The 72,089-nt window shown below is 41.8% G+C and overlaps 1 protein-coding gene across 1 annotated transcript; it reads right to left on the bottom strand.

Moving 5' to 3' along the window:
• Window positions 1–29,500: 29,500 nt before the first annotated feature.
• On the bottom strand, window positions 29,501–63,231 carry LOC126419558 (odorant receptor Or2-like). The gene is made up of 5 exons (XM_050086746.1): window positions 62,314–63,231; window positions 49,777–49,876; window positions 43,827–43,928; window positions 41,021–41,176; window positions 29,501–30,062 (listed from the first exon to the last, which is right to left on the bottom strand). The coding sequence occupies exons 1-5, from the start codon at window positions 63,120–63,122 to the stop codon at window positions 29,997–29,999; spliced, it is 1,233 nt and encodes a 410-aa protein (XP_049942703.1). The 5' UTR covers window positions 63,123–63,231; the 3' UTR covers window positions 29,501–29,996.
• Between the last annotated feature and the right edge of the window lie 8,858 nt (window positions 63,232–72,089).

Raw genomic sequence — 72,089 nt, 5'->3', positions numbered from 1 at the left:
CGCGGGCCGGTGTGGCCGAGCGGTTATAGATGCTTCAGTCCGGAACCGCGCGACCTCTACGGTTGCAGGTTCGAATCCTGCCTCGGGCACGGATGTGTGTGATGTCCTTAGGTTAGTTAGGTTTAAGTAGTTCTAAGTTCTAGGGGACTGATGACCTCAGACGTTATGTCCCATAGTGCTCAGAGCCATTTGAACCATTTGAACCATTTTATCAAGATATGCGTAATCCGTCGGGAAGGCAACTTATTACTTCATATGGATCACAACCCTTCACCCAGTAGATGAAGCTCTCCATACTGTTATCTACGGAAAGAGCTTTCATCAACTAGTACTAGTGGAGTTTGGATACACTCACTATACAGGGTGTTACAAAAAGGTACGTCCAATCTTTCAGGAAACATTCCTCACACACAAATAAAGAAAAGACGTTATGTGGACATGTGTCCGGAAACACGTAATTTCCATGTTAGAGCTCATTTTAGTTTCGTCAGTATGTACTGTACTTCCTCGATTCACCGCCAGTTGGCCCAATTGAAGGAAGGTAATGTTGACTTCAGTGCTTGTGTTGAAATGCGACTCATTGCTCTGCAGTACTAGCATCAAGCACATAAGTACGTAGCATCAACAGGTTAGTGTTCATCACGAACGTGGTTTTGCAGTCAGTGCAATGTTTACAAATCCGGAGTTGGCAGATGCCCATTTGATGTATGGATTAGCACTGGGCAATATCCGTGGCGCGGTACGTTTGTATCGAGACAGATTTCCAGAACGGACGTGTCCCTACAGGAAGACGTTCGAAGCAATTGATCGGCGTCTTAGGGAGCACGGAACATTCCAGCCTATGACTCGCGACTGGGGAAGACCTAGAATGACGAGGACACCTGCAATGGACGAAGCAATTCTTCGTGCAGTTGACGATAACCCTAATGTCAGTGTCAGAGAAGTTGCTGCCGTACAAGGTAACGTTGACCACGTCACTGTATGGAGAGTGCTACGGGAGAACCAATTGTTTCCGTACCATGTACAGCGTGTGCAGGCACTATCAGCAGCTGATTGGCCTCCACGGGTACACTTCTGCGAATGGTTCATCCAACAATATGTCAATCCTCATTTCAGTGCAAATGTTCTCTTTACGGATGAGGCTTCATTCCAACGTGATGAAATTGTAAATTTTCGCAATAAACATGTGTGGGCTGACGAGAATCCGCACGGAATTGTGCAATCACGTCATCAACACAGATTTTCTGTGAACGTTTGGGCAGGCATTGTTGGTGATGTCTTGATCGGGCCCCATGTTCTTCCACCTACGCTTAATGGAGCACGTTATCATGATTTCATACGGGATACTCTACCTGTGCTGCTAGAACATGTGCCTTTACAAGTACGACACAACATGTGGTTCATGGACGATGGAGCTCCTGCACATTTCAGTCAAAGTGTTCGTACGCTTCTCAACAACAGATTCGGTGACCGATGGATTGGTAGAGGCGGACCAATTCCATGGCCTCCACGCTCTCCTGACCTCAACCCTCTTGACTTTCATTTATGGGGGCATTTAAAAACTCTTGCCTACGCAACCCCGGTACCAAATGTAGAGACTCTTCGTGCTCGCATTGTGGACGGCTGTAATACAATACGCCATTCTCCAGGGCTGCATCAGCGCATCAGGGATTCCATGCGACGGAGGGTGGATGCATGTATCCTCGCTAACGGAGGACATTTTGAACATTTCCTGTAACAAAGTGTTTGAAGTCACGCTGGCACGTACTGTTGCTGTGTGGTTCCATTCCATGATTAATGTGATTTGAAGAGAAGTAATAAAATGAGCTCTAACATGGAAAGTAAGCGTTTCCAGACACATGTCCACATAACATATTTTCTTTCTTTGTGTGTGAGGAATGTTTCCTGAAAGTTTGGCCGTACCTTTTTGTAACACCCTGTACACATACCAACATAGACAGGTTGTGTTGTTGTATATAATATGCTAGAAACAGTCGGCATCATCTCTCTCTCTCTCTCTACCTGACACCCTGCGTGAGTCTCCAGGTTATGTTCACATGTATTTGTCTCATTTGCTTAATTACAGGTAATCATACGCTTGTTTTGAAACAATTATTCCGCTTTTCCAGCTGTCATGAACATGAGTGCAGAGAAGATGCAGAAAGATCTGCGGCTTAAGACGGAATGTAATTTGATTCGCACCATGATTCCACGGGGTTTTGCGTATCCCATTGCACGTTCTGTCCGCGGGGAGGAGGTAACACGTGACTCCTGCCGATTCCAAAGACGCTCAGAGAAGTGAGTTAAATTCTGTAACCTATACTTCACGAATCTCAAAGGCAGCATATGTGGTCGAATTAGTACACATACCAAGAGTAAAAAAAATTCTCACCATAAAACCTTACCTGCACATGCAGAGCAGCTTGTTCAGCCATGTGGAGGTGGAGGAGGAAGAGGAAGAGGAGGAGGATGAACTGAATAAAAACGATACATCATATTTTTATGAGAAAATAATTTCTTTTCCATCCAGCCTGAAAGTAATTTTACATTTTCTGAAGCACACTCAAAACGATTTTCTTCTTCTCCACAGTTCTTCTTCAGCTGCTGGAGGGTATTACATCCATATGATCTGTGTAGATACTGTGAATCCATGCGGTCTTCTTGCCACATTTGAGGTAGGCAATCAAGCTTATCTGATCAAATATTCGAAGCATTGTCGCCATATCTTTATAAGGTGTGCCAGGATTGTTCCATCGTATTGAATGGGGACCATGTGTTAATAATATTGCAGTTCCTTATGTTTTGGCGCAATTCACATTCCTGAAGGCCTTTGGTAAAGCGATACTTGTGAAGAATGTTGTTATTTGCATGTCAACTGTCTGTGAACGTGGTAAACGCAGTGTCTTTGAATACAATCTGTTCACATTGACTGTAGAAGTTTTGAGCATGTATAACGATGTTTGCATGTTGAGATTTCATTATTAAATGCTTTAGGTGTACACAACACATGTTCATTTATATAGTTTGTTGTATAGTTCCTCTGAGTGGTGAATAGTTAATTACATGGTCGTGTAGCAATAAAGAATAAGCTACGGTACCAGATATGAAATTTGTTCAAGATTCAAGCTTTGTTTGGACGTTTATCTGTCTTGCTTCAACTATTTCCTTTTGTTTTGAGCAATCTATCAGGATGTTTCCATGGGGTGAATGGTGAAACCTGGTACAACCTATTATACGGCAGTATTGTTGTTGAATATGGCAAAATCCTCTCCTACATTTTCCTTCCTCTCACTTTGGAATCCTAGTGTAATGACGCAGGGTATTTATATTTCAATGAAATGGAATGAAGAGCTCAGGTTTGCTTGGAGGGTGTTGGTAGCATGGGATATACAGATACCTCTCATGAACTTAAAGTCTCAATAATCCTTGCCTGTTTCAGTGACGTGAGTCATTTTACATGTTATTTTATTAGTGATAATCTCATAATCTTCAGGCCCTCCTTATCAAGAGCATATTAAAAAAGTGGTACAAAGTTTTTGAAGAAAATATTTGTGGTACCTATAAGCTGTTGATTTAAAGTATTTCGATTTTTCGCTCTATGTATTGTAGTCTACAATTATTGTAGTAGATTCAGTTTCCTACTCTTAACTTGTATATGTAAAATTGTGAGATCCTCATCAGTACACAAATTAGGGCTACCATTTTCATGAATATGAATTATTACTTTTCAAAATTATCAATCCAAAACGCATCCCTGTGAGTGCTTTTACTTCAGCTTTAAAGAGCTGCCTTTCTGGCTGATGTAGTTCATAGTACAAGTGTTTCATTGAATTATGTAGATACCAGCTTTACCGTATTTGTTTACATCATGTTTTAATTTACTTCTTAATTTAGATTGTAGGATGTTGTTGGTTGTAAATGCGGCTTATGTGTCCCCTTTGTTCTGTGACGCCTCGTTAGTTTCATGTTTGAAACGTAAACTCTGCCCGCAGACCCTGGTGGACCCAGCGCAACCGACCGATCGCTGTGTCATCTTCAGCCCACAGGCATCACCGGATGCGGATATGGAGGGGCATGCGGTCAGCACACCGCTCTCCCAGCCGTAGGTCAGTTTCCAAGACCGCAGCCACTACTTCTCAATCTAGTAACTCCTCTTTTTGCCTCACAATGGCTGAGTGCACCCCGCGTGCAAACAGCGGCAGACCGGATGATCACCCATCCAAATGCCAACCCAGCCCAACAGTGCTTAACTTTGGTGATCTGACAGGAACCGGTGTTACCACTGCTGCAAGAGCATTGGCCTTAATTTCATGTTTACAATCCTTAAACCCTCAATCATATTACTTCTGCTTTTCTCTTTTGGGTGTGCATGTGAATAGCTGTTACTGTGGTGCTTCCAATACTCAGGACATCATATGACATTTCATTTTAGTCTATTTCACCAGTTGATGGTGATGTGGATGTACATCTTAAGAAGACACAGTTTCATAGGAAGTAATCACGTAAGTTTACTGTTGTTATTTATATTCCATCTTCCCCACTTTTAGAGATTCTGTATAACAGTTTTGACAATAAAGACTTGACCTTTGACACAAGTGAATGTTAGTGTTTTTCGCATTGTAAATAGGTAGTTGCACTGACGTTCTAATATTGACTGTAACAACCACGGCCTCCTATCCATTACTGATAAAATCAAATATCTGTATATGGTATCGGTATATGTAGTAGATTTGAGAGATTGTAGGGCACTCTCACTTCTGATTCGGTGTAGGGAATACGATCTATGGCGATTTGACATCATACATTGTGATGAAATGGTGGGCAGCAGTTTATGGTCTTGTTTGCATGCTCTAGGGAAAGAAATATGGTAAGCTTTACCTATGTTCAAAGGATCAGGGTGCGGACTTTAATGACTGCAGTAAAAGCACGGCGTTGGTGGGGTGATAAAGTGCATTTTTTCTGGGGAACGATCAAGAGACACTTCCAGACGGCCACGTGAAGTGGTCGCATTGTGCAAAACACATTAGCTTTGGTGCCAGACGTCCAGGTATACGGCCTAGGGCAGAAAAGTCGCCGACAGCGCATTGTAGGCCTTGTTAGCGAGCAAGCCACCAAAAGAAATGTAAACGTTCTGAAAATGTCCGTGGGACATGGAAACTAGGGCTCAAATGGCCAGACTCTGTTACAAAACATGTTTTGTCAATGCGAGTTTATGGCCGCCCTTTACAAACTTTGAAATGGACGCAACAGGGGAGATAACAAGCTGTTTATGGAGAGCTGTGCTTCCATCCTGTATTGTGTTAGCAAACGACACGGCAAACGTGTGAGAAAGAGGCCCCAAAGTTGAATTTTTTCCGTTATCTGCCAATTAACTTTAAGTCTCTGATTCATCAAATCGGTTTGCAGTTCAAAGACCATTCACCAAGCTTAGAATGCCGGGCTCCAGCTTGTGATTGGCTTGTGTGAAAATGGGGGAAATCAAAAAAGAGAAATGTACTTTTGGAACCGAGCTGACGAGGAAATGGGGAGAAAGGGAGATCGGCACTCTTGTACAAGTCGCTTGTACTGGCGCTTCGCTAGTAAAGAACTGCAGGTCTCTACCTAAATGGTGAGACTTGTGTTCTTTGCTAGGGCGCGACTAAGAGCCTGTGCCAGTCACCTTCTGAACCATGAGAGGTGCTGCTTATATCATCATAGTCACTACGAGTGACGCGTGGGGGTACTTATTTGTCTTGAGTCGGCTGTCTAAACATCTGACATATTTCGTCATGCACAGTCGGGGCACGGAGTCAAATTGGTTTGGCAGACCATCAAACGTGTCCACCTGCACACTGGAATCCATCGGGGTTTCAGAGGCTCTTAGGAAAGTACCGCGTACTTGCATTTTTCGGAAACGCGCGTTTAATAACAGATTGCCGCCATCCATGACTTCAGTAGCCGAGCGCATCGTTGTGTGCCCCCTTGACCAGTAGGATGGTAAAGTATTCGCTGATGCGACGTAGGGCTATAATATCTATTTCTCAGCTCCCTGTTCTTTAGAACTATATTTTTTCCTTTTTTTATATGGTAGAATATAGAAGCTTGGTGGTGGCGTAGTTTGATGCCATAACCTGGATTCACGTGTAAGAAGTGAGATAGAGCGAGTAGTGTTCTGGTTAGTGTCATGTGTCGATCCCCAGCAGATCACATTGTCCACCATAGATCCCATTTTAGTAAGGCTTTTGTTACGTAAATATTTTTTGTATGATGTTTCCTTAATGACTTTGTTGTCTTGTCTTGTTTAAGATCAATAAATCAATTGTGAATTAGACTACAACTTCTCCCTGAGTTCTGATTAACAGTTCCTTCGCATTGTTATGGCAGTCTAGATCAGAGATCTCCCCATGAACCAAAGACCTTGCCGTTGGTGGGGAAGCTTGCTTGCCTCAGCGACACAGATAGCCATACTGTAGGTGCAACCACAACGGAGGGGTATCTGTTGAGATGCCAGACAAACGTATGGTTCCTGAATAGGGGCAGCAGCCTTTTCAGTAGTTGCAGGGGCAACAGTCTGGATGATTGACTGATCTGGCCTTGTAACATTAACCAAAACGGCCTTGCTGTGCTGGTACTGCGAACGACTGAAAGCAAGGGGAAACCACGCCCGTAATTTTTCCCGAGGGCATGTAGCTCTACTGTATGGATAAATGTTGATGGCGTCCTCTTGGGTAAAATATTCCGGAGGTAAAAAAGTCCCCCGTTCGGATCTCTGGGCGGGGACTTCTCAGGAGGACGTCGTTAACAGGAGAAAGAAAACTGGCGTTCTACGGATCGGAGTGTGGAATGTCAGATCCCTTAATCTGGCAGGTAGATTAGAAAATTCAAAAAGGGAAATGGATAGGTTAAAGTTAGATATAGTGGGAATTAGCGAAGTTCGGTGGAGGAACAAGATTTTTCGTCAGGTGAATACAGGGTTATAAATACAAAATCAAATAGGGGTAATGCAGGAGTAGGTTTAATAATGAATAAAAAAATAGGAGTTCGGGCAAGCTCCTATAAACAACATAGTGAACGCATTATTGTGGCCAAGATAGACACGAAGCCCACACCTACAACAGTAGTACAAGTCTATATGCCAACTAGCTCTGCAGATGACAAAGAATTGATTAAATGTATGATGAGATAGAAGAAATTATTCAGGTAGTGAAGGGAGACGAAAATTTAATAGTCATGGGTGATTGGAATTCGAGAGTAGGAAACATAGTAAGTGAATATGGATTGGGGCTAAAAAATGAAAGAGGAAGCCACCTGGTAGAATTTTGCGAAGAGCATAACTTAATCATAGTTAACACTTGGTTCAAGAATCATGAAAGAAGGTTGTATACATGGAAGAACCCTGGAGATACTAGAAGATATCAGATAGATTATATAATGGTAAGACAGAGATTTAGGAACCAGGTTTTAAATTGCAAGACATTTCCAAGGGCAGATGTGGACTCTGACCACAATATATTGGTTATGAACTGTAGATTAAAACTGAAGAAACTACAAAAAGGTGGGAATTTGACGATATGGGACCTGGATAAACTGAAAGAACCAGAGGTTGTACAGAGTTTCAGGAAGAACATAAAGGAACAGTTGACTAGAATGGGGGAAAGAAATACAGTAGAAGAAGAATTGACAGCTTTGTGGGATGAAGTGGTGAAGGCAGCAGAGGATCAAGTAGGTAAAAAGACGAGGGCTAGTAGAAATCCTTGGGTGACAGAAGAAATTCTGAATTTAATTGATGAAAGGAGAAAATATAAAAATGCAGTAAATGAAGCAGGCAAAAAGGAATACAAACGTCTCAAAAATAAGATCGACAGGAAGTGCAAAATGGCTAAGCAGGCATGGCTAGAGGACAAATGTAAGGATGTAGAGGCTTACATCAGTAGGGGTAAGATAGATACTGCCTATAGGAAAATTAAAGAGACCTTTGGAGAAAAGAGGACACTTCTATGAATATCAATAGTTCAGATGGAAACCCAGTTATAAGCAAAGAAGGGAAAGCAGAAAGGTGGAAGGAGTATATAGAGGGACTATACAAGGGCGATATTCTTGAGGACAATATTATGGAAATGGAAGAGGATGTAGATGTAGATGAAATGGGAGATAAGATACTGGGTGAAGAATTTGATAGAGCACTGAAAGACCTAAGTCGAAACAAGGCCCCGGGAGTAGACAACATTCCATTAGAACTACTGACGGCCTTGGGAGAGCCAATCCTGACAAAACTCTACCATCTGGTGAGCAAAATGTATGAGACAGGCGAAATACCCTCAGACTTCAAGAAGAACATAATAATTCCAATCCCAAAGAAAGCAGGCGTTGACAGATGTGAAAATTACCGAATAGTCAGTTTAATAAGTCACAGCTGCAAAATACTAACGCGAATTCTGTACAGACGAATGGAAAAACTGGTAGAAGCCGACCTCGAGGAAGATCAGTTTGGATTCCGTAGAAATATGGGAACATGTGAGGCAATACTGACCCTACGACTTAGCTTAGAAGCTAGATTAAGAAAAGGCAAACCTACATTTCTAGCATTTGTAGGCTTGGAGAAAGCTTTTGACAATGTTGACTGGAATAATCTCTTTCAAATTCTGAAGGTGGCAGGGGTAAAATACAGGGAGCGAAAGGCTGTTTACAATTTGTACAGAAACCAGATGGCAGTTATAAGAGTCGAGGGACATGAAAGGATGCAGTGGTTGGGAAGGGAGTGAGACAGGGTTGTAGCCTCTCCCCGATGTTATTCAATCTGTATATTGAGCAAGCAGGAAAGGAAACAAAAGAAAAATTCGGAGTAGGTATTAAAATACATGGAGAAGAAATAAAAACTTTGAGGTTCACCGATGACGTTGTAGTTCTGTCAGAGACAGCAAAGGACTTGGAAGAGCAGTTGAACGGAATGGACAGTGTCTTGAAGGGAGGATATAAGATGAACATCAACAAAAGCAAAACGAGAATAATGGAATGTAGTCGAATTAAGTCAGGCGATGCTGAGGGAATTAGATTAGGAAATGAGACACTTAAAGTAGTAAAGGAGTTTTGATATTTGGGGAGAAAACTAACTGATGATGGTCGAAGTAGAGAGGATATAAAATGTAGACTGTGCGATAGCAAGGAAAGCGTTTCTGAAGAAGAGAAATTTGTTAACATCGAGTATAGATTTAAGTGTCAGGAAGTCGTTTCGGAAAGTATTTCTATGGAGTGTAGCCATGTATGGAAGTGAAACATGGACAACAAAAAGTTTGTACAAGAAGAGACTAGAAGCCTTTGAAATGTGGTGCTACATAAGAATGCTGAAGATTAGATGGGTAGATGACGTAACTAATGAAGAAGTATTGAATAGGATTGGGGAGAAGAGGAGTTTGTGGCACAACTTGACAAGAAGAAGGGATCGGTTGGTAGGACATGTTCTGAGGCATCAAGGGATCACCAATTTAGCATTGGAGGGCAGCGTGGAGGGTAAAAATCGTAGAGGGAGACCAAGAGATGAATATACTAAACAGATTCAGAAGGATGTAGGCTGCAGTAGGTACTGGGAGATGAAGAAGCTTGCACAGGATAGAGTAGCACGGAGAGCTCCATCAAACCAGTCTCAGGACTGAAGGCCACAACAACAACAACACAGATCAGAGACATACGGAGTAGCTTTTTCATTTGGTGTGCACTACGTGGATCTTTTACGTCATTAACATTAATGTTCCTATAGATTAACCAAACTTAGTAATCTCTGAACATGACTGATAAAGTTGGATGTCATTTCTTACGATTCCATAATAAAAAATTCACATGTATTTTTTAGAAATCGTCTGAAAGCTACATGCTTTTCTTTCCATTGCTGTTGAAGTGGTAAACTATATAATACATAGTGATGTAAAAAGGGTGTATTCACTGAAGAAAATGTTAACAGTTTACTCAAAAAGAAGTTTTAAACTTTGTTTGTCTCGCTTTCATGCGTGCGATTGTTCAATCTTTGGAACTTCTCAGGTATTTCATTAATTGTAGCGCTATATACGTAACACAAAGGGAACAAAACGATCAGCTGGTAAAATCAATACCAGATTTCAGCTGTGAAAGAGAAATCTGTAACTGGTAACTCTACATCAATAAGTGGATAATGGGAGACATAATTTGTTTCCACTCGCTACGTAGGTTTCAGACCTCAACACGGAAGACATATGGAAGTGCTCAGACTGAATGTATCAGTAAAGGATTAGTGGCCGAAGTCAAGTGCTACTTACTCCTTTTTTATCTGAAAAAATTCCCTTACACATCAATGTCTAAACGTTATTATTCACAATATAACATTTAACAGTTTATACGTATTATTTAACTGTCATGTTTACATTACCATTTCTGAAACTATAATGAAGTTTAGTCACAAACGTTTTAGATAACAAAGATAAACACTTTGTCTAAGTAGATAAACTGACAGATTCGATTAAAATAGTTAACCCTAAACATCTATGCACAGAAATACAATGAGTTGTATGGGCTCTGGGCTGTCCTGATAACTGATGTAACAACAGTGATAGCCAATAACGCTATGTTAATAATTTCTTACAAGCTCCTGATACATATGCAACAAAAAACCCACTGTTTCAAACACTATTTGTACGATTTGTTATAGTAAAAGGGTTCGAACATTATATACTGTGATTGTTGTCAATAGTAGTTGTGACGTCTGGGAAGCAGATGAACGTGAATCCAAATATCGATTTATAGTCAATAATGTCTCTGATCTGACCCTTTAATCGTTCATTTATGCCAAACACATCGCGTTTGGTCATCATTGTGTTGTTTTATGGTTATTTTTTCAAAGAGGTACAATCAGTTTTTTCTATCATTTTCATTGAGACAAAAGCGGTCTTTTGGAAACCTTTTCCTGGTGTCAACTATTTGGTGTCTAGCTGCAGTCTCAGAGAAGGGTGAGTTTTATATGCTGCTAGTGATACTGTTTGACAAGAGAATCAGGCTACTATTTTTCCGTTGCATATCCGTTTATCTTTCGCTGCTGTTGTTAATGGCTGGTTAAAGCTCAAAAGGAGTTCTGTAAAGATGACAGTCGACTGTTCGTAATATGGTACAAAGGGAACGGTAAATTTATTTTTGGGAAAGCTACAGTCTTTAAGAGGAAGACAATTCCCTTTGAATTGTAGGACTGCAAGTAAAATGGATTTGTGTGACGAGGCAATGTTTGTTCTGTTGTCATCTGTGATTGGGCGCCACACAAGGAGGTGAAAGAGGGAAAAACATGTCACAATCTCTGTTAGTACAGGCGCGTAATTTTCTACACCTGTGCAAGTACATTCTTGGGCAACCACAGAGGCTCTGTCCTTCAGTCTAATACACAGGCAGCACTCACCGAATAGTGAGATCACGTGCTTTACCGAAGCTCCCCAGAGCTTCTGAAGGTTTCGCTGAGCTATAATTTAAAAAAAAAAATGGTTTATTTGATTTATCAGCATTGATGACTTTCAAAGAAGAAGAACTACAGTTGATTCATAATGTAAATAAAAGAACCAAAGTACTTATACAGGGACCTCAAGCTTTGATTTTTATGTACGTTCTCCAAATTGATCAGCTTGTAGCACAAAACTTTAACGCTGAATTTCAGCATTTGCAGGGAGAGAATACTCAAAATTACAGTATCATTTACGTCATAGTCTAGGCTATCTGCTCAGTTTAACAGCCTACCTTCTTCTGGGACTTCCCACATTGTGTTATGAAAAGAAACTGTAACTTAATTTTGATGCTTGATTTTGATCCATTCATAACATTCAAAGATCGCAGTGTATTTTAAGTTGAGCAATTTATTTCTTTATCTGTTCATTTTGTTTAGTGGCTAGTATAAAGGACAATGAAATGAAAATGAGACAGGTGAAAATAAAGTAACAGGACTTTTCGTTATTTCAAAAATAATCAGCGTAACTGTTAATACTTTTATTCCACTGTGAGACAAGACGGTCAATAGTCTCATGGAAGAAAGGTTTACTGTCGCCTACGGAAACTAGATTGTACCCATGTGTTCACCTTTGCGTCCGAAACATATCGAGGGCCATGTCTTCCTTCTTGGCTCCAAGAATTTGGGAACCGCATGGGGGGGGGGGGGGGGGGGAAGGGTGGTCCAGATTGTATGGAGGATGTGTAAGTGCCTCCTAGCGAAACTTCTGCAGCATAGGCGAAATAACAGGCACGCCAGCTTTGGGAAAGTCATGATGATCTTTTGCTTTGACTGCAAGAGCCCACTGCTAATTGAACACGGCGCCACAGCCAACAGTGACTGGTACGTGGGCATTTTGCATAGACTGTAGCGCGCCAACAAGTCCAAACGCACAGGAACATTGACAGACGTCATCATTCTGTTGCAGAATAATGCCCACCCGCATGTTGTCAAAGTTGTTTCGATCAGGCCTAAGAAGTTTCGCTGAGATGTCCTTCCACATCGTCCATTCAGTCCCGGTCTCTCTCCATGGGATTGTCGTATTTTTTGAGCCAAGAGGAAAGACAATTTTGGCCGTCGAATTGCTTTAGGAAAGAAGTTGCACGCCTGTGTATAAACTTGGTTTCGTAGGTAACCGCAAGCACATTTACATGAAGGCATTCACCGTTTCGTCTCGCAGTTGGACAAATGTATGAACAGTTATAGCGATTACTTTCGAAACAATAAGCAGTTTAATTACTTTTTTTCATCTGCCTCGACTTTATTAGACTTCCCGTTATAGATGTCTACCTTTTTTTAAAAATCCTTATTTGCTAGTGTCATTCCGAAACAAATTCTCCACATTTATTTCCGTAAAAACTATAATAGACACAGAATCGCAATAACACAATTACATGGAAAAGTTTTCACACACATACTCTCATTTTTCTGATAAGTCACAACTGTTCGTTGTGGACTTGTTCCAACGTCGGACAAGAGCTTGCATAGAGCACTCTCAAAAACCTGAACTAGCTTTGGTTTTCCACTGTCTTGTTGCTTTGCCGACAGCAACTGATATGACATGTAGTCCAAATTTCATAGACTACTAAACAGATGGGAGTCTGAGGATGCTTAATCATGACTGTATACTGCTTCTGGTGGGACAGACCAGCCAAATAGGGAAATGCGCTCTACGGCCGCAAAACTGTTGTGAGGCCTGTTGTTGGCAGATTCGCTTATCAAGGCCCCATGGAATATATTTTGGATTCCAGCCCGCAGCAGGGACACTACTTTTCATCTCTGATGTTGATGGTGTTCAGGAAACTGCCACCTTAACCCTCGTACTGGCCTTTCAACTGCCTAAAACGTCGGTTAAATTAAAAAGAAAATTTTTAATATCTGTGGGTCCTAACTTTCACACTTTGTATAGCGAAGATTGCGTAACTAATTGTTTAATGCATTTGTGCCGATATTTAGCTGTGTACACATTTCTTTGGTTGTAATCCACCAAGCAGCATGGGCGATCTGACATTACGCTGTTCATTGTGAGCACTGGTAGCTGAACAGGGTTGATTGGGCATGAACTGTGAACATCGTCTTCACCACCAACGAAGTTCAGTACCCACCACCCCTCATTACCCACGTCAGCTGTGTCGCTTTCGTACACCTACAGCAATCGTCAATGGATTTAAAACGGTGAAATTTGCTCGGCATGAGGACTTCAATGACACATCTGTTTTTCGAGAGCCTCGATTTCAAATGCCATTTCGGAATGATAACCTAATACAGCTATCTGTCAATGGGCGTGAGTGGTTCAAATGGCTCTGAGCACTGCGGGACATAACATCTGAGGTCATCAGTCTCCTAGAACTTAGAACTACTTAAAGCTAACTAATCTAAGAACATCACACACATCCATGCCCGAGGCGGGATTCGAACCTGCGACCGTAGTGGTCGCGCGGTTCCAGATTGAAAGGCCTAGAACCGCTCGGCCACACGGCCGGCGACGTGAGTGGGAAAGTGAATTAATTTGTACTAAGCCAGCATTATCGGGCTCTGAATTCAAAGCCATTAAAAGAAAAATAAGAGGTCCTAGTTTTGGAATGAGCCTTCCCATCATGTAGTCATGTAGTCTCTCTTGGAGCAGCCCCATACTACACATAAGAGACTCATTTTTGCCGCTTGTATCTGGAATGCATTCTAGCAGTTTACTACACATACCGGATGGTTACAACTTCACTGACGGTGTCCTGAGTGCTGCAATAAGGGCTGTGTACATCGCAGTACGCTGAAACATAGCAGGTATTCTCTTTAACCTGTGTGTTAGGAGAGTGTGCTGAAAAAAAAACAATAGTTCCACGTTTTACCAACAAGTCGAAAAATGACGCTGTAAGCAATCAGAATGTGAAATGTTTCCTGTTTCGGTATCAGTATCATGTCTGTCACCTGACAATGCATTTTGATTTCTTTTGTGAAGTGACTCTTGGTGTAAAGCTTTAAGAAGATCAAGTACGAAGTACAATGGCTATTGTGAAGAAAGATCGTGCACCGTTGGTAAAGTTGTTTTATCAGCACGAGAACAATAGAAGCGCTGTTGGTCGGTGATATAGCCGACAGAAACAGCTTGAAAGAGGCCCCGTGTCAATAAATGGGCCCAAGAATATGGTCAAGAAACTGGAAGAAAGAGCGAGAAACAGGGAGAGGGAAGCGGCCCGTTCAAATGGCAGTTGTTGATCCATTGGCTGTAGCTGTAGCCGACGGTGCAACACATGCGTCATATTCTGCAGTCAGTACTCGAACTGTTTCACGGGGAATTGTCTCTCTCCTGATCACCAGTTCAAGAAATTTCGCGTCGTATTTTGCTGTGGTATCCTTATCTGAAGGTGGCAAGGGTAAAATACAGGGAGCGAAAGGCTATTTACAATTTGTACAGAAACCAGAAGGCAGTTATAAGAGTCGAGGGACACGAAAGGGAAGCAGTGGTTGGGAAGGGAGTGAGTCAGGGTTGTAGCCTCTCCCCACTGTTATTCAATCTGTATATTGAGCAAGCAATGAAGGAAACAAAAGAAAATTTCGGAGTAGGTATTAAAATCCATGGAGAAGAAATAAAAACTTTGAGGTTCGCCAATGACATTGTAATTCTGTCAGAGTCAGCAAAGGACTTGGATGAGCAGTTGAACGGAATGGACAGTGTCTTGAAAGGAAAGTATAAGATGAACATCAACAAAAGCAAAACAAGGATAATGGAATGTAGTCGAATGAAGTGGGGTGATGCTGAGGGAATTAGATTAGGAAATGAGACACTTAAAGTAGTAAAGGAGTTTTGCTATTTGGGGTGCAAAATACCTGATGATGGTTGAAGTAGAGAGGATATAAAGTGTAGACTGGCAATGGCAAGGAAAGGGTTTCTGAAGAAGAGAAATTTGTTAACATCGAGTATAGATTTAAGTGTCAGGAAGTCGTTTCGGAAAGTATTTGTATGGAGTGTAGCCATGAATGGAAGTGAAACATGGACAATAAATAGTTTGGACAAGAAGAGAATAGAAGCTTTCGAAATGTGGTGCTACAGAAGAATGCTGAAGATTAGATGGGTAGATCACATAATTAATGAGGAGGCACTGAACAGAATTGGGGAGAAGAGGAGTTTGTGGCACAACTTGACTAGAAGAAGGGATCGGGTTGGTAGGACATGTTCTGAGGCATCAAGGGATCACCAATTTAGTACTGGAGGGCAGCGTGGAGGGTAAAAATCGTAGAGGGAGACCAAGAGATGAATACACTAAGCAGATTCAGAAGGATGTAGGCTGCAGTAGGTACTGGGAGATGAAGCAGCTTGCACAGGATAGAGTAGCCTGGAGAGCTGCATTCAACCAGTCTCAGGACTGAAGACTACAACAACAACATCCCTACAATACTCAGAATGTGCACTAAATGAAGCCCCAAGATATAGTACGACGTATTGCTTCGTACTTGGTTTTAGGCACTCATGGAAATGGATGACATGTGTCCGGGCAATAGTTTTTGGATGGACGAAGCACGTTTTGCACTGCGCGGTGCTTTGACTTCACAGAACTATCGCATATGTGGGGCTGTACTCCGCCAGATGTTGTGCAAGAACATTCATTGCACTCAGTTTACGTGACTCAGTGATCTGGTTTCACGAGCTCCTTCACTCTCCATCCGTTTTTCTTCGAGATGACACCTCAGGGGTTTGTCAGTTGTGCAGTGACATCTGCACGTTATAAGGACCTTCTCGTGCAACACGTGGTTCCAGCTTTGCAAGAACGCAGCTGTGTCCACACCACTGTTTTCATGCAAGATGGGGCGACACCGCATGTCGCCTGCCGGGTGAAAGATCTGCTTCGAGAAACCTTTGGTAACGAATGCATCATCTCTAAACAATTTCAAGACGTGTGGCCTTCCAGATCCCTCAGCCTAAATCTGTATGACTTCTGGTGTCTGAAAGACGGTGTGTATCAGCGATGTATCCGGGCTCTTCGTGATCTGAAGGATAGCATACGACGACATATCGCTGTGATTACATCGGATGTGGTACGAGCAACCGTTGACCGCGTCATGTTGTGGATGCAGCATGTTGCTGGGTTGGCAGATTGAGTTAAACATATGTTGTGACTTGACCATATCCTTACAGTCGTGCCAGAAGCAGAGTTCCTCCCTTTTCCTGCACCCACACCACATTCCGACTTCTTCCATCACCATATTTTCACCTTGGGGGCAGAAAGTGCAATTTTTTTTCAGCATACTGCGCGAGCACACCTATTAATGAACCTACTACCTACGAAGTTGCAGCGTCCTGCGATGTATACAGCCAAAGCTGCAGCACTCGGAACTCCGTCAGTTGAAGCATAACCACCTGGTATCTCTTTCCCGTGGAATGGAGATGGAGCAGCAATTGTTTCACAGAATATCGCTTCTAGCGACCTGCGTTTTATGTCATACAATTTAAAGAACTTGCCTTGAAGCGTAGTTCGAGGTTGTAAATGGCGTTACACGCTAGAATTCTGAAATGTGCAAGCTGATCTAATATCTCGTTATTGACACTGTTTTTAATCAATCGTTTCCCTCGAAGTGTAATGTTCTTCATTTTACCAATTTGTAACTTCTTTATTTAAATGAGTGTGTCAGTACTTATATTGCAGACTGACTGAGAAGATGAAACTTCTGCGTTATTTGACTCTGAAACAACCGAGTAAAACTGAACATATTGAACCTAATTTCTCTTTACTTTTTCTTATCATCTCAACACTGACCCACAATATTCTGGCGCAACGCAATCTGACTGCTCAAAAAAATTTCAACCTGACTCCAAATAATTAATTCAAAAGAATGGCCCTGACTAAAAAGCCTATACATTTCATGAAGCACTTATCTAACAAAAAAATTTATTACGCGAACTACTGCAACACAGCGAGCGTCAGTGTTGCCAGCTAACTAAAAGATTATAACTAATAAAGCCACTAACTACCAATAGGCACGTGGTTAGCAAAGGAAAGATTTTGTTGCAAACCAAATAATGTATTTTTTACCTTAATAATGTGAAATCCAGTTCAAACATGAATATAAATCGACATTCACATCCAGTACAAAGATATATAATCATGAATAATTTCCAATTCCAAGTCGGATACTTTCAGATCGTTGGCCTTCGCTAACACTTCAGACCTCTACCCTTCATCAATGCTAACTTCTCACATTTAACATCCATCACTGCTGGCTGTTCACCTCCAACTGCCCAACAGTACTTCCCTCACTGTTGCCGACTAACTTCGAACCGCGCAACACTACTGGCGATTAACTTCCAACATCGAGTTTGGCCAACCACAGAATCTCTTATACAGAAAGCACAGTCAGAGATCCAATGCAAAGCGCTACACAGCGCTGCCAACACAAAAGCAGCCCACTTACAAACTGAGATCAATTACATGTTTTGGTGGCTTTTTTTTAGCAAATAAACGAATTTTTGAGGGTGCTCCTGTGAGTTTTCTACACCTACTTTTCATGCTGGAACTATACAAACAGTTTATAGTGGGTTAAGTCTTCGTGACAGAGTGCGTCTTATCTAGCCCCTTGGTATATGTTATGAGTTCACTGTCCCTGTCAATGATCTTGTCTATTAATAGAGAGAAGTGTTTGGATTTACCTTTATAAATTCTATGATACGGCTTGAAAAGCCCCAGTCATAAATTATTTCATTCAACTTTCGTCTAAAAATTCTGTCGAGAAATGTTGTTTATCAATGTACGAAATGTGTGTTTCCAAATAAACTACTCGCAACTTCTCATTTATCTGTTATATGTTCAATAAAGTTTTTTTTAAAAATTAGATTTTCAACTTGAGCGACTTAAAAAAAAAAAATACAGAAAAAACAACAATTAGTACTTTGGATACCACACTTTTCTCAACATAAATTCTTTTAACGTATGTGAACTCTGCCCCACGATTAGGCAAGTATTCGTGCATTCTTGAAGAAGTACTTTGTTTAGTTCCACAGTTTTGGCAGAGCGCAACTCTAGGTAAGAGAATACGCTTTTCTTCGTTTCGACCTACTTACGGCCAGGCTTCTGTTAACGCATGGCACTACACTTGCGCTAACCGATCTACTGGCCTAATGCAATTTCTGGTTACAATATGTGGAGCGTATGTGGCCTTCGGAAACACCTGTGTTAGGAAACGAACTGCTGTGTAAGATTTGCAGCTCCTGAAACTATCATACAATGGGAACAGTACTGCAGTAAAGACACAGATGGGGCAATAAGTTGATTCGAATTCAGTCCACCTCAGGCGACAATTAACGGAAATTTAATGCTGTCTGTGAGTGACGATGCTGGCTCATCCGTGAGAGGGACCTTCAAAATACTCGCAGTTTAAAGTAAACTGCCATTTTTCGATACGTTAAATTGTTACTGGTCAAATTCTATGGGGGTGAAATTAAGGGAATTAAAAGAAAATTAACTACTGAAGAATTAAGAAATTAGCAAATTTTAACAAAGGGCACAGCTAATGTCGTAAAGTTGATTAAAGAGGCATCAACAAGAAAGGTAGTAAATTATGGTTTGGTCATAGATGGGCTAGCTTTAAGGCGGACAAAAAGCAGCTCATGCAGTTTTGTACTTTCAAAAATAGCTCTTAAACAATTAACGTGTGTTACTAATAAGAAGTTGTACGTTCTTGTATGAGTGTTTTGATGATAACCTCAGTAGGAGTAAACTTACTACTTACCTGCTAAAATGTTTAGAAGCAATTTTTTTTACACAAAAGTGATTGTCAAGTTTAGAATACAGGAATCAGTTAAATCTAAAACTATTTTACACATTTTCAGTCGTTGATGTCAAATAGGATAACATTTTGCGACAATTTCGCAGTGCCAAGAGTGTTGTTTGCATAAAATAAAGCTTATAAAAGACGTGAAAGAGCTCGAAACCTCCCAGAACGCCAGTGACGCTTATGAAGAAGACACTGTGAATAATGAAATGGTTTAGAGAGTTTAAAAGTGTGAGTGATGAAGTGCGAAGTGGTCATCTGCCAAACTTGAAAATTTGGAACAGAGAGTTAATGCGAAAATGCTGGAAACACGTTCTTTACGAAATCGCTTTTATCCAACGAGTTTCCTCAAGTTTCAGTAAGTGTTCTTTACCCATGTGGCACAGAATGCTTAACCTATCGTTAAGTCTTGCTTATGCTGAAAACCAAAAACATTGATTGAGGCGCAGAAAACGAATAGCTCGTGCTTCGAATTTACTTGATTGGTACAATAAGGAAAATGATGAATTTTTATGCTGAGATGTCGGAGGGACGAAATGTGGGTGACACATGTTGCGCCAGAATAGAAACAATAATCCGTGGGGTGGAGGTATTCCATATCACCAAAGTAAATGAAGTTCAAGCAAACAATTTATGCCCAAAAAATCTCGGATAGATTTGTGAAGTTTTTGCCTGCGACTAACAAATTCAATTCTGAGACGTATTAGGACATCTTAATGGAACTGTATTGAGCAGTCCGAACCCAAAGAAGTGGAAAGTTTAGGAGATGCTTTTCCTTCTTTTCTTCCTTTGCTTCATCACAGTACATACCATATAAGCTCAACGAAGGCAACATCTCATCACAGTTCTGTAGTGTAAATTTTCATATTTGTGCAAGACCTTTATGTACTATTTGGAATACAGAAGGAAGTGTTCTGAACTCTGATTACAAGATCGCTAGTATGCCGTGACCTAGAAGTGCCAAACCCTTTTCCAGTTTTGAACATAAACATTAACTATGTAAATTTCATCAAATATGTGATATTTAATTTCTCTAATTTCACGCCGACAATGTTTAAATTATTCATACTTGAATGTAATGAATAAATTTCTACGATATGCTGAATAACTTCCTCTGGACAATCTAATACTACAATGGTCAACTGTCGTATATTAAATATGCATGTGTTAGAAAATGCACTTCTAGGTTATATGAAAAATACACAAATGATCACTGTTCACTAATTCTTCCCTAGAAGTTTCGTCTTGCTCTGCCTCATCTTTAATTACAGAACTATATCGCTGATCTGTATGTCCCTCTAAGAAATCACTGCCCGGCAGATAGCATTAAAATTTACGTTTGCTGCTTGCCAGTGAAGATCGATGTGTTTCCAAGAATGCAGATAGGTAATCCGCATTAGTGCAAGGTGTGTCACGTAAGTGGTGTTAAGTTTTACGTTCAGACATTTGGAGGGAAGCTTAATTAACTGATGTCAAATAAATGAAAAGTTTTTTTTTCTTAATGGAAATTATATTACGACTTCCAAACAAACAGAATCTGAATTACATTAATATGAGAGATAAAATCTTCCTTGGGCATTCTCACAAGCAGAAAAACAAATTCGCTAGGAACTAAAGGACAGGGAGTACAATAAATTTTCTGTCCACACTTCTCCAATATTATCTCGCAATCACTGTCAGCACTCACATGTTGTGCTTTTTCGTTTGTTACATAACTGATAGAATAACCACAGCACTTTTCACTTCTGATATATCCTATGACTTTTCTGCTGATTATACACAAAGCTCACTGGCTCACATCAGACTCGTTTCCCAGCACGCCTGTGACATAGTCGGCCACTAAACAGCAATAGATGCTACAATAAATCTTCACTCTGCATTGGAGTGTCTGCTGAGTTGAAATTTTACTGGCAGATATAAACTGTGCACTATATCTGCAGCCGAAGGTTTTACCATTGGCGATGTTCCAGTTTCCACTCCAACACACAGTTTTAATCGCCAGGAAGTTTCGACAATATGTGCTATACGAAAGACGAACAGAAACGAAAGAAATAACAGTAAGAAACTCAAATACTCTATTTTATGTATGAGAAGAAGGGACAGCATAATACAACATCTGTTAAGACGTCAGGGAATAACTTCCATGGTACTAGAGGGACGGTAGAGGGTATAAACCGTAGAGGAAGACAGAGAGTGGAATACATCCAGCAAATAAGTCAGGTCGTAGGGTGCAATTGCTACACTGAAATGAAAAGGTGGCCGCAGGAGAGAACTTCGTGGCGGGTCGCATCAAACCAGTCAGGAGATTGATGACTCAACAGCCGCTGGAAATTTCTTGAAGCAACTGAATTTCCTGTGTAGCACGATGTCCTGGTTATGAAGCTGTGTTGCTGAAAAATGTACTTAGGAAAATGACTTCCTTTAAAGAAGAAAATGTCTTGAGAGAAAGAGTAGCATACTTAGAGATATGATTATCTTACACTTGAAAACTGCCGATATGACTTAATATTATTAGAACAGTTTACTTCTCACTTAGGTTCCTAAGTGAAGTGCAGCTTTCAGTTACAATTTCCGTATTATCTTATGATATGAAAACGGTACAGGGTGAAAACACTGGACTGTTTCACAGGAGGGAGATTATAGCTGTCGGCTATTGCCCAAGTATAAATAGTTCACATTTCTTCTAACCACCCTCAGGCAAATGGACAATACATAAGCAATTGCTAAATCGAACTTGCATCCAGGATTACACACTTCGATGAATTATTATAGAATAACATGGTTCACAGACAGTTGTCGTTTACGTTAGATTGGTAGACTGGAGTCAATAGAGAGAAGAAGACACTATCTGCTCCTCTGAATTGTTAGCTGTATCTGCGCCAGCGTAATACAAACGCTGGAGAAATAGAGAAATCGCAGAACAGTCATTGTTTTGCTACACTGTTCAGTATGTATATGAATAACCAGCTATTAGGACCTTGTCCAGTAAGGCGGTGAAGGTCTCCCGCATCGTTCCCCTATGTTCTGTCAAGAAGTATGGGACTTCATTTCCATATAGAATCGAATTTTTATCCTGTCAGGTCCAGTGGTTCCTCCTCTGTTAAGTGATTTCAGTTGATTTACCATCTCTTACTCAGTTATTTTCGATATCTGCCATTTTGTCGTTCCTGAAATGATTTACAGGAGAAACTATGGTACCATCTTCCTGTGCGAAACTGTTTTGTAGGGAAATTATTCAATAATGCAAAAGGGTAGTCCTAAACTGTTAATTCATTTCTCACTACCACCAACTGCACATCCTACACATACTATACACATGATGTAGCCGGCCGAAGTGGCCGTGCGGTTAAAGGCGCTGCAGTCTGGAACCGCAAGACTGCTACGGTCGCAGGTTCGAATCCTGCCTCGGGCATGGATGTTTGTGATGTCCTTAGGTTAGTTAGGTTTAACTAGTTCTAAGTTCTAGGGGACTAATGACCTCAGCAGTTGAGTCCCATAGTGCTCAGAGCCATTTGAACCACATGATGTAATAATACGATGGTTATTCGGTAAGTAAGGAATGATCGGTCGCGAAATGGAAACCACAGTGAAAATTCGATGAAGTTTTGCACATGTGTGCTGGGCAGTGTCTCTAGTATGCCCTTCGATCGCATTACATAATTCTTTTTGGTTCTGAGTACACAGGGAGCCCATAAAGATACCTTCGAGTAAAACATTAGTGTCTCCCGCCAAGTACGAGGGCCTGGTGAGAAATTTCGCCTGAAGCTATGCAGCCAACATTATATAACTGTCGTGCGGTTTCTTCTTCAAGACAATTCTCAGCCGCATTCTGAAAGGACAATGAAGGTGCTCCTGCATCGTTTTCAATTGGAAATGTTTGATTACCCACAATACAGCCCGTAATTGTCTCCGTCTCATGAACCACTGGCAATGAAGACAACATTTTGGCGCAGACAACGAGCTGTAGGCCAGCATAGAGAATTGTTGGAAAACAATGGGGCTGCCTTCTATGATGAGGGTATTGGAAAGTTGGTACAACGATGCAACAAACGTCTAAGTCGGATCGGCGACTACGAAGATAAGTAGCTGGAAGTTGTAACTAACTGTTGCAAATAAAACAGGTTTGATTTTCACCGCAGGCCTCTGTGGCCCAGCGGTTCTAGCCGCTTCAGTCCGGAACCATGCAGCTGCTACGGTCGTAGGTTCGAATCCTGCCTCGGGCATGGATGTGTGTGATGTTCTTAGGTTAGTTAGGTTTATGTAGCTCTAAGTCTTAATCTTTTACCAATATACTCCGGAAAAAACCATTATCTTTACGTACCAAAATTACCAGTTGTGTGGATGCCCACATCTATAATTTCTGTTCATGGCAAATCATCGATATTTTTATCACATGTTATGAAGGGAACCAAGAACCTTTATTTGATATAATTATCCGTTACCGATATACAAAGGTCGAAAATTACCGTACTTGTGCGCGTAAAATACGCACGTAATATCCTCCCAGACACATAAACGTTGTTTAAATTGACTTAGTGAATACATGGAAAAGGTTCTGCACTCATCGAAAGCGTTCTGAGGTCACCAACACTTTTTCACCAATAAAACTTTAGGAAGCTCTGTCTCCGTAGAATGGTCACTTAACGCCTATACAATTATGCCCAAAGTGGTACTGCAGTGGCAAAAAAGGGGCTAAAAACGGTGTTAGGCTGCCCGAAAAGAACTTAAAATGACTGCCAAAACTCACGTAAAACTGAAAGACTACGAATTCAGTAAAGTAATGCTAATGTACTGTTTCAAGGTGCCAATCATAAGACGGACATTTTGGGTGACCTGCTAGCGATGAGCAAGGAATCCAGAAAAAATGTTAAGCAAATGATTTACTGTTATCCTTACATTAGGCGTACTTATTAGTTGTTTGTATGCGCCATAGCATATAAATGTGTTGAAGTACATAAAGAAACTGTAAAAACTTTATTTACTTACAGAATTCGTTCTATATAAACAGCACACCCTGCTGTAACAGGAAAAAGAATGGAACCAGCCAAAGAACGTTACTGTCGGAGCATAAAAAAGGCGAATAATTCCTCTTTCAAAGACTTACAGAAAAATGGGAAACCAGATGCGTCAATCCTCATACCTCCTTTCTCACTAAAAATTTTGGCATGCGAACATTTTTTGGCCGTTTGTGCTGAAAGAGAGTGGCAGAGGCAGCGACGATGGAAGAATGAGGAGACAGTGCGAGTGGGAGAAACGAGGGAGCAGACAATGAGGGTGGGAAAGAGAAAGTGGTAGTGAAAGAGAAAGAGAGATGGCTGGAGACAGAACTAGTGGGAGCCTAAGAGAAAGGAGACAGCAGAAATGGGCATTATAGGTGAGTGGAGGCGATACATAGGCTTGGGGTGTGTGGACTTTAACAAGTAGGTATAAGAGAGGACTCATTTTGGACTGAAGTTTTAAACACGAGAGTACAGGTGGAAAAAAATATGTCGGAATTCCCAGAATTTTTGAGCTACTGAGGTATGATGGAGGCAGTGGAAGTGGGAAAGAAGGGCAGAAGGAGGCAGAGTGAGAGAGGAGGCAATAGCAATGAGATATATTGTACGTCAGTGGGAGAAAACGGAGATAGTGGGAGAGAGGCAAACATGGACTGTGACTCTTAGAAGGAGACGTTGGGAACGAAGGCTTAACTACAGAGACTGAGATAAAAGGGTTTAGAATGTTCTGTGTTAAAAGAGCTCGAATATGTTCACATGCCTAAATTTTATGGGGAGGGAGGTGGCATGAGGATGGATGCAGTTGGTTCCCCATATTCCTGTTATAGTCTTTTGAAGAGCAACATAAGGGCCTTTTTGGTGCTCTGACAGAAGCATTTGTCCACTGCTTGCTTATGTTACGTTTTTTTTTACCAAACTCTTCTCTGTATTATCTATATCATCCTTCACAGTATGAAGTGTATTGCTTAACATTCTTTTATAACAAATATTTTTTCGTGATCTCTTTAATCTCATTGGGAAATTTGTTGCAGAGTTTCATTCCTTTGTAGAATATGGTGTCTTGAGTTTTATGTTGATTCTTTCTTGGTAGATGTAAGTTCAGTCGAAATTTTGTTCCATGCTCGTGAACAGTAACAATTAACGTTATTTTTGGTGTGCGCACCTGACTGATAAATGTAGACACATGGTATAGTTAAAATACTCAGTGTTTTGAAAAGATTTTTACAATGAGCTCAGCTACTATTTTTGGTTATTATTCCTATCACGCTTATTTGTAGTTTGAAAAATATGTTCCTATTTTATGCATTTGTTCCTCAGAAAAGAATTCCCTAGCTGAGAACTGAGTGTATATACTACCAGCATGTTAGTAAAAGATACACTGACGATAGAACTCTAAGAGGATAGCATACTGATGACATTCTGTTCATACCACTTCAACTGAGAATCAATATTAATTCCTAGAAATATTGTGTTTGTTATACAGACTAAAGAGGTTCCTAGATACAATTGATTTATATGATCATATTCTCTTTTGTAATTGAAATTCATGTCATTTCTTTCTTTTTGTTCAGTGCCACTTTATTGCATAATGACCAACTTTAAACTTTATTGAGGGCTTCATTTGCTTTCTATTCAAGAAGATATCATGTTTCCTCAGGAACCATAGTAATGCTGTCATCAGCAGAGACAATATCCTTTCATATGACTTATACTGTTGCAAAAGTCAATGATTACTGTTAGGAGTAGAACTGTTCCTAATATACAAATGGAAAAACTGGTAGAAGCCGACCTCGGGGAAGATCAGTTTGGATTCAGTAGAAATATTAGAACACGTGAGGCAATACTGACCTTACGACTTATCTTAGAAGAAAGATTAAGGAAAGGCAAACCTACGTTTCTAGCATTTGTAGACTTAGAGAAAGCTTTTGACAATGTTGACTGGAATACTCTCTTTCAAATTCTAAAGATGGCAGGGGTACAATATAGGGAGCGAAAGGCTATTTACAATTTGTACAGAAACCAGATGGCAGTTATAAGAGTCGAGAGCAGTTGAACGGAATGGACAGTGTCTTGAAAGGAGGATATAAGATGTACATCAACAAAAGCAAAACGAGGATAATGGAATGTAGTCGAATTAAGTCGGGTGATGCTGTGGGAATTAGCTTAGGAAATGAGACACTTTAAGTAGTAAAGGAGTTTCGCTATTTGGGGAGCAAAATAACTGATGATGGTCGAAGTAGGGAGGATATAAAATGTAGACTGGGGATGGCAAGGAAATCGTTTCTGAAGAAGAGGAATTAGTTAACATCGAGTATAGATTTAAGTGTCAGGAAGTCGTTTCTGAAAGTATTTGTATGGAGTGTAGTCATGAATGGAAGTGAAACATAGACGATAAATAGTTTGGACAAGAAGAGAGTAGAAGCTACAGAAGAATGCTGAAGATTAAATGGGTAGATCACATAACTAATGATGAAGTATTGAATAGAATTGGGGAGAAGAGGAGTTCATGGCACAACTTGACAAAAAGAAGGGACCGGTTAGTAGGACATGTTCTGAGGCATCAAGGGATCACAAATTTAGCATTGGAGGGAGGCGTGGAGGGTAAAAATCGTAGAGGGAGACCAAGAGATGAATACACTAAGCAGATTCAGAAGGATATAGGTTGCAGTAAGTACTGGGAGATGAAGCAGCTTGCACAGGATAGGGTAGCATGGAGAGCAGCATCAAACCAGTCTCAGGACTGAAGACCACAACAACAACAACAACAACAACAAATATACTACGTTGAGGAACTGCTATAGTAATGTATTTTGCTTCTGGTAAGTGTTTAGCTTAATGTTTACCCTTATCTGAGATTTGGGTTATCTCTGCCCTTTGGATCCTATCTGCAAAATGTGAGTGAAACTAGTCATTAGTTACACCTTCCATTCCAAATGCTTCTAACTTATTTATTAGTATCTTACACATAATATTATCAAAAGCTTTTGAAACATCTAAATAATATGCCTATGAGAAAAACACATTTTTATCAAGACCATCAATGTGATTTCTATTACCTTCATTCTGATCTTTTATATTTTGTTTGACATGTAGTTGGGACTGAATGGACATTTCAGATCAGTCTGCATTAGCAAAATTGTATAAAGCCTTATCAAAATTAATGATAAGACATGACATGTTAGAAAGTAAAGAATGAGAAATCTGTACTCTCCAAATTTGTCTTGTGTAATGTTTTCCCATCAGTACTATAATATACACTCCTGGAAATGGAAAAAAGAACACATTGACACCGGTGTGTCAGACCCACCATACTTGCTCCGGACACTGCGAGAGGGCTGTACAAGCAATGATCACACGCACGGCACAGTGGACACACCAGGAACCGCGGTGTTGGCCGTCGAATGGCGCTAGCTGCGCAACATTTGTGCACCACCGCCGTCAGTGTCAGCCAGTTTGCCGTGGCATACGGAGCTCCATCGCAGTCTTTAACACTGGTAGCATGCCGCGACAGCGTGGACGTGAACCGTATGTGCAGTTGACGGACTTTGAGCGAGGGCGTATAGTGGGCATGCGGGAGGCCGGGTGGACGTACCGCCGAATTGCTCAACACGTGGGGCGTGAGGTCTCCACAGTACATCGATGTTGTCGCCAGTGGTCGGCGGAAGGTGCACGTGCCCGTCGACCTGGGACCGGACCGCAGCGACGCACGGATGCACGCCAAGACCGTAGGATCCTACGCAGTGCCGTAGGGGACCGCACCGCCACTTCCCAGCAAATTAGGGACACTGTTGCTCCTGGGGTATCGGCGAGGACCATTCGCAACCGTCTCCATGAAGCTGGGCTACGGTTCCGCACACCGTTAGGCCGTCTTCCGCTCACGCCCCAACATCGTGCAGCCCGCCTCCAGTGGTGTCGCGACAGGCGTGAATGGAGGGACGAATGGAGACGTGTCGTCTTCAGCGATGAGAGTCGCTTCTGCCTTGGTGCCAATGATGGTCGTATGCGTGTTTGGCGCCGTGCAGGTGAGCGCCACAATCAGGACTGCATACGACCGACGCACACAGGGCCAACACCCGGCATCATGGTGTGGGGAGCGATCTCCTACACTGGCCGTACACCACTGGTGATCGTCGAGGGGACACTGAATAGTGCACGGTACATCCAAACCGTCATCGAACCCATCGTTCTACTATTCCTAGACCGGCAAGGGAACTTGCTGTTCCAACAGGACAATGCACGTCCGCATGTATCCCGTGCCACCCAACGTGCTCTAGAAGGTGTAAGTCAACTACCCTGGCCAGCAAGATCTCCGGATCTGTCCCCCATTGAGCATGTTTGGGACTGGATGAAGCGTCGTCTCACGCGGTCTGCACGTCCAGCACGAACGCTGGTCCAACTGAGGCGCCAGGTGGAAATGGCATGGCAAGCCGTTCCACAGGACTACATCCAGCATCTCTACGATCGTCTCCATGGGAGAATAGCAGCCTGCATTGCTGCGAAAGGTGGATATACACTGTACTAGTGCCGACATTGTGCATGCTCTGTTGCCTGTGTCTATGTGCCTGTGGTTCTGTCAGTGTGATCATGTGATGTATCTGACCCCAGGAATGTGACAATAAAGTTTCCCCTTCCTGGGACAATGAATTCACGGTGTTCTTATTTCAATTTCCAGGAGTGTATTTTAATTTCTTCAAAACATAAACTTGGTGATCAAACGTGGTTATAAAATGATATTTGAATACTTCTTGCGATCAAAGACTGGTAGATTTATAGCAATTTTTAAACTTCTTGACTGTCAGCTGTTAAGGAAGATTGACGGTGGTGGTCGGTAACAAAAATGATTTAGCACTGTCTAAAAAGATACGATAAGCTCAAGATAACAGTTTATTTTATATAATAAGATTCAAGCACTATCAACTTAAACAAACATAGATAAAAATATAAAATGTAAATGTGGAACTACTGCTTCCGAAAAAATTCTGTATCTACTACAGAGAGACAGCATTTTACAATTTGAGAGTCTACAAAAGTCTTCAATCAGCACCCTAGTTAATTTAGAATTCAAGTAACTTGTGATGTAACAAGCCAATGGCAAATTGTAAACATTAAATTAATGTCTTATTGCAAAATATTCTGTTACAGTTCACAAAATAAATGTCTCAGATTTTCAACTCTTTACCTGGTTTTCAATAATAATATAACTGTAACATTGGGAAAGTTATATCTACTACACAAATAAAATAAAGCTAATGGAGTGATTAATAATCTACTCAGTTTGAAATATGTGACTTCATAGGACAAAATCTGAACTTGAGGTAAGTTAAAGAAAATTGAGCCGGTGCTAAATAAAGCAACAAATACGAAAGATAGTTCAGAAGAAAGAACTTTCACTTTATCTTCCCCCCTGCAAAATATGTTACTGAATTCAGATGTTCATGATTCTCATAAAATTTTTGTGTATTTTTCTAAACATATTTGTTTCTCCAGCTTAACCTTAAGGAAATGTGGCTGGTAAGTACTGAATTATTTGGAAATGAAAGGAATAAACAACCGTCAATGAATCATCATTGACGTTTATCATTGATCTAAGGCTATATGTGTACATCTGCAGTGCTACAGCAGTTTTGATATTTGAGATCTTTTGGTAATTGGAGTAAAATCGGAAAACTGTTTTACTAATGTACTTTCTTCTAAACAATCTATATCTGAAAGGTGGGCTCAGAAAACAATACTACAAGTAGCAAACTATGGACATCAATACCCATTGCTCTTCAGTCCACAGAGCGCTTGTTCATTTGACCCAGTAGTGCGTAGTATGAGTATGAGGCATTCACCATCTGCAAGGAATGGAGGCAAAAAATGAGAGGATTAACACAGGAAATCAGTACCAATGATAAACCGCATTTTTTATAATTCAAATGACAGATGGACAAACCAGTGACTTCTCGAAGTTAGAGAACTCAAAAAAATTACTAGTAATACACTACTACATAGACAACTTAGGAGGCAGGTTCTTTATACCGAAACAAGAAAAGAGTCTAGTGATCATGGGTTCTACAACGCTTACCTTAAGAGCAATGAGCATTTGTTCAGTAGAGGTATGTTTCACAGTAGCAAATATGAAAAAGTACTAATATATATTAAGGTATGCACTTTCTATTCCATTTCTTCTTGTTTTGGCCCATACGCAGTAATATGATCACGGAAATCAGCAAAAGAACCCAAATAAGTATCAAGAAAAGTTTACAAAATATTAAAAAGGACGTTCGTTAGAGCTTGCAATGTTTGGATGATATACTATTCATCATGATTATCAGGTCAGAAGCAAGTTTTGAGATACGTTACAGAAATGCAGCTTTCACGTTCTAAGACTGCTAGATAATAAGCAGTATTATATACTCTCAAACACCTTGCATCAAGTAGTGGAACTAGCAAGATACATTGCGAACTAATGGGTCTGATGAACACCGCAAGTCCATTAACTTTGATCTCACTGTATATTTCGCTCTTTTCAAAAGTAAAATGAACCTACTTGGCGTCTCCCACTGAAACCAAAACTGAGCCGATGAGACAGACTTCACCTTTTGGGAAATATGCTGTGTCCCGTCTCAGAACGAGTCACACACAATATGTCGGAGTCTACTAATCATCGGTAGTTCAAACGTATGGCGAATAATGATGTCCCTTACGGAAATCGCAAGAAGGGGTACAGAGGAAAGCCATGCGCACTCACTGTGTATACCTTGGGGCCTCATTCAGCATGTTCAATTAGCTGTTATCGCACCCATTGAGGCTAAAGGTCATAATGAACTACATATCATGGCACTGCATATTTGACACAAACGATGGCTGTCGTCTGGGCTACGTGGTCTTACATCGATCATTCCAGCGACTGGCAGAGAAGGTCGAGAATACCAAACTAACTATGAAGTTTGAAATAAACTCACAATCTGCAGCATTGTACACGTAAAAGGTCGTCGCCCCCTCGTTCTGAGGTGAGTGGAAGACTTGAACCACAAGCTGCAAAGTATCTGTGACAAAGTAGGCTTGACCTCTACACTTCCGCTGTATGGCTGAGAATTGTAGAGTACCCTAAATGGGCCAGTTTTTAACTGTGTATCAGAGGCTGCTGCCCAGATGACCGGCTGTCTGTGAGGTGTACGCAAAGTTTTTCATTTTTTTTATTATTAGATTAGGTGACTCCATCCAGCCCAGATAGCCAGAGCTGTAGGAGACCCAGACGTATCAGTGTAAGAGCCAAAGAAGTTTCCACTAAAGGCGATAGTATTAAAATCCTGGTGGTTAACTGCAGAATCCTCCGCAAGAAAGTGCCAGAGTTTGCAGCAGTACTAAAAACCAGTGAAGCTCAAATAATAGCAGGTAAAGAAAGTTGATTAAAACCTGAGGTTGACAGCAAAGAGATTTTTGAGGGAAACTGTCCAACTCTATTTATGGCCTGTCATTGCACAGGCCGGGCAAAGCTGTAGCCCCAAGTACGCGATGGTTCGGCCCACGGAGCGAACATCAGTCATAAAGACACAATGAGCAACCGCAACGGTTCTCTGGCACAAGCAGCAACTCTACACGGGGTTGGGTGGGGGGAATGGTCGAAGTGCCACTAGCGTTACCGTAGCATGTCATGATAGAAGGAAATGGTGTGCATATACATATAACCGGCTATTGCTAACAGCCATCATGGGGCCTGTATCGTAGTTACAATTCGGTGGCAGGTTGGTGTAGAAATTTAAGAAAAAGAGAGAGTAGTTTCAAAAGTCTTTGGTATGGTCTGGTAAAACCAAGTCAGACTAGACATAATATTTAGCTTGACTGCAGCGCTGGGAGTCGACTACCAATCTATTCCATGGGTTAAGATCAATCTCATTTACGGTTATGTGTTAGTTGCACATTTGTAATTAGATTACTTGTTTCGATCATTGGATCAGCTTCGGATCTAAGTACTTGCGTCAGCAACCCGTCTTGTCTAAGCAGAACCACATATCAGAGTACTCTGATCAGGGCAAACACAGGACGAGGGTAGAGTTAGCAAAAATCGGTATTTTAGTTGTAAATTGCAATAGGTGTGTAGGGAAGAACCAAAGTTCTAAGCGCTAACAGAAATCACCGAAGCTCAATTGTAGGTACCGAAAGCTGAGTGAAGACGAAGGTAAGTTCAGCCGAAATTCTTACAAAGGACTTATGTGTGGTCAGAAAGAGTAAATTAAATAGATTTGATGGTTGCATGTCTGTTGTTGTTAGAAGTAGTTTAACTTATAGGGAAACAGAAGTAGATAGTTCTTGTGAGTTAGTAAGGGTAGAGGTTACACTATAATTGGTTCGTTTTATCGATCTCCTGCTCAGACAATTGAGTTGGTGAACTGGTTAAAAACAACTTGAGTGTCGTCTGACATAGGTACCTCACTCATACAGTTATAGTTCGTGGTGACTCCATTCTGCCGGCCGGAGTGGCCGAGCGCTTCTAGGCGCTACAGTCTGGAACCGCGCGACCGCTACGGTCGCAAGTTCGAATCCTGTCTCGGGCATGGATGTGTGTGATGTCCTTAGGTTAGTTATGTTTAAGTAGTTCTAAGTTCTAGGGGACTGATGACCTCAGCAGTTAAGTCCCATAGTGCTCAGAGCCATTTGACTCCAATCTACCCTCGATATGTTAGTGGAAATACATGTTCAATGCCAGTGGTAGGTACAAAACATTGTAAGAAATTGTACTAAACGCTTTCTCCGAAAATTATTTTGAGCAGTTAGTTCAGGAGCCCACTCGAAGTGCAAATGGTTGCGAAAACGTTCTTGACTTCTTAGCAGCAAATAATACTGAGTAAATAGACAGCGACGTGATGGATATAGGGAACAGCGACCACAAGATGGTTGTAGCCAGGCCGACTATCGCAATGTCAAATCCACCAAAAGTAAGCGCAAAGTATATCTATTTACAAAAACAGATAAAAATTCGAATTATGCCTTCGTAAGAGATAGTGTCCAGCCCTTTCTAACTAAGTTTGTAAGTGAGCACAAGAGGTGGCTTACATTCGGAGGATTAGTATCTAAGGCAGTTGAGAGATTTATACCGAATAAATTAATAAAATATGGTACTGACCCCCTGTTACACAAAACAGAACGCTGTTGAAGAAACAACGAAAAACGCATAGCAAATTTAAAAAAAATATAAAATCTCCAAGATTGGAGATTACTGAAGCACGGACTTCAAAGTGAGATGCTTTTAACAGCTTACACAATGAAACTCTACCTCAAAATTATCCAGAAAATCCACTGGTCGTATGTAAAGGAGACCAGTGGCAAGACACAGTCAATGCCAACACTGCATGATGCCAATGGTAATATTAGTGATGACAGCGCCACTGAAGTGGACTTATTAAACAGGGTTTTACCGAAAGTCCTCCACCACAGAGGAGGAAGTCAATATTCTCGAATTCTAATCAAGAACAACTGCCAACATGAGGAACATAGAAGTATGATGTTAGGTAGAACTCCACTAACAGCTGGTACATGGTTGTTTATTAAAACACAACCGGTTTCATTGTTTAAAGCCGTATCATCAGTTGCAACCTACATGGTTAAAAGGAAATTATATTGTCACCGCGTTTTGTGGATACTAAAAGTAATAAAGGAGTGTGTAAAATATAATCACAACGTTAAAACATCATAGGCATTCCTATCCCTCCTAGTCAGAATTTACTATTCAGAGAATTTCTTCAATACTATGGTAAATGTAAATGTCGTGTGACAAGGGCCTCACGTCGGGTAGACCGTTCGCCTGGTGCAAGTCTTTCGATTTGACGCCACTTCGGCGACTTGCGCTTCGATCGGCATGAAATGATGATGATTAAGACAACACAACACCCAGTCCCTGAGCGGAAAAATTCTCCGACTCAGCCGGGAATCGAACCCGGGCTCTTAGGAATGACATTCTGTCACGCTGACCACTCAGCTACCGGGGGGATGACAATGTTATGGGAGTGAAATATAATGAAGACGTCTTCCATTCTTTAAAATTTACCTGCGTGAAAAGAAAAAGGATGTTTTGTTATACACAGGTAGTCATGTCACCCAATGAAATTTAAATCCTCAGCATTCCGAGCCATGTTAAATCGTATGTATGAAGTACCCCTTACTAGCGAAGTTCAAGTGGCTGAATATGAAATACAGTATACAGCGTATCAAAACGGTTACGATCCAAAATTTGATAACGCAATTAAGTAGAAGTATGTTGAAGAAGAAGAACCTTCCTGCCCATAGCGGATCAGAGGCAGGTTTTATAACGCTTAGCCGACCGGAGTGACCGTGCGGTTCTAGGCGCTACAGTTTGGAACCGAGCGACCGCTACGGTCGCAGGTTCGAATCCTGCTTCGGGTATGGATGTGTGTGATGTCCTTAGGTTAGTTAGGTTTAATTAGTTCTAAGTTCTAGGCGACTGATGACCTCAGACGTTAAGTCGCATAGTGCTCAGAGCCATTTTATAAAGCTTAGCCCATCCTAGCAGACAAAGGAACCCTCGATTTTTTTGTAGAATATCATATCTGGTTGCAATATCGAAAAAAATTGGCAGACGTATGAGATCTAATACATTATTCCAGCGTATTTTACATTTTTGGACCCAGGAAAAAACTCAGTCACAAGGAAAAAGCTGTGTTAAATACATAAAATGAAGTGTGTTTGTATCGCATTACAGGAAATGATTTCCTTAAGAAATACATAGGACAAATCAGTAGATAATTTCGAATCAGATTTCAGCAATACCTTAACTTAAATAACCCACGATCTGCAATAACATTGCGCTTACGCGAGAAGGGTCACAGCATCACAAGCCCTTAAGAATTTTTTGTAAAAAAACGTATTTTGAATATATTACAGGAACCAGAAAGTTTTAGACATAAAAACGAAAACGTACAGTTCACGCTGGATGACCAGTCGGAATTTCGCCATTGCATTCTGGCTAGTTTTGATTGTTTGTATGATTGGGTGTTAGTAAGTAACAAAATTCTGTATTATTCTCGCTTATAAAGGTAGCGAACCAGCGGTCCTAGTCACATTTTCCACATGGTTAGCTTCTGTCCCACCAGCCAGCTAGCCTGTCGTCGTTCGTGCGGGTCGCTTTTGCTTTGCCCTGCACCGAGCTGCCCTGGCGTCACACCGGTAAGACACTGCCCTCTGATAATTTCCATATAGTAATTCGTATACCGCCGCGACTGATCATGTTCGCAGTGATAATTTTTTATCGCCGATCCGGCACCTTTTTAAAAACTTTTAGCGTCCTCTCAACATAAAATATTTTCTTTTCTTTATTAGTGGCGGGCAAATTTTCAAGAATAGTGTACGTCTTCTTTACCTTTCGCCTGCTATAGCATTGACAAAATTCTCTGGATACTAAATTTTGACTAGGAGTAGTGGGTATACCTTATCTTTTATTTTAGACATTCCTTTATTAACTTTAACATTCACAAAATGTGGTGACACTGTATTTGATTTTTACCCTGTAGGTTGCACCTGATGTTGCGGCTTTAATCCGCGAAACCGGTTATGTTTTAACAGAAAATAATTTTACCATCTGTTTGCGGAGTTCTTTCTAACATCACGACTTTCAACAGCTGCGGTTGTCCGGACTGTAAAATAGTTTGTGAACTTAGTAGTTATCGTCGGCATAGCGAAGCAGCTTAAAGCACTTAATAAGGGCAAATCTTCCGGTCCATATCGGATATCAATTACGTTTCTTTCGGGGTATGCCGAAAAGAAAGCCCCATGCTCACCAATAATATAAAACCGCTGACTCAGCGAAAGATCCGTACCAAAAGACCGGAATGTTGCGCAGGTTACGCGAATACTCACGAAAGGAAATACGAGTAATCCGTTGAATTAATGACTTTGATTTGCAGTAGAATTTTGGAATGTACCTTGTGTTCGAAGATAATGGATTAGCTCAAAGTTAATGGTGTACAAATACACAGTCAGTACGGTTCAGAAAACATCGATTTCGTGAAACACAACCAGTTCTTTATTGACATGAAGCAATGCGTACTATCGACAGGGTATCTCAAATTGATTCCATATTTATAGATTTCCAAAAGTCTTTTGATACCGTTTCTCACAACCTGCTTCTAATCATATTGAGTGCCTATGAAGTATCGCTTCAGCTGTGCGACTGGATTCGCTATATCCTATCATAAAGGTCATAGTACCTAGAAATCGATAGAAAATCACTGAATAAAAAGGGGTTATATCCGGCGATCCCCAAGGAAGCGTTAGAGCCATTCAGCTGTTCCAGATTCATATAAACGGTTTAGGAGACAATATGAACAGCAGCTGATACTGTGATTTACCGTCCAGTAAAGTCATCAAAAGATGAAAAACATTTGCAAAATGACTCAGACACCTTATCTGTATGGTGCGAGTACTGGCACCTGTCTCTGTATAAGGGAGGGTGTGAGGTCATCCAGAAGAGCACGAAAATAAATCCGTTAAATTTCGATTACACGATAAATCACTCTAATCTAAAGACTGCGAATTCAACTAAATACTTAGGGATTGCAATTACTTGTAACTTAAACTGTATAGTTCACATAGACAATGTTGTGGGGAAGGCAAACCAAAGACTGATTGTTATTGGCGGAACAAAAGATGCAACACGTCTAGTGAAGAGACTGCATAAGCTATACTTGTCCATCGTCTGACAGAGTTTTACTGCACGGTGTGGGATCCCTAGGCGGTGGTATTGGTGGAGGACATCGAAACAGTCCAAAGAAGAGCAGCTCGTTTTGTATTACCGCGAATTAGGGGAGAGTGTGTGTGTGTCACGGACACGATGCGTGAATTGGGTTGGGAATCATTAAAGCAAAGGCATTTTTCAAGAAATTTCGATCATCAATTTCCACCTTTGAAAGCAAAAATATTTTACTGTTGGGTACCTACGTAGTGAGAAATAATCATCATAATAAAACAAGAAAACTCAGAGGTCAGACAGAACGACCTAACTGTTCATTTTATCCAGAAGCTGTTGGAGTCTAGAGCGATAGAGAGGTGGTCTGAGGGTGGTTTATGGGATCCGCTGCTGAGTATTTACAAGTGAATAGTGGTGTAATAATGGATATGTCAATGAAAGTTTGTTCTGGCTTTCCTAGCAAACAACGGCAACAATGAGGGAATGAGTAAGAAATAGCACACAGACATTTCATCCTTGCAGAATAATTTGCACTGTAGTAAGTAATGGGCTTGAGGCATACACTAGGTTATAGACAGATACCAACTTCTACACCTCAGTACTTATTATTTGTTTGACTTTGTTATTATTATTATTTACATTTCTATAGCTGACACATACATTATGAACGGGAGACTACAAAGTGGCAACGCACGCGGTCTAAGAATGAAATGACATTCCTACGTATATTGGCAGACGGAACACTGTACTCAAGCCTCATTGTCCCGTTCAGGATAGCAAACATCCCTGTCTACTCAACAGATCTGGGAACGTAAGTTTTTTTCCTTTTAGACAGGCACTTCACTGTTTGCTGCGTTCAAAAGTATGTTACGAAAAAAGGAAGATGAGTTATGAGAGCGACGCAAAATATTTTTGTGGCAGTGTAGTTTCAATATTACCGTGGCCAGTTTACAAGTAACACTCACGAAAATAAGTGTAATAACTATGAATTGAAAAACGAACAATAGGTTTAACGTACTGCGAGTAAAGAAAATATTTGATGCTGCTGGGTTACGCTCACGTCGGACTGAACTTATAGTGGCGTGCGAATTTGAAGGGGCTGCGAGACGCGGCCTACGCAGCGAGAGATGATGAATACTTCGTTGCCGTGCCAGGGTGCTACGTGGTTGTCTCACGTCAAAAGCTGCAGCCATTGTCTACCATGGTAACTGCCAACACTAGGGTGAACGCCACCTCATGCTACTGTTTCTGTTTCTGACACTGAATTTTACGCTCGGAAAACTGACACTAGCGCTCTTAGCGCAGTACTTGTCTATGCTTTTATGCCATCCATAATGATCACGACAGCAGTTAATTACCTCACCATACCAATACTAACAGGACGATCAGCGCTAAATGTTCTGCCGAACAGCATGACACAGTCATACGCGGCGGGATGACGCTATTGGCAGCCACGTCACACCATTAAACACCTTCTTAGGTGCACACTACTATAACACATCTCATTCCGAGAGCGAGATGAAAATTTAAAGACCTACCGCTTGTTATACTACTAAACTTTTCCCAATGATAAAATCGAAGTGGAATTTTACGTGCCTTTTTAAAAGTTTATTGCATTGTATGTCTTTATTTGCAGTGGATGAACTAGAATATGCTGCCATAAAAGGCTTATCCCTTTGACTAATTTCACCGCAAGAAATTTGTCCTAAGCTGCTGGTAGTTAATGAGTGTCTCTTCACGTCCACAGTTAAGAAATGGATACTTCAATTCACACGTGATCATCCTCTTGAAGATGATCGAGAAATTGTACATCGAAAAACAGTACATTGTACGGGACGCTAAACGATTAGATGTATTTGAAGCAGTTGACGCCGTAGCAGTTTCAAAATTAACTGAAGAAACACTTTATTTGTGAAACCTGACACTATCAGGAAAAGAGACAGCTGTCTTAGAGCAATTTATTAAAACTAAAAAAGTGTACAAAAAACTTTTACGCCCTAGCCCACAATTTACATTGACAGTTAAAACATGATGACTAGTTTTGGTTGAGTGTAACAGCCATCCTCAGATAGGTCAAATCGCAAATGCAGGTGAATATATATTGAACAGTATCAGCAGTCAACGTCATGCAAAAGCATGCACTCGTATTAAAAAAAAATAGCCACACCAAGACAATATCGATGTTAAAAGTACTATCAAGAGAGAAACAACTCGTAGCTCACAATCTTGCGAGACTTGAGTAAAAGAGGCGGAAAGTTTTATGAGTAAAATTTCATCACTCATCCATTACACACACCTGAAAACCAGATGATACAGTGAGGAGCTTTACGTAACGGCATAGAACTTAGAACTAGTTAAACCTAACTAACCTAAGGACATCACACAACATCTCATTCCATCACCTGTTTTACAAACCATATGGCTACCTTTGTGCAATATGGATGCCACGTTGCTGCAAGCAGAAGTAAATTTATAAAATGACGTTAAGTTGCGTATGGATCGTTGTAAAATTAATTCGGTTAGTTTTATTTGTTGATTTCACGCTGTGCATGAGACATTAGTCCACCAATTCATGTAAGAAAGCTCGGTGCCAAATAAAAGTCTCGTCGATCTTCTGTAGGGGAGTGACAACGACCATTTTATACGTCTTTGTAAAAGAGATTTCCAGACTTAATTGCTTGCGATTGATAAACATTCATTTTTTGGACCAGCTGGATGAAAAAAGCTAGAGAAACGCTCTTGACAAAGAAAGGAGAAATACATCTTTCAGCAAGAAGAGACACCTTTTTAAATGTAGTGGGGGAACTGAGGAAGTTTAATTACAATGTAGGGACTCATCATCCATATTTATCAGATCTGGGATCCTCTTACGGCCACTGACTTCCACATCTAGCCAAATTTGTATCTGGTTAACTTTTGCGTCTATTGGATATGTTATGAGGGATGTAGTGTTTTGTAAATATGTCACAAAAGCACATCAAGGATTCTTTTTCTTCTTCTTTCGCTTACGCCTTTGACCTGAAGTTTTCGCAGAGTCGGCGTGGTTACAATCGGATTTGGCAAGGTTAATTTGAAGGGGTGGCTGGATGCCCCTCCTGCCGCCACCCTGCACGCCCTGGGATGGAATCAGTGTACCCCAGCTGTCACATCTAGCGTAAGTCATAAAAGAGTGCGAACGTGTTGCAAATGTCTGCGAGTCGTGTAACTGAGGTGGAACGTGGGACCAGCAAACTATTCACCTTATGGGATGTGGAAAACCGCCTAAAAACCACATCCAGGTTGGTCAGCACACCGGCCCTCGTCGTTAATTCGCTGGGCAGATTCGATCCGGGGCCGGCGCGCCTACCCGAGTCCAGGAAGCGCTCTCGGCTAACTTGGCGGGCAAAAAAAAAAAAAAAAAAACAAAAAAACACACACATCAAAGATGAGACATACATAGTGGAAAAACTATTGACAAAATCCTTCATTGTAGAAAGGGATTGTGTTGAAAAACAAATGTATTTCTACAATAAAAATGCAGTCATTCACTGGAAGATCGAAACATCTTCACTTTCCTCTCTTACGTGGACCACTTACAGTGGTATTCTAAGAGAGAAACAATGTTAAAGCCTCTGGTAAAATTGCCAATAAGTAAGTTAGATTTTTAACTAATAATTTAACAGCGCATCCACTTCCTGTACAAAGTTATGAAGTGACGTCGCCTTTCATTTATTTTGCTGGATTAGTGGCCAAAAGTCTACGTGTTTCACACAAACTAAATAGGCACAAAACGTAGCAGCTGAATTGGGAAACTTAAAAGAGTGCATTCCTTACTCAATCACTCAATACAGGTGTCGAAACTAGTGTTATCGAGTATCGAAACGAACTATTGAGAAGGGAATTTCGGAATATGTGTGTGGGCAGTTGATACATTTGTGTACAGATGCAGATTTAATTCTCAGGATTATTCATAACTTGAAATTTGTATTACGGAAGAAGTCTGCTACTTATATGAGACTTACAGACATTTGGCCAATAATCACAACCAAATAAAGTGAAACTGACGCCAATAAATTGCCTTGTTGGAAAAGGCAAGTATGCAATGCAACAACAGTGCGTATACGTACTGACCGAAAGAAAGGCTTCCCTGTTGATCGGGCAGACATGTCCGGCAGTGAGAATGAGCGGTTTCTGGGCGCGGCAGATGAGAATCCTCAGGGCGCGCTTGAAGCTCGTTCCCGCATCCACCCACGAGCAGCTGTACGCTGCAGTCGAAACCGCCTCCGCCTGTTGACATCGGAACCACAGCACTGATACCTGTACATACCTCTCTACTCGTGGTTCTTCTACTGCTACAGGGCTGCTTTTCCGCTTTATAGATGGTTACCAAGAAACCCAATACACCTCGCTGACAAAATATATGGCAACAACTGCAAACTCTTCTATTACAGAAACAAGGGATTGTGAGTAGTGAGTACTTGATGGCTAGTTACATTGTTAGTAATTAATAAGTCACGTTCATCGGAGAACAGACGGCGCCGAGTAATTTTGTTTAAATACGTCACAATAGTCATACTTTTATCTTTATGTAAGTTTAGTTTAGGAAAGCTTACTACGTACGTCTGTGTTTTCTTGAACAATAAATTTTCTTTTGAAGATATTGCTTCGAGAAATACAGAGTTTCTTCTTTGCTCCTCTTCACCCATGTAATGTTTTGATTATGTCACACCATCATCAGCGTGTTTCCTTTTATTTTACTGACAAACAGAAAGTAAGTGCTGATGACCGTTTGTGTGCAGCCTGATTTATTTATTTATGAATTTCATCCTATTACTGAATGTTTACCGAAAGAAAAAGAGAAACAACTCTTTTGCTTCTTGACGTGGAGGGAAACTCCACCTGCAAACAATGGCAGTCTAATAAAACTGTAGGGGGAGACTATCAATATGATTTGATTGAACTAAGTATATCTAAAAGAGGAAGTGATAGTACGTATTCAGGTCTCACAGTTCATAAATGTAAAGATTTTCTAAATAGCTGTTGCAGAAGGTGGTGAGCAGAGTTTCAGTTGACAAAACTACACTCCTGGAAATTGAAATAAGAACACCGTGAATTCATTGTCCCAGGAAGGGGAAACTTTATTGACACATTCCTGGGGTCAGATACATCACATGATCACACTGACAGAACCACAGGCACATAGACACAGGCAACAGAGCATGCACAATGTCGGCACTAGTACAGTGTATATCCACCTTTCGCAGCAATGCAGGCTGCTATTCTCCCATGGAGACGATCGTAGAGATGCTGGATGTAGTCCTGTGGAACGGCTTGCCATGCCATTTCCACCTGGCGCCTCAGTTGGACCAGCGTTCGTGCTGGACGTGCAGACCGCGTGAGACGACGCTTCATCCAGTCCCAAACATGCTCAATGGGGGACAGATCCGGAGATCTTGCTGGCCAGGGTAGTTGACTTACACCTTCTAGAGCACGTTGGGTGGCACGGGATACATGCGGACGTGCATTGTCCTGTTGGAACAGCAAGTTCCCTTGCCGGTCTAGGAATGGTAGAACGATGGGTTCGATGACGGTTTGGATGTACTGTGCACTATTCAGTGTCCCCTCGACGATCACCAGTGGTGTACGGCCAGTGTAGGAGATCGCTCCCCACACCATGATGCCGGGTGTTGGCCCTGTGTGCCTCGGTCGTATGCAGTCCTGATTGTGGCGCTCACCTGCACGGCGCCAAACACGCATACGACGATCATTGGCACCAAGGCAGAAGCGACTCTCATCGCTGAAGACGACACGTCTCCCTTCGTCCCTCCATTCACGCCTGTCGCGACACCACTGGAGGCGGGCTGCATGATGTTGGGGCGTGAGCGGAAGACGGCCTAACGGTGTGCAGGACCGTAGCCCAGCTTCATGGAGACGGTTGCGAATGGTCCTCGCCGATACCCCAGGAGCAACAGTGTCCCTAATTTGCTGGGAAGTGGCGGTGTGGTCCCCTACGGCACTGCGTAGGATCCTACGGTCTTGGCGTGCATCCGTGCGTCGCTGCGGTCCGGTCCCAGGTCGACGGGCACGTGCACCTTCCGCCGACCACTGGCGACAACATCGATGTACTGTGGAGACCTCACGCCCCACGTGTTGAGCAATTCGGCGGTACGTCCACCCGGCCTCCCGCATGCCCACTATACGCCCTCGCTCAAAGTCCGTCAACTGCACATACGGTTCACGTCCACGCTGTCGCGGCATGCTGCCAGTGTTAAAGACTGCGATGGAGCTCCGTATGCCACGGCAAACTGGCTGACACTGACGGCGGCGGTGCACAAATGCTGCGCAGCTAGCGCCATTCGACGGCCAACACCGCGGTTCCTGGTGTGTCCGCTGTGCCGTGCGTGTGATCATTGCTTGTACAGCCCTCTCGCAGTGTCCGGAGCAAGTATGGTGGGTCTGACACACCGGTGTCAATGTGTTCTTTTTTTCCATTTCCAGGAGTGTATTTATTGAATCAGCCTAGTGACACCATTGAAGCTATGTTTTTATTTTACTGCATGTCTCTTAAGCCAGTTTTCTGCATTTTGAAATATGTGGAATTTAACAGTAACGTTGAAAAGAAAATATATGTGATCTTCAATGATTTTCATGTCTTCCGCTATATCCAATGCGTGTAATGTATTCGTGTTCAATATGAAGACCTAGAAGGAAAGTGTTCAAGTCTTTCCTTAGAGAAAAATGATTCCACTCAGACTTCTAAGTGACATGGTTCTACGTAATATCTGCATTAACCACTAACAGTTTTATTGAAGTACCAGAAACGGCAGGGTAAAGAAACGATTATACACGAAATACGTGGGAAGTCTGCGAAGGAAAACAAGAAAAAACTTGAAAGTAAAAATTAATAGAATAGAGTTTAATGTGACGTAGTTCTCACCTGATCTTTTACTTGGTGAGCAGCCCAGCAATAAAGATAAACCTGGCCACCCAGAATGGGAAGAAAAACGAGGCATTTAATTACTGCAGTGATGTCAGAGCTCTGTGAAAAAAGAAATCATGGGAATCGCACATCAAAAGAAGTTGCATAATATTGCCAACTCTTGTATCTACTAGACTCAGTTATGTATACCGTCACTAACGTGGGCAGGTAGTAAGCGTGAGTACACACGTAAAAAAAAATCTGCCTCGAGTTGCCAATGTTTCGCGCTGGCCTGTTGATGTAGAGATCTTCGTCATACAGGATGTCCCACTTACGGCGAATGCCATTAAAATTGTAATTTCCTTCAAACATATCGGAAAGGGATTTTCCTTACATTGTAGTATGCAAAGGAGCAATAATTTCCTGTATAGTTAACAATCATAACTTTTATTCTCTACTCATAATCACAAGGAAGTGTTCTTCAAGTTTAATTAGACAGCTCTTGAAAAGGAGAAGAAAATAAACGATCGCTAGTTAACGCCACATCAAAAAATAATTTTGGTATCAGCATAACAAAACTCACATCCCGTACTATCACTAGTGGAAAATATTATGTCGAAATCGTCAGTTTGTGAACTGAGAGTGCTGTTAATGTCTAATACGTACATAAGAGTCTAAAAGGAGCTGTCACCAATGCTTGGGATAAAGATAACCCGCTTAGCAGCAGAACAGTTAGTCCCCATCTCGCCCTCGCCTATTTTTGGGCCCATTACATCTTCAAAATCTTAAAAGGATTTATGTGCCCACATTAGTCACTGAGTCACACACAGCGAAGAATATGAACTGTAGTGCATGTGCTGAATTGTGTGCCAGAGAAGTTAACCAAAAATACCCACTTTACCATCAAAGTTAGTGAACAGCCATTGTCATGAAAAAGGATGCTGCCAGAGTAGACTGCCAACGTTATTCTCAGTATTATTTCCATTTCTGAATCACATGCAAAAACTTAGGGGTGAGTGTTGTATGTTGGAATACTTTTTAGACTTTCACCTCTAGACAGCACTACAATAGGAATTTTATATATTTCCGTACACCATTTTAAAATGGTACCATGCACTTTATGTGTGCTAAAATCGTTTTGTGAAATTACAGTAATTATTTCGGTAAAATAAGGTTTCTTCAAATGTGAAAGAAATGTTGCAAGATCAACATGGTCAACTTCATAGAAAGAAATAATCTAGTGAGATTTGAGATTGTTGCGATCGAGAAAATCTTATCAATAATGTGCTTAATAGTCTACGTTTTACATTATTACTCAACTACACACCAATAATCAGTAAGTGAAATTTAATTAAGAAGAATTATTACCAAAAACCAAATACAAATAAAAAACATTTTGAAATACAAGCTCTTGGTAACCAACACAAAGTTCCATTTTCAAGGCAGGGAAAATTGTTAAAAAATTAAAGAAACTCTGATAATTTTCGAATATCACGTGTTACATGGAAGAACTTCAATTCTAAAAATAAACATAATTTTATTCAACATAAAACTTTGTAACAGAACATATAACAGTGTCCTCAAAATAGCTATATTATACTACACAAAAATTAAGTATCTAGATCTCATAATATTTGCAAACGTTGCACTCAACAGAACTTCATCCCTCACGACAAGAAAAACAGTAGAAAATGTAAGATACTGCCTACGGTGGTTTCTAGTGTACATACCTTTATGTGATTTTAAAATCGGTCACTAGATTCAAACACCGACCAGGAACCATTATGTGGACACTATCTTCAGGTATAACTGTCTACCTTTTCCACCCCTGCATGGTTGCCTAACTCATCTTCTAACCCCCTCCATGTTTGGGCTCTAAACTCGGCCAAAATCTGGAAACAGCATGAAACGGCTCATCCATCCAAACGACATTCTTTCATTGCTGCATAGTCCAAATTTTGTGGCGTCGACATCACGATTTCTTGTTACGGGCATTTGAATCGTTGTACGGGCCGTATTCGGTCAGAAACTCTCGAAGTAGGAAGTAGATTACAGCAGAGTTAGTTGCAGGCGTGAGCAAATGTTATACTTTGCAAAACACGACGCAGCCCCGCATGTTCCTAGGCAAGCTGGCAAGGCGAGCTGTAGAAATAGCTGACACAGCAGCACCTAATCGAAAGAGGGTGGAAGCCTTTCAACATCGGCAACCTTGGAAACGTGCCGAAAGTCATGGTCAAGCCCGAGCATTGCGAGAGAAGGGGAAATTACCTAAAGGGACGTGATAGCGATCAGATGGAAAGCTTACTTTTGCAATTATAGATTTGGTTCTCCCGTAAATGCCATTGCCAGCAACGCATATTACGCAGTACCGAAAAGGAAATGAATCACTTGTTTACCGCAAACCATACGGAGCTGTGAGGTACATGCAGCAAATTCTGGAAGAATTTATCGATCAGCAGCTGAAGGGTAGGATTACTGAGGAGATTAATAGCCTATGGGGGGCTGGAACTGTCGTCGTGAGTAAGAAATCAGCGGATGAATCACAGAAGTGTAGGTTTTGTGGTGATTATCGACATCTGAATGCCAAGACTATAGCGGATGCCTACTCTTTGCCGGAAATTACGGAAATTATAGACTGTTTGGGCGAGTGCAACTGTTTTTCGACAATGGAGTCAAGGAGTGGCTACCATCAGCTAGAAGCTGAATGTGTGTGACGTCCTTAGGTTAGTTAGGTTTAATTAGTTCTAATTCTAAGGGACTGATGACCTCAGATGTTAAGTTTCATAGTGCTTAGAGCCATTTGAACCATTTTGTAATCATCTCTGCTGTTGTCCAATTTTCTTATAACGACAATTGCCACACCACTCTGTAGCCCGCAGCTTGTTATAGTTGTGTACAAAGTCCTACACAGCACATTAACTGGAATCAAAATTAAAGCAACAAACTGCTATTTCTCCGTCCTGTGTCTAATTCACAATATAATCATAAAAACTGTAAACAGATGTCGTTAGGATCGTGTTTTGCACGGAAGATGGCATTCCGATCAGCGGACAACCACACCAGCAATAACGGCAGGGCACCTATCAAAGCCGGCCGGTGTGGCCGTGCGGTTCTAGGCGCTGCAGTCTGGAACCGAGCGACCGCTACGGTCGCAGGTTCGAATCCTGCCTCTGGCATGGATGTGTGTGATGTCCTTAGGTTAGTTAGGTTTAAGTAGTTCTAAGTTCTAGGCGACTGATGACCTCAGAAGTTAAGTCGCATAGTGCTCAGAGCCAGCACCTATCAAGTGGGCTATTGTTTGCCGGGTAGTCCCACATCCACAGTCACTGTGTACACAGTCACAGAAGGTGCAGGCTGGCACAGGGAAAACAACTACAGGCTCTGTGCTGTGGAGGGCAATAGGAAGAATGGAAGCAGAAGAGCCGCAAGCAAGATGTGGCTCGATGGGTTAATGTGACTCATTATCTTGTTTCTTGGATGAGGCGACAGTTTATTGAGACCGAAACGGTATCCCGGAAACCAGGACAGCCCAATCACGTGTGACATCAGAAAGAGTGGACCGTTATTTGGCTCTAAGGGCACGACTGTACCGCCGTAGTACCGCACTGCAACTCGCATCTGACATCGCAGCATCCTCTGGATGTGTTGTATCGAGACAAAAGCTGTACAGAAGGCTTCAGCAGAGTGGCATTTATTGTTGTAGACATGCTTTTTTTTTTTTTTTTTACCTGTGATGTGTCTTCGCAGAAGGGAACGTCTAGTGTGCAGTAGTCAACATGCCACCTGAACGGTCAAACGGTGGGTCAATGTTGTTTACACAGATGAGTCCCGATTTGGTCTGAAGAGTGATTCGCGACGGATTCGCATCTGGAGCACACGTGGAACACGATTTCGGGACCCAGACATTATGGAAAGACACCGATGTCGAGGAGGATTTCCAGTGGTGTGGGCACCGATTATGTTGACTTCTCGAACGCCTCTTCATGAAACTGTGCAGGTGAATCAGCAAGATTTAACTGCTGTCAGGTACCGTGAGGAGATCTTGGGTTCTCATGCGCAGTTGTTGCAAGGTGCTGAGGGCCCAGAATTCGTATTGGTGGACTATAATGCTTGATTTCATAGAACACGGGTGGTTGATGTTTGCTTGGAAACGGAACACATTGCACGTATGACGTGGCCTGGTCACTTTCGCAATTTGAATCCCATAGAGCATATCTATGATGCAGTAGGAAGACGGGTTGCATCACGTCAGCATTCACCAACCACTCTCGAAGACTTATGAGCAGCTCTGCAGGAAGAATGGGTATTATTGCCTCAACATGAGATTGATGACATCATTCACAGCATGTCCCGTCGATGTCAGGCTTGTACGGTGCTAGAGCTCTTCACGCCCCATACCGAGCATATTAAGCAGTTGTCAGACTTTGTGTGGAAATTCGTTAAGTTGAAAAAAAAATGGAGAACGTTTTTGTCTACCGTTATGCATGTTGCAGTTGATCACTTGTTTGTACTGTTTTGTGACAAAATAAACGCAACCTTGCAAAATTTCCGTTTGTTGCTTTAAGTTTGGACACCAGTGTGCTAGTAAGGTCCCAGCGACCATAGTAGGTCCCATGGAGTAGACAATCTCCAAAAAAATACGTATGTCCTAAACGTAGTACGATCTGGTGGAGAATGTTCCTGTAGAATCTATGAAGAAGGGTAAAAAGCAATGAAGAGGGATTTTACATAATGTCACAGGGAATAAAAAGGAGATGTAACAGGCACACACCGAACGTCGTCATGTGGAGGTGAGCACACCCTATCACATGCTGTCTACGTTACGGTCCACCAGCTAAAATATTTTGACCACCATAACAGCATTGCATCAAGAAAAATGGGAAGCTGTGCATGGGTTCCCGTTAAAACCTAGGAAACAACATGATACTACAGGCAGCATAGTCCATGACCTAAATATTTAACTAACAAATAACTTGCACATGATATGAAAATTAGATGGACGAAATAGGAGAACACTATCGTGTAGTGGAGGAACGTCAATAAGTAAACTACATCGTACTGAAAAACTGGATGATATGCTGCAAATACAAGAGGGACGTTAAACTTGATAACAATGGAAGAATCGTACCTAAAACAGAGGCAGGCACCGTTGTAGGAAGTGCACACCAGAATGTCTAAGCTTCACAGAAAAACACAGGTATCCAGCCAGCAAACAGCGTGGGGATACGTGACTGAACGTGCGTACGGACACGGAAGCGGGAATGTTATGGAACGTATGTATCAAACACTCGCGGGATGGACGAGAATGCTAGGTTGATACCTTGCAATTAATATACAACAAAAATGTTAACATATGCTTAAATGAGACTAGGGTGACATATGTCAATAAATAAAAGCGCCAAAAAACGAAGAAACAGAAAAATTGTACAGTTTTGGCTTATAGGTAAAATTGGAAGTGAAAAATTAAAAGTTACAATAGCCGGTTAAACTAGAAAATCACTGACATAATGATTATGTGAGGACATGCAGGTAACCGATTCAGCTATGAATAGCACATACGATGACGCTATTTTAAAAAGTCTCATACAGGAAAGGTATCAACTGGGGAAAATATCAGGAACACAGTAGTGCCAAAGAATAAAATAAATTATAGCTTAAGCGGTTTTACATCTCAAAATGATTTATCGCGTTTTTGGTTGTCCAGACAGTAAAGTTATGTGGATCATTGCTGCTGTTGATATTGACCATCCCGCAAGCCTACGACAAAAAAGGCATCTTCATTTGTTCAAGCTAATTGGGGGTCGAACGCCAACCAGCAGATACTTGTGAAAAGATAAAAGATCTGTGTGATAGGTGTTTTATAGCCCACTTCTTTCGTGGATGACGAAGTACTCGCTAATAAATATCTCTACATCAGTTGCTCATGAGCGTAGCTATAGATTTAACTGAAGATCGTAAAAGCCCTTACGTATGTTGTCTGGAACAGCACCACACAGCCAACGAGGACGTTGAAGGCAAACAGTGTCATTGCTATTGGGCTCATGGTGTCATTTAGCAGCCTGGCGAACCTGTAACACAAGAAGGATTTCAGTGAACTGTGCGATTTTCATCGTTATCACACATAGCCCTTCATGTGAAAAACTTTTGAACTCAAGACAGCCTCTCAGTCTAGCCTAAATTGTGAACTTCACAATTTTAATAAGTTTGAAAAGTTGTGTCAGCTGTTATAGAATGGAAATACAAGTTTCAAACTAACTTTCATACACATTTTACATAACAAACAACTTTGTTCCTGAAACGGGAACGGTCAGACTTGTTATGTCGAAGCCTGTCGTAGTTGTCTCCACTTGAAATAACCAAGCCAAAATTAAACTGCCGATACACACTGAAAAGTTACCTGAAAAAAAGAAAAATCTCGAAAACCAATATTTCTTACGCCTATTGCTAGCTGATGCCGCGGCACTTTGCGTGCATGGTCGGAAAAACGGGTTCGTCTTATCGTCGGAACTGTGCAAGGGGATCTCGATTTAAAGCTTTGTTAAAAATGAGAGCAAATATTCGGTTTTCTGTAGTACTTTCTTTTAATTTTTGGCGAATGTTTTGAACCATCTCGTTGTAACCATACTATGAACTGAAATCATATTAAGTAAGGACAATCTCGCTACGAATGTTCCGTCGTTTGCTATGGAGGTATAAAATAGGAGCCAGCAGACGCCATCAGAAGAAAATCTCATGCGCGAAATAATGGTTAACTTTAGGACGAAAACTTAGTGCAAACATATGGGTGGGAACGACAGAAGCCCTCAGTGTTCGGCGTTACACCTATTTAGTTACAGTTGCAATCACAGTTCAAAAGCAAGAATACGGAGTGAATTACACTTTGGTTGATTACGCACCAGTTAAAGTGTCACGGAGTTTGGGAGCGATAATTTCAGTGACAAGGGACAAGTATTACTCTTTTGTCATATGAACGAAGCATTGATTCTGACAGAAAAGGTTCCAAGTACTACAGAATCTGAACGCTGAGAAGAACGAACAAAAAGCTGTCACAAAACCTACCTTACGTCAGAAATTCGTAAGTACTTTACTTAGGGAGCAGGTCGACGTCCCAGTTCCTGTTATGTCACGTGACTTATTCGCCAAGCAGCTATATTCACTATTTATACGAGTAAGTGTAAACATTCCTTTGCGGAAAATAAATATTATTTATCTTAAAGCTTTCTTAAAGAAGGATTCTAATAAAACAGTGCCTGGTGGATCTACCCATCGTTAAACGTGTGTGCCCGAGAAAACATTCGGATTTCAGTAGACGACACCACAGAAGCTGCAGGCCAGTGTGTATGTAGTGCAGTAGTCAGTGTTGTGAAATCACGAAGTAAAACTTACTTGTTAAATATTCAAATTTTAGAGGGAATAAACGTTTAATCCATTCTACAATCGTAATTTTTGACGGTTCCTTACTTTTTGTGGTAGAATACTGTGGAATGCGACAGATTTCTGTTATTTCTTAGACACACTGATTTGTACATTGTAAAAGCAGCAAATGCAGTAAAAGTTCTTAGTGTAAGTTACATTATGTAGTTTGTAAGCCTAGGGACCGATGACATTAGCAGTTTGGTCCCATAGGAACTTACCACAAATTTCCATCTGCTTTCTTACAGACAAATGCATCATCTGCGAACAATCTTAAAGCGTTTCTCCGTTTCTACTGAATCATTGATACACACTGTAAACAGTAACGCTACTATTATAATTCCTTGGCGCTTTCCAGAAATTATCTTTACATCCATCGATTTTTTTTTTTTTGTTGTTGTTGTTAAGAGTGACTTGTTGGAATCTATCTTCAAGAAAGTCCTGCATCCAGTCGCTAATCTTAAACGATACACAGTAAGCTCGTATGTTTTTCTTCTTTTTTTCTAAACGGCATTGTGGGTGGTGTCAAACGCCTTCCTGAAGTCAAGGAACATCGCATCAATTTGAGTGCCATTGTCTACAGGGCTATGTATCTCAAAGAGAAACAGAGCGATCTCCGTTTGCGGCATCTATGTAGATTTTTGTATACGAGATTTTCATTCCCCAAAAATGTCCTTATTCTTCAGCATAAAACCTCTTTCACAACTCTGCAACAGATTGACGCCAACGATATATACCTATAATTATGAGCAGCTGTCCTTCTAACCTACTTCAAAACGGAAATGACTTGCGCGTTTTCAGTCACTTTGTACCTTTCGATGCGCCAGCGAAGTTGCATAAAGGGGAGCAAGTTCTTTCGGATAATCTTTATAGAGACTTACAGGTGTCTTATCCGGTCCTGATGCCTTTCCACTACTAAGTGACTGTAATTGCTTTTCCGTTGTGCAATTGGTTACCTGCCATTTAGACGTCCGTACAATGATTGAAAGGAGGTCTTCCACGGTGAAACAATTTCGGAAGGCCAAATTCAACATTTCGGCCTTCTCTGCGTTGTCTTTTGTTTCGATGCTAGTATGGTCACTGAGTTACTGAACACACGATTTCGAATCTCTTAGGAATTTTACTCATATCAGTTTGCCAAAATTTTACTTTCAAAGTCATTGCACGCTTCTGTCATAGATCTCCTTACGCTCATTTTCATTTCGTTCAGGTATTGTTTGTCAGCTAGGTTTTGACCTCTGTTGAGTCTGTGATGAAGCTCTCTTTGCTTACGTAGCCGTTTTCTAACGCCATCTTTAAATCACGGTGGGCCTTTCAGCTTGCTCGGAGCATACTTGTCTAAGGCATACCGAACGATGCCTTTGAATTTACTTCCATTTGTGTTCTACATCTTCATCCTCAGTACTGAATAATTGATGCTGAGTACTCAGATACACTCCAGTTCTTATACTATCACCCGTGCTACGAAAATGTTTTTTTCTACCCTTTACAACAGTCCTTAGAATACCCGGACTCATAGTTACTATCACAGCCTTATCATCACTGACCTTCCTTTACATTAAATGATTGGATAAATTCAGGTCTATTTGCAGCTAGGAGGTCTAAGACGTTTCTTTTCGCAGTTGGTTCTCTAATTATCTTCACGAAGACATTTTCAGACTAGACATTCAGAATAATGTCACACGACTCACTGTCTCTGTCACCAGTTTTGATGTAATGACTCACCTAATCTATACCTGGCAAGTTGAAGTCACCACCTATTGCAACGGCATGATCAGGAAAGTTATTAACAATACCCTTGAAGTTCTCTCTGCTGCGCACTACCGCCATAGCTCGTGATCTAATCGCTCTGTAAAAGCATCAAATTAGCATTTTGGACCGACGTCTGCGGCTTAATCCAAAGGTTTTGCTTCAGAGGTAATACTGGTTCTCATCAGATCACCAAAGTTCAGCTCCGTCGGGCTTGGCTCATACTTCGATGGGTGACCGCGTCTGCCGAGCGCTGTTGGTAAGTGGGGTGCACTCAGCCCTTATGAGACCAGTTGAGGAATTACTTGACTGAGAAGTAGAGCCTCTGGTCGCGAAAGCTGACAAGGGCCAGGAAAGCCTGTGCTGACCACATGCCCCTCCACATCCGCGTCCAGTGGCGCCTATCGGCTGAGGGTAAGGCGGGGGTTGGTCTGTACGGTGGGGCCTACCGAGGCCTCTTCGGACAGAGTTTGACACTTAACTTCACCCAGATTAATTCACATTCGGATTCCGTGATGCCGCTAGATATTATCGAATTCGGTAATTATTTAATTCCGAAGTTAGGATTTCGTGGCTAACCACTGCTAGTTTCAACCAACTTTCTATTCTCAACCTTATTTGTGCATTGTAACTTTCAGTAAGCGATACTAGTTCTGGGACCTTTCCTTGGATGCTCCCGCAGTTTTCTAGTATCGCAATAATTTCTTCTGCATCGGACCCGCGAGGACGAGCATTCTCTGAGAACATTATGGCTGAGGCACCTTCGGTTTTGGCAGGCAAATCGTCTCTGATCTCAATGTGTGGTCTGTCAAACCTACAAAGTGGTATAGTGCACCGCCCACTTCTTCAGTTAAGGAGCTCTTGGCGCAGTCGGCGGGAAGACTCGCACCACTGGCAGCCACTCAGCCGTAGTTACCACTCCGTCAGTGGCCTTTATAGAGGCCAACGCCAACCTTCCTTCTCTGCCATATCTGGGAATCTCCTCCGCCCCACTACCTGCCTCTGGTATAATGGCGGAAACGGGGAAAGACTTACAACAGCCAGTTCAAGTCCCGTAAGTAGAAATGAAAGATGTAAAAAATAAAAATAACAGAAAAAGTAAAAGAAGCTCTCCTCGTGCTTGGCTGGACACCTTCTGATTCTAAGTTGGTCCCTGATCGGACAGCCCGCATTAACTGAAGAACGAAAAGTTTGTGCGTGTGCGTGTGTGTGTGTGTGTGTGTGTGTGTGTGTGTGTGTGTCATCAGACTTGAGACTGGTTTGATGCAGCCCCCCACGTATTCCTCACCTGTGCCAACTTCTTCATCTCGGTGTAGCACTTGACAACTTAAGTCATGAGTTATTTTAGGATGTACTCCAATTTCTCTCTTCATCTACAGCATTTACCGTCTACAACTCTCTCTAGTACCACGGAAATTATTCCCTGCTGTCCTAACAGATGTCCTATCATCCTATGCCTTCTTCTTCTTAGTGTTTTCCACGTATACGTTTCCTCTCCGATTCTACGTGGAACCTCCTCATTCCTTACCTAGTCAGTCCACCCAATTTTCAACATTCGTCTGTAGCATCTCATCTCAAATGCTTCTATTCTCTTGTGTTCCCATTTTCCCACAGTTCATGTTTCACTACCGTATAATACTGTGCTCCAAACACCATTCTCATAAATTTCTTCCTCGAATTAATGCCTCTGTTTGATACTAGCAGACTTCTCTTAGCCAAGAATGCTCTTTTTACCAATTATGGTCTGCTTTTGATGTCCTCTTTGCTCCGTCCGTCATGGGTTATTTCACAGCCAAGGTACCACAATTCCTTAGCTTCATCTGTTTAGTGATCACCAATTCTGATGTTAAGTGTCTCTCTGTTGTCATTGCTCCTACTTCTAATTACTTTCGTCTTTCGTAGATTTTCTCTCAGTCCATATACTGAGCTCATTTGACTGTTCATCCTATTCAGCAGATCCAGTAATCCTTGTTCACTGAAGAAACCGATGTCATCATTGTATCTTATCATTGACATCCTTTCACCTTGAGTTTTAATTCCACTCTTGAAACTTTCTATTATTTCGATTATTGGTTCATCGATGTGTAGATTAAACAATAGACTACATCCCTTTGTTACACTCTTACTAATCCGAGCACTTCTTTCTTGATCTTCCACTCTTGTTATTCCCTTTTGGCTCTTGTACATGTTGTGTATTACCCATCTCTCCTTATAGCTTTCCCCTATTTTCCTCCGAATTTCAAATACAGTGCACCATTTGACATTGTCAAATGCTTTTTCCAGGTCGACAAATCTTATGCCTCTCTGGTGTCTTTACCTTTCCTAAATCCAAACTAATAGTTATCTAACATATACCAATTTTCATTTGAGTTTTCTGTATATTATTCTTGTCAACAGCTTAGATGCATGTGTGCGATAGTTCTCGCACCTGTCACGGCTTCCAGTCTTCGGAATTGTGGGGACAATATTTTTCCGAAAGTCAGTGGTATATCGCCACACTCACACAATCCACTCACGAACGCGAATAGTCGTTTTGTTGTAACCACCGACAATGATTTTAGAATTTCTCGTGCAGTATTATCTATCCCTTCTGCCTTATTTGATCTTAAGTCTTCCAAAGCACTGATAAATTCTGATTACAATAATGGATCCCCTACATCTTCTATATCGTCTACTGTTTTTTCTTCTATCGGATCAGAGAATTCTTCGCGATCCTAGAGACCTTCAGTGTGCTCTTTTCACCTATCCGCTTTTTCCTTTGTATTTAACAGTTAAATCCCCTATGCTCTCTTAATTTTACCATCCTTGCTTTTAAATTCACCGACGAATGTTTTCACTTTTCTGTATGCTGATTCAATTCTTCCAACAATCATTTCTCTTTCGATTTTTCCTCACTTTTAGTGCAGCCATTTCGCATTAAATTCGCTTTACTTCCCTGCACATTTCGTTTCTAAGCGACTGGTATTTATGCATTCCTGAATATCTCGGAAAATATTTGTACTTCCTTCTTTCATCGGTCAATTGACGTATTTCTTCTGTTACCCATGGCTTCTTCATAGTTGCCGTCCTTATACCCGTATTTTTTTTCTAACTTGTGTGACTGCCCTTATTAAAAATGTCAATTCCTCTTCAGCTGAAGTTCCTACTGAGCTACTCCTTGTAGTTGTATCTAAAGAGTGAGAGAACGTCAAGTGTATCTCTTCAATCCTTAGTATTTCCGTATTCGACTTCGTTGCGCATTGATTCGTTCTGACTAGCCTCTGAAACTTCAGCCTACTCTTCATCACTACTAAATTTTGATTTGAGTCTATCTCTGCTCCTGGCTATGTCTTTGAATCCAGTATCGGATTTCGGAATCTCTGACTGATCATGATGTAATGTGACTGAAATATTGACGTACTTCCCGGCCCTTTCCAAGTATACCTCCTCATCTTGTGATTCTTGAACAGAACATTTGCTGCTACTAGATGAAATTCATTGCAGAAGCAATTAGTCTTCTCTCTCTCTCTCGTTCCTAGTTCCAATCTCATATTCTCTGCAACCCGTTCTTCTACTACTTCGCCTAGTACCGCATTCCAGTCCCCCGCATGAGTATTAGAGTTTCATCTGTCTTTACGTATTGAGTTATACGTCCAACGTCTTCATGAACTTTCACTGTGTAATGGATCTGGGAGATGTTATTTTTTTACCGTATTTGTCGATACCGAATTGTAAATGTTATCTTATATTTTTGTCAGAATTTATTATAATTTGTCTAATTATTTGTTAATTTACTTCTGTTTTTGAGAGTAAAAGCATATTGATTACTATTAGAAAATGTATCGAAGAATAGCAAAGAGACTGATTACAAGTGGAAACTTGTGAATTGTGTAAAATATCTTTGACGTTGGAGTCGTCTTTGACTATAGTCAGTCGGCAGCTAACTCTTGGTGTGTGTTGACGGAAGAACAATGTGAAGGTCGCAGTCATAAATAATTTTGAATTATGTTACTATTATTTTTGTATTAACTAAAAAGAAGAAACTACATTTGAAGAAACTGTATTTGAAACACCAAAATGAGAGAAACACGTTGAACCACGTCATTTCTGCAGCTGACATAGATGCATTGTGGAATCATACTTAGACAACTGAAGCCAAGACTAATATCGCCTTGCAAACGTCTAACGGAAAAGGTACTGTCACGAAATATGGCAAATTTAAGTAAATAAAAAAATAGTGACCATATTTTCAACTTGTGTCTTAGCCGGGAAGCCATATTTCAACTGTCACTTCATCTTCGGCTTGTGATGTCGGAATGTAGTTCCCTTTCTATTCTGATGAGACCAACCATATCACTGAACTGTTGACAGTATCTCGTTCTCTGCGCTACCTTCCTATTCAGCCTATTGTGCCTTAGCATTTCCCTTCTGGCTTTCTTACCACGTTCAAACTTCTGACATTCCGCTCCCCACCCGTAGAACGTTATCCTTTCGTTGATGATTAAGTCCTTTCCTTGTGGTCACCTGTATTTTGACAGTCCCCTCCCGGAGATCCGGAGTAGGGAACTTTTGCCAATGGAAAGATCATCGTGACACTTTTTCAGTGACGGGCCACATGTCCTGTGGATACACATTACGCTTCTTTAATGCAGTGGTTTCAGTTCCCTTCTGGATCATTGCTGATTCTTCCGCCTTTAGGGTTAGTTTCCCACCCCAAGGGCAAGAGGCTGTCCTGAACCTCTGGCTCCTCCTCTGCCATCTTTGACATGGCCGTTGGCAAAATGACGGTGACTTCCTACGCTTGGAAAAAACAAAAAACTCGACAGTAGCAACACGCACTGCAAAGTGGACTACAGTACCCAGCCCTTATGGATTTCGTCTTTCCACGAAAAAGGATTGTTGAACATCAGATATCAGCAGACAACATTCGCCATACAGACATTTAGACTCCAAAATTACCTAATGTTGTTTGACCAGCCATTGATGACTACTTTGAGAATTTGTTAGTGTTATATGTCACTGAACAGTGTATGTTGTCTAACCTGGAATGGGAAAAGTATGGTACTTTGTTTATCAGTGAGATACAATGATAAAACAATGCCGACCACAACACTTCATCCTCGTACATATCTTCGCTGATGTAAAACACATCATTCTACTAAACAACTGCCCATAGCTCTAATGTTATGCATTTTAGAGCCTTGTTTACTACGCATTTTTTCTGGTTTCGGTCCAGTTGCTTATCTTACACTCTTCAACACAACAGTGCCCGAACACGTATTCGTCTGTCAGAGGTGCCAGGACGATTTTCGCTTTATATCTTCCGACTCGGTCGTTCCTGGACCTGGGTCCTTTATCTCAAACTGAACACAAATAGTTGTTCAATATCTTAAACTCCGAACCTTCTGGCTCGTTCCACTTGTGCCACGAATACATAAAAAACGAGTAAATCAGTACGGTACTTGCGGTATTGCTCAGAACATTTCGTGAGTGAGGATGCTTTATGTGAGTAGTGCCTACTGTTGCACAGTTTCTCCAGATCATTTTCACAGACTATGAATGGTGCACGTTACTGTTTCTGTCCAGTTTTTTTGTGTCATCGTGGGACTTGCGTAGTATGTACGTGTGTATTTCTGTACTATACGAGGGGTGTCAAGTAATGCAAAACATTTTTGTGAATCCAGGTTGGTTTTATTCTGGATCCCAGTAAACCTTTTTGGTTACAAAGCCCTATTGTCAAACATAATTCCTTTCAACACGACGGCCTTGAACCACCTTACTGGGAAGGCATGTATGTTCCCAAGGTACCACTCAACTGGTAGACGCCGGAGCCTACGTCTCGCTGCATGGTAAACTCCCCATCACTCAGGTACTGCTTCCCGCGGAGTGCATCCTTCATTGGGCCAAGCAGATGGAAGGTGCGAGATCCGGGCTGTAGGGTGGATGAGGAAGAACAGTCCAATGAAATCATGTGAGCTCCTCTCGGATGCACAGACTTGCATGGGGTCTAGCGTTGTCAGGAGAAGGAGAAGTGCTTTTGCATTTTTGTAGCCACGAACATGGTGAAGTCGTTTCTTCAGTTTCCTGAGGGTAGCACAACCGTGTGCGGCCGGTCGGCATGCGGGACATCTGACGGGTTTGCGCGACCTTGTTGGGATGATAAAAGACGCCTTGCCAACGGCTCACTGTGCTTTTGTTCATTGACAGGTCTTCGTGAACATTCTGCAGACGCCTACGAATATCTGTGATGCTCTGGTTTTCCTCCAAAAGAAACTCAATGAGAGCTGTCTGCCAGCAATGGACGTCCGTTAAGACGCCATTTTGAAGACTACGAATTACGTCACCAGCTGTCGGAACTTCATGAAACTGTAGGATCTGAATCGGGACTGTTCCACGATATCCCAAAACCAATTTCACATTTTTAACGGAAACTGGCCGAAAAGAAAGTGTTGTATTACGCCCGTCTACCTCTTGTACGACAGACAGTACGGAGGTGCTACACGGCTGTACCAGACACGCACCCTATGAGTCTCAAAAGTTTCGTTGTTATGACCCATGAAGATATTTATTTGTTTCAGTGCTAATGATCTGAAATCGTTCGTCTGATGACTCTGGAACCTAACGGAATTCTTGACGTCATCAGCAGCATATCGATACTAAATAAAAATAAGTAGTGATTGACATCTCGTTGAATCGGGTGTACTGCCGGTGGTCTGCGTTTATCCGACACACTATTTCGAAGTCGTACCTCGACGTCTTCATCAGGTGCTTCCTGTGACCGAACGACAGGCTGACCGTGTCCCGTATTTATGTCTGGACGGTGTCTGTCGTTCCCTATGCCGTCCGCTCCCGCTGCGACTGTGTCGGTTGGTCGCCAGATGGTGCGTCTTCCGTCCGCGCCCGCTTCCGCTGTTTTCCCCGGTGGCGGCCGATTCATGGCTCTGAGCACTATAGGACTTAACTTCTAAGGTCATCAGTCCCCTAGAACTTAGAACTACTTAAACCTAACTAACCTACGGACATCACACACATCCATGCCCGAGGCAGGATTCGAACCTGCGAACGTAGCGGTCGCTCGGTTCCAGACTGTAGCGTCTAGAACCGCAAGGCCACCCCGGCCGGCCCCGATTCATGGCGTACCCTACAAGGTACGAGCCCGCCAGGCGCGTTCCTAGCACTGTCGACAGGCTGCGTTTGCTGTTGGTGACCGTTCCGACATTAACGTTGAGTTCAAAGAAACAGAAAACCAGTATTATCTGTCGATCTCTCCACTATTCTAAAGAGCATCGTGTTACAATATAATACGGTCATGCCAACTAAAAGTTTTTGCCAGTTTTGTAGATTGTAAATGTTACATGTTTTCTGTATACATTAATATATTTTTTGTCAATAGGAAATAGAATATATTTTCGTAATATATGCAAATTATTTCTGTAATGTGATGTAACTCTACTGGGTCGATGCTGGTAGGGAATTTAGGAAGCTAGCTCCGTCTCTGGACGCGAGTATGTTGACCTCAGAGTGAGTGCGAGAGCAACTGGACGCAAGAGTTGCAGGTCCAGTGGAAAATTAGGCCTATGTAGGGGAAGTTGTTAAATGCGTGGCGCAGCGGCACGACAAGCGGGAGCAGGCGCACAAGGCTCCAGAAACATGAAGATACTGCCCCGTGACTGGTCGTCGCTAATTACGGTGTGCGCGCTATATGTGGAGCCACAGGATCATAGTCGAAGACAGCGCCTTGTATACAACGAACTGTAAGATCGTTTGATTTCTGTTCAGTTTCTGAAACATTGTGACGCGTTACCTAGTGACTTTAAGTGAACTTTAAGCAGTAAGTGTTGTATGTAAACTTTTCCATTCACATTGTATTAATTATGCTACGTCCTTGTGTGAGGTTCCAAATCCTTTCCTGCTATGAAATATTCGAGTGTCGTTACTTAAAACTAAAAGATTATTACGAAGAAAGAAAAATAATGCCAGTTTGTCTCCTCATTGATTTGAATGCATAGCCGGCCGGAGTGGCCGCGCGGTTCTAGGCGCTACAATCTGGAACCGAGCGACCGCTGCGGTCGCAGGTTCGAATCCTGCCTCGGGCATGGATGTGTGTGATGCCCTTAGGTTAGTTAGGTTTAATTAGTTCTAAGTTCTAGGCGACTGATGACCTCAGAAGTTAAGTCGCATAGTGCTCAGAGCCATTTGAACAATTTTGAACCATTTGAACGCCTAATTGAAAGTAAGTATTAAAGATTCCTGAGTAACTTAACTGTTCTGTTCTATCATAACAACCAGAGGCAAAGTTCGTTCTAGAAATCTAAACTGAAGTAAAAGCAAAGTTAACTTTGATCCTATTTTTCTTGCAAACCAACATTATAACTAAACTTACAAATAATGCACATTGTTGTTTTGCGTTTATTGTCGAAGTGCTATTGGGTGTTAGCTCTGCTGGCACTCTGACATTGTAAATGTGTTGAAGATCAGTGGACGTTTATCCAGTTGAGTGCTTTTCAAGTTAATTATCACATTTCAAAGTCTTCAGCTTGAAATTCTAGAAACTTCGTGCATGTAGGTAAACGTTACTGTGAAGTTACTTACTGTGACAGCAAAAGTTGCCTTCATCATTCTCCCGTTACAAGAGTTTATTACTATTCTAACTAATTACATTTTTTTATTAACAATTCAAAGTAACTGCTAACATTTCCCACTATTACATTGTACAGTGTTATGTTCTTGGAAACATGAGTGCGAACCGTCCTTTGCCACACGTGCAGCTTAGCAGATACACAATCTCTGCTGTACTCTTTACCGTTTAGCTGGTGAACAGGTAGTGTCCGGGCTGGCGACTGCGTTAATCATCTCTAAGTTATTTCACTTGAGTTTATTGTGGATTATTGGAGTTTTTAGATACTCATTTCCGTTTATTGCTTTACATGTGTTTCCGCACTGTTTTACATACATTGATCGAAATTCAAATAAGCAGAGCGTAGAGAAAGTTGTATGTAGTTTGTTGTATAGTTCTCGCCAGTAACCGGCGATTGACTTCAGAAACAATTGCCTTGTCGAAATTTATTTTTTCTATTAGACGCACAGTACTACGTTCAAAATTTCGCGTTTTTGGATTAGTAATGCGGGTGGCTACAAACTGCTTTCACAGTCTTATGTTAATTTTAAGAGTGCCTCCTGAATTTCTTGCCCCTACTTTGCAGCGTGATTTACGATGCTGTTGGTTCCAAACAGAGTCTCTATTTCAGTTTGGCTGTTTTCCACTTCAGTTTGTTTCTAGCACGCTCTGACATAGAACACAATTTTGAAGGCTACAAAATCGCCCACATCACGCTTATGACGAATACAATTGAATGTAACGTACCTGAGGATTTCCTGATGACTTTTGACACAAAAGCACAGGTTGCTGTACATTTTCTCGTGAGCCACAGAAGATGCGCTCGCAATTCGGCGACCTTCACCTGCTCCACTCTCGTCTACTCTCAGCTTCCCGACCCTCAGTGCGAGGACCTCCAGCTGTGCCGCTACCAGTATCATGATCGTCACGAAGAGGCAGTCCATGCCCATGCTTATCTGGGCCATCCACAAGGCTACCACGCATTGGACGGCGTACGACAGTTGGTAGTAGCTGGTGTTATTGTCCCAGGGGTGCTGTACGAAGGGCAGACGCCGCTCGCTGGGGTCGGCGATGAGCGGCATAGGGAACCACACAATGCCTTGCGAAGCCATGAAGAGCAGCATACCCAGCGTGAGGCGAGCCGCTCTCCTGCGAGACCTCTGGACGATGTTCTCCAGTGCAGGATTGCTGGAGCAGCTCTCGCTTTGAAGCGACATCAACGAGTCGACACGCCGGACCATCGAATTGTACCGCCGTCGGTTCAGCATGTAGAAGGCCATCTTCACGTTGCCGCTGCCCATGGTGAACATGTTGGCCACCACCAGTGTGGTGGCTTCGAGGTCTCGCCAGCAGTAGGAGACACACAACGAACCTTCCGCGAAGTTCCAGACACCCATAGCAAAAACGAAGATGACGTACAGTTGGTAAAAGCGGGAAGTACCCAAAGGCCACACACCTACGAGACACAGGTGACGTATGTTGAGCTTGAGGACCGATCGCCCGCTGGACGACCAGGTGAAAGGTGTTTCCATATCCGCTGTTCGTCCACTGCGCATTTAATTAATTATACGAATCTACTGCACAGCACTCGACTGCTGCCGTTTGCACATGCTTGGGTTCGGTGCCAGCGTAGGAGTGAATGAGCACTGACTGAACCACACCTTTAACGACGGGGGACACAGGAGTGAGGAACGCAGCTGAAAACTTCAGAACTCTCTCTCTCCTAACCCAGTCTTGCTGAAAGAATCCCGTGTACGTGTGAGTGTGTATATATATACACGATGGGCGAGTGACACAAATTACTGAGTCACAGATGAGATTTAAATTATCCAGCAGCACAGCACCATTCTGTTACTGACTTATTTAAATTCTTCGACCTTTGCCCTATCCTTAGTTACATAATATAAACAAACGTAGTACGACGGTGGAAATAAGTAATATGAGCTTCTCAGCATCTGCTGATGCATTTATAATGCGATAAATTGACGTATTTGAAAAATTCATCTCCCCTTTCCGTTAACTACACTTACCTCCGGCTGTTTTTTTTGCCACGAGAAAGAAGAAAGAAACCAACGGAATTAAATGCATCGCTTTATAAAAGCGAAAGTTACATAAATAAAATACAATATTTAAACACTCTCTTCAAAAGAAAACAGAGATTACTATCTGAAGGATCTGCAGCTACTTCAAAAGAGAAGACCTGAAGAACATCCACTAACATCACGACTACTTTCGTCTGTGTTGACAACTTTAAATTTCATGACAAAATGGATTTACGTAAAGTTGAATGCAAAACAGAGACAAATTTGGTTTTACAATTATCGTGATTCGCAATCATAATCGTCGCAAGCGTAGTCGTTTAACATGTCGTTGGTTACTGCATGGTTTAGAGGTCTTACAAATGCAGCATGAAGTGCGAATGGCGTTGCTGTTCAATGAGAGTTTGCGGTAGGCTCATGAATGACTTCTGTCTAAGATTTGAGATAGTCTTACTTTATCAGTTTCACATTCCACATCTCGATGCTACAATTTTCTGGAGAAATGAAGATGCTGACAGGTTTAAAAAATGGTTCAAATGGCTGTGAGCACTATGGGACTTAACATCTGAGGTCATCAGTTCCCCAGAACTTAGGACTACTTAAACCTAACTAACCTAAGGACATCACACACATCCATGCCCGAGGCAGGATTCGAACCTGCGACCGTAGAGGCAGCGCGGACAGGTTTTAAGTCAAGGAGAACATTTCATTAAAGAAATAACATGTATTTTATTTAGACGTAGCAATTGTTTTTCACATAGGTCCCTTCCTTGGTGAAAGCATTTGTCCAACGATTTTCATTCGAGCAAATTCCATATCTCGTGCGTTATTAAGGAAGATCTAAGAGATAGTCGTCTACGGCTGTCATAAAATCGCAACTGGATTCAAAAGATATACCAATTACAACACTTTTAGATGCAGGAATAAATAAATAATTAATATCTTACAAGACCCAGCTTTTCCTTTGGCAGTACACGTTCGTGAGCACATGCATTAGCCTGGAGGAAGATGATTGTTTTTGTCTTTCAGGTATATAATTTTTTCAAAAGCTGGCCCAGATAAATAGCATAGTTTTTGCCAGTTGTTCGTTTATCCTTTGCAAGGAAATCATAAAAAATTCCACTTTCTTACATATTTCTTACTTGCTACGTCACCGCCTATTACCGACTGCTCTGGTTCCTGTTTTATTTCTATCTTGACGTTGTGGACCCACTCCTCATACACAACAAACTGATGAATAGAGCCATTTGGATTGCTTTTAAAAAGGACCAATAATTGCTAAGAAGTTAGTTTTCGAATTTACTCTTTGTTTGCGTTCAAAAAAAAAGTTGTACATAAAGATTTCTCATGGTTAATTCTACATGTAAATGTATCGTTTTTTCTCTTCGGGGGTCCTGTACGGTCACATAATTATTTCATACACCGTTATTCGTCCATAACACCGAAGCACAGTTTGCACTTTCTTGATGTTTTCATGCATAGTTGCAGTTTTGGGTCGTCCTTGCGGTGGAATATCTAGGAGTACAACCATGAACAATTAAACCTGAAGGATTAGATCCATTTTAAAATTTCATCACCTTTGGACGAATTTTCGTTGGCAACAAAAAAGAATTGGTTCTACTATTAAACATCCATACCAATTACACTTTAGAAAGCCATATACAGGGCGAGTCACCTAACGTTACCGCTGGATATATTTCGTAAACCACATCAAATACTGACGAACCGATTCCACAGACCGAACGTGAGGAGAGGGGCTAGTGTAATTGTTTAATACAAACCATACAAAAATGCACGGAAGTATGTTTTTTAACACAAACATACATTTTTTAAAATGGAACCACGTTAGTTTTGTTAGCACATCTGAACATATAAACAAATACGTAATCAGTGCCGTTTGTTGCATTGTAAAATGTTAATTACATCCGGAGATATTGTAACCTAAAGTTGACGCTTGGATCCTCCGACGTTCAGTTGCGTGTTGTAACAAACACGGGCCACGGTCTGCGAGCAGCATCTGCAGGGACATGTTTACGATGACGACCGCGTTCACGAGTGTGGCTGTAGTGCACTGTTGTGGTTTGGTCTAGCTGTCGCAGTGTCCGCATGTAGCGCTTGCTGCTATTGTTATTCTGCATTCGTCTCCGCACGCAGACCAACTGTAGTACACCGTGTTACCAGACGACTGTGATAGTGTAGTGTTGTAGGAACTGTGACCATGGTGTATTTGAACTCTGAAAAGGCGGAGATGATTCTCATCTATGGCGACTGTCGACGAAATGCAGCTGAAGCCTGCAGGGTGTATGCAGAACGGTACCCGGACAGAGAGCATCCAACGTGCCGCACATTGCAAAACATCTACCGCCAACTGTATGCAACAGGTATGGTCGTAGCACGCAAACGAGTCCGTAACAGGCCCGTCACAGGAGAAGCGGGTGCAGTTGGTGTGTTAGCTGCTGTTGCCATGAACCCACACATGAGTACACGGGACTGAGTCAAAGTAGTGTGATGCGCATACTGCATCGTCACCGCTTTCACCCGTTTCATGTGGCGCTACATCATCAGTTACATGGTGATGACTTTAATCATTGAGTGCAATTCTGTCAATGGGCATTAACAGAGAATGCGTTGCAGGTCTACCTGTTTACCGATGAAGCGGGTTTCACAAACCACGGGCAGTGAATCTACGGAACATGCATTACTGGTCCGTGGACAATCCTCGCTGGCTCAGACAGGTAGAGCGACAGCGACCGTGGACTGTAAATGTATGGTGCGGAATCATTGTCGACCACCTCATTGGTCCTCACTTCAGTGCAGGGGCCCAAACAGCTGCAACATACATCGCGTTTCGACAGAATGATCTGCCAACGTTGCTCGAAAATGTCCCACTGTAAACGCGTCGACGTATGTGGTATCAGCATGATGGTGCACCTGCACATTCCGCAATTAACACTAGGCTGACCCTTGACAGGATGTTCGATGGGCGTTTCATAGGGCGTGGAGGACGCATAAATTGGCCAGCCCGTTCTCCTGATCTTACACCTCTGGACTTCTTTCTATGGGGTACGATAAAGGAGAATGTGTTCCCTGATGTGCCTACAACCCCAGAGGATATGAAACAACGCATTGTGGCAGCCTGCGGCGACATTACACCAGATGTACTGCGGCGTGTACGACATTCATTACGCCAGAGATTGCAATTGTGTGCAGCAAATGATGGCCACCACATTGAACATCTATTGGCCTGACATGTCGGGACACACTCTATTCCACTCTGTAATTGGAAACCACGTGTGTACGTGTACCTCACCCCTCATGGTAACGTACATGTGCGTCAGTGAAAAAGACCAATAAAAAGACCTAAGGTCTATCACCGTTCCCTATGGATCCCTACGTAATTCGGTGCTCTCCGATATACACTATCGAACAGCGGAGGAGTGGTACTCAAGCGTCAACTTTAGGTTACAATATCTCCGGATTTAGTTAACATTTTACAATGCAACAAACGGCACTGATTACGTATTTGTTTATATGTTCAGATGTGCTAGCAAAACTAACGGGGCTCCATTTAAAAAAACGTAGGTTTGTGTTAAAAGACATACTTCCGTGCATTTTTTTATGGTTTGTATTAACCAATTACACTAGCCCCTCTCCTCACGTTCGGTCTGTGGAATCGATTCGTCAGTATTTGATGTGATTTACGAAATATATCCAGCGGTAATGTTAGGTGACTCACCCTGTATACAAAAATAATTCGTACCTAAAGTTAAAACTTGGCTTACGTTATTTCGCAACACCTCGAAAAGAAAAAAAAAAAAATACCCGTGGGTTCTATTTCATAAAGTCCAGGAATTTTTCTAGTCCTCGTAACAGCTTTCATCTCTGGCAGAAACATGTTCATAATTTGCGTTCCACTTTCATTTCTACAGTAGTTGGGGATGTGCTTGCAATATAAGGATTGTTCCTCTGTCTTTTGTTCACTGCCGGTGAGTGGATCCTGATGTTTTTTCTGAACTCATTATTACTGTCAATCGCAAATACGAGTAGAAAGTGGCGCCCTTACGATAGTTTGTAGGGGAGGGGGGAGGGGGATTAATATTTTGGAAGACAAATGGTGAATTTTAAGCAGCCACACAAAATTTCCAGTTGCAACCCTGGTAAAAACTTGTATAATACCGATTTTTAAGTCTTTTCATTAAAGAAAAACACCTGAATACACTATATTTTTTCCTTTCCATGAGAGCTAGGGAGGAGGGCGGTCGGTGTGCCGTCCCCCTTAGACAGGGTATGGACGCACTTTTGAGTAGATATTTATGTGCAGCGTTTGCGTAGAGCACTGTACGTGATGAAGTTATTGAAAAGCTACGGCGTATGTGATTCGTTTGTACCACTCCACTCCGTCTACAGGCCCCAAGTGGCCCATCGGGACCATCCGACCGCCGTGTCATCCTCCAGGGCGGATGCAGATAGGAGGGGCATGGGGTCAGCACACCTCTCTCCCGGTCGTTAGGATGGTATTCTTGACCGAAGCCGCTACTATTCGGTCGAGTAGCTCCTCAATTGGCATCACGAGGCTGAGTGCACCCCTAAACATGGCAACAGCGCATGGCGGCCTGGATGGACACCCATCCAAGTGCCGACCACACCCGACAGCACTTAACTTCGGTGATCTCACGGGAACCGGTGTATCCACTGCGGCAAGGCCATTGCGATTCGTTTGTACGGTCACCTATATTTTGCTATTCTTTATAATTCGTCGGTCTTGTACAGTGTTGTAATATTTTTGAGTGGAGCGTTTCGTATTGACAGTGTTAGGTTCAGTTGATGTTGTCAAGAGATACCGAGCGTGGACAGAGACTAAAGAAGCTAAACACAATGCCAGAACTTAGCTGTTTTATTACAATAATAGTCATCTAAAGTCCAAATATGAAAAAAAACACAAGTTTATAATTTCCATTTAAGCAGGTCAGAGGCAATGAGAGAACTTAATGTAAAATTCATTGTACAGGGTGATTCAAAAAGAATACCACAACTTTAGGAATTTAAAACTCTGCAACGACAAAAGGCAGAGCTAAGCACTATCTGTCGGCGAATTAAGGGAGCTATAAAGTTTCATTTAGTTGTACATTTGTTCGCTTGAGGCGCTGTTGACTAGGCGTCAGCGTCAGTTGATGCTAAGATGGCGACCACTCAACAGAAATCTTTTTGTGTTATTGAGTACGGTAGAAGTGAATCGACGACAGTTGTTCAGCGTGCATTTCGAACGAAGTATGGTGTTAAACCTCCTGATAGGTGGTGTATTAAACGTTGGTATGAACAGTTTACAGAGAATGGGTGTTTGTGCAAAGGGAAAAGTTCTGGACGGCCGAGAACGAGTGATGAAAATGTAGCACGCATACAGCAAGCATTTGTTCGCAGCCCAGGAAAATCGACTCGCAGAGCTAGCAGAGAGCCGCAAATTCCACAATCAACTGTATGGAGAGTCCTACGAAAAAGATTAGTTATGAAAACTTATCGTCTGAAATTGGGTCAAGCACTGTCTGCAGCTGATAAGATTAAAAGAATCGATTTCTGTGATTTTATCCTTGCTCAAATGGAAACAGATGAATCTTTCGTTTCAAAGATTGTGTTTAGTGATGAAGCAACTTTCCACACTAACGGGAAAGTCAACCGTCACAATGTCTGTATATGGGGCACTGAGAATCCGCGGGAAACAACTCAGTATGTACGTGACTCGCCTAAGGTGAACGTTTTCTGTGCCATTTCAGCCAATAAAGTTTTTGGTCCCTTTTTCTTAGAAGGTGCAACTGCAACTGGACTACAGTATCTGGAGATGTTAGAGAATTGGCTGTTCCCTCAGCTCGAACAAGAACCGCAACAGTTCATATTTCAGCAGGATGGAGCGCCACCACATTGGCACTTATCTGTCCGTAACTACCTGAACGTCAACTACCCGAGGCGATGGATCGGCCGCCAGGCAGCCCGTGACACAGCACTTCATCACTGGCCTCCGTCCGCCTCCGGTAGCTGAGTGGTCAGCGCGACAGACTGTTAATCCAAAGGGCCCGGGTTCGATTCCCGGCTGGGTCGGAGATTTTCTCTGCTCAGGGACTGGGTGTTGTGTTGTCCTAATCATCATCATTTCATCCCCATCGACGCGCAAGTCGCCGAAGTGGCGTCAAATCGAAAGACTTGCACCAGGTGAACGGTCTACCCGACGGGAGGCCCTCGTCACACGACATTTCATTTTTTATCACTGGCCTCCAAGAAGCCCTGATCTTACCCCCTGAGATTTTTTCTTATGGGGGTATGTGAAGGATATGGTGTTTCGGACACCTCTCCCAGCCACCAGTGATGATTTGAAACGAGAAATAACAGCGGCTATCCAAACTGTTACGCCTGATATGCTACAGAGAGTGTGGAACGAGTTGGAGTATCGGGTTGATATTGCTTGTGTGTCTGGAGGGGACCATATTGAACATCTCTGAACTTGTTTTTGGGTGAAAAAAAAACCTTTTTAAATACTCTTTGTAATGATGTATAACAGAAGGTTATATTATGTTTCTTTCATTAAATACACATTTTTAAAGTTGTGGTATTCTTTTTGAATCACCCTGTTTATTGTCTTTCATGTTGTTGTAACTCTAGCCCTAAATATCTGGGAATCAAGCTTGATTGCTATGTAACCTATAAGTAACGCTGTGTGAGTACAGAAATGAAAGTATGCTTTCGAAACGACGTAATTTGAAAGCTGGTTAACAGCAGATGGGGAGCACAATCCACGGTCCTTCGCACGGATGCTTCGTATTTGTGGTACTCGTTTGCGGATAATGAGGCCGTTGTTCGGCGATTACTCGTGCGAAAGATGTAAATGTAGCCTCGAAAGAGACAGGTCCTCTCATTACAGGACATCTTATCCCAGCCCAGTAAATCTGATCTATCAGCTTTTGAGCAGAGTTCTGCCAGACGTAAGGAGAAGAAGAGCTGCAGAGCTTGAAAAATAAAAGCAAGAGACAGGTCCCAGACACCCCGAGTTTGAGCACAATCTTCAGCCTCTGTGAATGAAATCAACAAAGAGCTTGATATTATCACCCAATGCAACGACACTGAAGTATAGCGGAAAAGTTTGAAATTTGGCTCAAAAACTTCTTCGTTTTGTAATGGTTCAAAACAATGGCGCCCTGAGACATTACCCTTGGGATCTAAGACGTTTCAAATAGCAAGGTGTCGACGAAGGCGGAATAAATGTTAGAGCTCAGAAGTTCATGTGCCGTGTAAAGTGGGTGAATGATGTCACATTGGCACTAAATTTCATCACAATTCTGCTCAACGCCACCGTGAACCTGTCACACAATAGGGAGGTCGTCACAGCCCTTCTTACCCACAATTCACCCACTTTTGCCGGTTCTGCGATGGAGATAAGAACCGAGAGACCCAGCGTTGAAATTAAACGATTTTTTGACGAATGGCTGAGGAAAATACTTCAGACACACCGCCCCTCAGAATCGAAACGAAGCATCAGTCTGTGATTGATCTTCCTTTTCTAAATCTTATCTGTTCTTAACTAATCAGAACATCCGGAATTGCTGTAAGTCTACTGTTTATCACTGTTGCATATAAATTATGTATTTACTTGAGAAGCCTACTAAATTTTTACGACTTTGCTAGTCATATTTCTTGAACATACAAATTACTTTGGCTATTTTCCATTACTTAGTTATCTTCTTCATTATGCCTTCATTTTAATAGCTCTACATTTGTTTTTATCTGTTCCAGTTGCTTTTCTGTTTTTCATTTCTCTCAGGAATTTCTGAAGCTCTTGCAGTATAATGAGGTCTTTTTTTCGGGTTCGCCATACTCTTCTGCACCTGCTGGCACCATAGGTCTTTGTAGTGCTTAACCCATCGATCATTCTCCATCACATTTAATCTTAACTGTGTCCTCCTCACCTGTGTTCACGTGAATTCATTCTTTGAGTTACAGCAAATCCTAAGTGGCTTGTTGTACATACTTAGAGGCAGCCTCTTGTGTTTAAAACTGAATTTCGGGAGTGTACTGCAGCAAGCAGCCACAAATTGAATGTAATTTACTTCATTGAAAAAGAACTGTTAGAGGTTTCGAATTTATATATTCACTCTGTTTCTGCTGTGATTTAGCCTGCGTACACCTATGGAATGTATAGGGTGAACATTAATGAAAGTGACAAACTCCAGGGATTGATTCTTGACAGGAAACGGAGGAAGAAAGGCCTTACGAATATCTGTCCGGAAATGCATCGTTGCTGCGGTAGATGTCGTTGACAAATGAAAGTTCCGGTGACCACATTTCGTGTATTCATTGGATGTTGCAGACTGCGAGATTGACGCAACGTACTGTAAGCGGCTGGATGGTCTGGTATTCACGTCGGGTAAGACGAGATGGTGTTTGTGCACGGTCAAGCAAATGGAAACGTTCAAGGGGCGGAACTTGGTCCTAAAATCTGGT

Source organism: Schistocerca serialis, chromosome 9 (genome assembly GCF_023864345.2).
Source record: "Schistocerca serialis cubense isolate TAMUIC-IGC-003099 chromosome 9, iqSchSeri2.2, whole genome shotgun sequence".
Taxonomy (NCBI): domain Eukaryota; kingdom Metazoa; phylum Arthropoda; class Insecta; order Orthoptera; family Acrididae; genus Schistocerca; species Schistocerca serialis.
The sequence above is the reverse complement of the archived record's forward strand: the minus strand, read 5'-3'. Positions and strand labels throughout refer to the sequence as shown.

Bases quoted from the DNA above. Each gene is read 5' to 3' on its own strand.
- LOC126419558 (XM_050086746.1), bottom strand. From the start codon at position 63,122: ATGCGCAGTGGACGAACAGCGGATATGGAAACACCTTTCACCTGGTCG. The intron at 49,877-62,313 runs GTACGTTACATT...CTTGTGTTACAG, and splicing joins AGTCATCAGGAAATCCTCAG to GTTCGCCAGGCTGCTAAATG. The intron at 43,929-49,776 runs GTAAGGGCTTTT...CTTTTTTCACAG, and splicing joins TGCTGTTCCAGACAACATAC to AGCTCTGACATCACTGCAGT.